The sequence below is a fragment of the Coptis chinensis genome, chromosome 1 (assembly GCF_015680905.1).
Source record: "Coptis chinensis isolate HL-2020 chromosome 1, ASM1568090v1, whole genome shotgun sequence".
Classification (NCBI taxonomy): Eukaryota; Viridiplantae; Streptophyta; class Magnoliopsida; order Ranunculales; family Ranunculaceae; genus Coptis; species Coptis chinensis.
In genome coordinates, this window is record NC_141456.1 from 8,090,858 (window position 1) to 8,162,502 (window position 71,645).

The 71,645-nt window shown below is 35.4% G+C and overlaps 4 protein-coding genes, 1 long non-coding RNA gene and 1 pseudogene across 12 annotated transcripts; 3 read left to right on the forward strand and 3 right to left on the reverse strand.

Moving 5' to 3' along the window:
• Positions 1-443: 443 nt before the first annotated feature.
• LOC147521850 (putative carboxylesterase 2 pseudogene) lies at positions 444-1,712 on the reverse strand (annotated as a pseudogene).
• Positions 1,713-4,912: 3,200 nt separating this feature from the next.
• LOC147521851 (E3 ubiquitin-protein ligase At3g02290-like) lies at positions 4,913-8,161 on the forward strand. 4 transcript variants are annotated; one of them, XM_086588922.1, is made up of 6 exons: positions 4,913-5,113; positions 5,231-5,271; positions 5,425-5,695; positions 5,839-6,277; positions 6,528-6,637; positions 7,857-8,161. In XM_086588922.1, exons 3-6 carry the CDS (start codon positions 5,576-5,578, stop codon positions 7,881-7,883), a joined length of 696 nt encoding a protein of 231 aa, XP_086445048.1. In that variant the 5' UTR covers positions 4,913-5,113; positions 5,231-5,271; positions 5,425-5,575; the 3' UTR covers positions 7,884-8,161. The 4 variants fall into 4 exon arrangements, with proteins under 4 accessions (XP_086445048.1, XP_086445055.1, XP_086445044.1 ...); XM_086588915.1 differs by having other exon boundaries at positions 4,975-5,113; positions 6,426-6,637; XM_086588929.1 differs by lacking the exon at positions 5,231-5,271 and having other exon boundaries at positions 4,970-5,113.
• A 766-nt stretch (positions 8,162-8,927) lies between these two features.
• Positions 8,928-11,563, reverse strand: LOC147521852 (Thioredoxin superfamily protein). Of its 3 annotated transcripts, none has more exons than XM_086588942.1 (8): positions 11,290-11,563; positions 10,251-10,407; positions 10,003-10,122; positions 9,872-9,915; positions 9,650-9,775; positions 9,474-9,558; positions 9,325-9,381; positions 8,928-9,214 (listed from the first exon to the last, which is right to left on the reverse strand). In XM_086588942.1, the coding sequence occupies exons 1-8, from the start codon at positions 11,328-11,330 to the stop codon at positions 9,140-9,142; spliced, it is 705 nt and encodes a 234-aa protein (XP_086445068.1). In that variant the 5' UTR covers positions 11,331-11,563; the 3' UTR covers positions 8,928-9,139. The 3 variants fall into 3 exon arrangements, with proteins under 3 accessions (XP_086445068.1, XP_086445065.1, XP_086445075.1); XM_086588939.1 differs by having other exon boundaries at positions 10,251-10,481; positions 11,290-11,331; XM_086588949.1 differs by lacking the exon at positions 11,290-11,563 and adding an exon at positions 11,142-11,255.
• Positions 11,564-16,047: 4,484 nt separating this feature from the next.
• LOC147521853 (agamous-like MADS-box protein MADS2) lies at positions 16,048-26,119 on the forward strand. 2 transcript variants are annotated; one of them, XM_086588973.1, is made up of 8 exons: positions 16,048-16,505; positions 18,175-18,253; positions 18,386-18,447; positions 18,595-18,694; positions 19,536-19,577; positions 19,675-19,716; positions 25,479-25,618; positions 25,727-26,119. In XM_086588973.1, the coding sequence occupies exons 1-8, from the start codon at positions 16,321-16,323 to the stop codon at positions 25,809-25,811; spliced, it is 735 nt and encodes a 244-aa protein (XP_086445099.1). In that variant the 5' UTR covers positions 16,048-16,320; the 3' UTR covers positions 25,812-26,119. The 2 variants fall into 2 exon arrangements, with proteins under 2 accessions (XP_086445099.1, XP_086445104.1); XM_086588978.1 differs by having other exon boundaries at positions 16,057-16,505; positions 25,798-26,119.
• Positions 26,120-32,773: 6,654 nt separating this feature from the next.
• Positions 32,774-40,259, forward strand: LOC147521854 (agamous-like MADS-box protein AP1). Of its 2 annotated transcripts, XR_015211008.1 has the most exons (9): positions 32,792-33,117; positions 38,105-38,183; positions 38,356-38,420; positions 38,518-38,617; positions 38,711-38,752; positions 39,291-39,332; positions 39,420-39,541; positions 39,740-39,913; positions 40,041-40,259. XR_015211008.1 is itself a non-coding variant. In XM_086588962.1 (8 exons), exons 1-8 carry the CDS (start codon positions 32,933-32,935, stop codon positions 39,846-39,848), a joined length of 744 nt encoding a protein of 247 aa, XP_086445088.1. In that variant the 5' UTR covers positions 32,774-32,932; the 3' UTR covers positions 39,849-40,119. The 2 variants fall into 2 exon arrangements, 1 of the variants encoding a protein (XP_086445088.1); XM_086588962.1 differs by having other exon boundaries at positions 32,774-33,117; positions 39,740-40,119.
• Positions 40,260-41,270: 1,011 nt separating this feature from the next.
• On the reverse strand, positions 41,271-43,157 carry LOC147521855 (uncharacterized). Its single transcript, XR_015194609.1, has 3 exons — positions 43,012-43,157; positions 41,936-42,019; positions 41,271-41,484 (listed from the first exon to the last, which is right to left on the reverse strand). It is a non-coding gene; the product is annotated as an uncharacterized LOC147521855 (long non-coding RNA).
• Positions 43,158-71,645: the final 28,488 nt, after the last annotated feature.

Consider the following 71,645-nt stretch of genomic DNA (forward strand, 5'->3'; position numbering starts at 1 on the left):
TTGTTTTAATAGAATTAGAAGTCCTGTGCCAAGCTCGTAGCCAAGGGCACTGAACGGATCTATAGTTAGTATACTTCGCTATCGAGAAGGGGATTTCTGCTAGATGGAGAGAGAATGTCCGGTCATAATGTATATATGAGAGGGCTGAACCTTATGTGTTAGGCAAGATAACTCACCAATATAGTTTGAATTGAAGGCGGTTGGCGAACTTATTGAACTTACTGAATCTATCATTTACCCATTCTTTTATAATTTTTTCAAAGATACAAGATCTAGAAGATCATAGGGATAAATTATTTTAACCTAGGAGGGCACATTCTTATTTTGAAGCCATAAACCAACAAATTGTTGGTTTTTAAATTAATAACATTTTTTCATGGAAAGAACACGTTTTTATTTTGAAGCCATAAACCAACGAATTGTTGGTTTTTAAATTAATAACATTTTTTAATGGAAAGAATGTATTTTATTTGATATTTAAAATAAATCATACAAAGAATTTTTAGGTCAAGCGTGCTACAAATTGTGCCGCAAACCCCTTTTGAATAGCAAACCCAATCCTCCTAAACCCATATTTTTTTGTAACTTATTTATTTTTCTTAAAAAACACTTAATAACTTAATTCAGATGACAACATTATGCTGGAGAATGCTCAATCTTTTGCAGGTTCTTTTGCGTTTATGAAAGCAACCACCATTTTCATCAGTTCATCAGACTTTCCGCAAGTAAGACGGGAAGTGTGGAACACATGGCCCTCACCTTTGGATTCCATAATTTCCACCACTCCACCCTCCTGCGCCCACTCACTATTCTTTAGGTTCTCATAGTATAGTTTTCCCCTGTGTACCAAAGCATCTTTCTCAGCAACACACACCAACACCCTTTTGCATGCCAACTGCGAAAAGTTTGGATCTTTAACCGGATTGAGATATGGGTCATCGAGACTTGGGTCATCGTGCTCGCTTTTCGTAGTTTGAATAGCAAACCATAGCTTCCCTAAATCCTCCATGTCTCCTTCAGATTCAATTGGCTGAACACCAAGGAAATAAGGATGGACAACAACAATCCCACTAAACTTGCCATTGAATTTAGGATCTGCCACTCGAACCCCCATATTATGTGCGATATTAGCTCCTGCACTATCACCTGCCATGAATACTTGGTTGAAATTGGCGTAGTCTTTCAACCATTCTTCTTGAGGTGGAGAGAATTCTTTAGGTTGTTGTGAAAATACCCATTGAACTGCAGCCCATGAATCTTCATAAGCAATAGGTAAAGGGTATTATGATGCTCTTCTATAATTAACTGAAACTGCGATAACATTAGCTTTTTCAACTAGTAAATTCAGATAATTGTGGTATGTTGGACAGAAAGCAGATTCTATACAAAAACCACCACCATGGAAGTAAATGAGAAGGGGTAGTTTAGAGTGTGGGTTTGCTCCTTTGGGTAGATACAATCTTGCTGATAGCACACTTTCTTGGTTGTATACTTGGACATTTTCTATATAAACATTAGTTTTTGGTGTGATTATAACATCTTTTGAGGAAACACATGTTGGTCGAACAAATACATCGGGTCTAATTCTTAGCCTACGATTATCTTTGTAAACTCGAATAAATGGATCATATTCCCATAGAACATCAACTGGTGTTGAAGCCATTGTAGTAGAAGAAGATGAAAATAAATTAGTTGATACTTCAGAGTTGAGACTTGAGATGGTGTGAGGAAAAAATATTATGAGGATCTTGATTTATATAATTTTTTTTAAGGTGAGTGGATAGGAATTGTATGTCAATGTCTTAAGCTACCGTAGAATCTAAAGCGCCGTAGAATTATTCATAATAACTTAGCAATTTGGATTTTGGACCCGGGCATGTGCCCGCCCCTTCAGATAGTCCAACATGGCTCATTTTTATTCCACACGTGTTATCCATTTTTGTTAACATAACTCACACTTGTGATTGCTCGAGTCTTCCTAGAGATGCAAACACCGCCGTCATGTTGATCTCTAACAAAATACTTTTCGCTTTACCTAAAAAGAGGATTGCTAGCGTCCTGCCCTCTTCAGGGGTAGGACCATTCTAACCCAAATACAAACAAGGCAAATGACCTGTTGACCTCTTAGATAAGTCACCACTTCAAACCATAAAAAAGAACATTAGATCAGTGAGTTAACTCCATCTTCTCCAAGTCCAACAGAAAACAACATTACTCCGGTGCTACCCTTACATCGTCAACCTTAAGACCGACCGCCGGAGCATTGGGGGAATCTCAAATTCTATTTATTCAATATCCTTGGTTCACAATTAGTTCACTTTTAATTCCTCAATTCAAATAGCCCCCTAACCTACTAACCACCCCCAACCCTCCTCTACCCATTCTCCACCACCTCAACCCTGCTGCAGAATCCAATCAAGCCCAAGTCCCAAGTTTATTAATTCCCTTTAAACAAATGAAGAATTACTAAAACTTAATAAGTTAATAGTTAAAAAAAATGAAGAATTACCACTTCCACCATAGAATAATTTTACTTCGGCAACATAACCCCCTCTCTAAATTTCAGATCCAACTATGATGGTGGCATTGATAGTAGACATTGGTGGTGGTGTGTAGAGAAGAAAAATTGAGAAGAGAAATCAAAAGAAAAAGGGAAATAAATTGACAACACCAAATAATTATAATAAGAAGATGAGAATAGTGGAAGTGGTGGTGCTCGACGGTTGACGGTGGCAGGTGGTGGTGGTGCTCGACAGAATTTGTAGTTGAGGACTGAATAAAACTCACTAAATTTTTTGCAAGTAACTAGTCACTCTTGCTTGTCTTTTATTTGGGTAGGATGGTCCTACCCCTTAAAAGAGGCAGGACGCTAGCAATTCTCACCTAAAAATAAAGACAGAATACTCTTTGGCACTACTCTGAAATCTCCAGGTCAGCTACTCCTTTAAAAGCTAGGATTTGTCATTCTTCCTGCACCTCAGTCCTCAGGTGTCTAATTGAATAAAAAATTATTCAGAAGACTATCACCTGAGCGTTTACCGTAGACTGGAAATTTTTTGTTCAAGAACCAGGTAAGATGGGATATAAAACACTCCATTATAAAAAAAATACCGGTGAGAATGGTTCCTAGTTTGAATACAACTTTAAATTGAATACTTGCCTGACTGTACTATGGACCTCATGAACTTGATAAATCCAAAAATTAGTATGACCTTGGTACTAGGTGGCTCGTAGACAGATAAAAAAAAATCGCTTCATAATTAATTAGTGCTTGTGAATGGCGTCTATTGCAAATCTCCAACTAACATATGCTGCAAACTGCCTACATAGTACATACTACAAACTGCAAATTGCTAACCTTCCTATTGCAAATTGGGCGAACATACTACAACCTTCCTATCCTAAATGTGTGGATGATCAACTATTACTATTGATTTTTTAATTTCATCCTGATCTGGTACGTATGTGTAGATAGAAGAAACAGAGATTAAAACACCTTATTTCCTGTATCCATGAATTCACTTTCTTTTGGTCAAATAACTTCACCTTTGATATTCTCAAAGATTGCTAGTGTCCTGACATTTGAGAGAGTTAAAAGACAAGAACATTCGACCACAGAATGGTAGAACAGGTTCACTACCTATTGGACAAATTGCTCTATTGGAGTTGTGATTCTTTGTAGTGGTGCCGAACGGTTAACCACCTAGTTCTTTTGTTTCTTTCTCATGCAAATCTTTCAACTCTTGTGAACCTTGACCTTATTAGCGAAAAAAAATCTAGAGGTTCAATTCCACAAGCTCTTGTGAACATGACTTTACTTAAGTAACTTGATCTCTCATGGACCAATAATTCAGTTCTGATTACCCAATTCTAAATGAACTAAGAAATGTATACCACCTTGAAATGTTAGAATTGTTCGCTAACTATTTTCTTAAGAGAAAGATGTGTATTCTTAACATTTTCAAGGAATTTTTTTGGAAACTCTTTTCCCCCATCCATTGGATATAGTCTAAAAGCTCAAAAATTGATGGATAATCATCATTTCAATGGTCATTTGCCTACTTGGTTGTACAAGCTAAAAAATCTAAAATTCCTTGATCTTTCTATGAATTCTTTTGATGGTCCGATTTCTGCATCTTTTGGGGCGTCACCAAGGTTGAAAAAATTTGAATCTCAGCCAACAATAGACTGAGTGGCCAGAGATTCCACCCTCTTTTGGAAGACTATCAAACTCGACACTATTAGATCTTAGTTCTAATCAATTAGATGGGGTGTCACAAATTACTCCCCCAAATGCAGGACCGACATGCATATAAAAGAGAAAACGGTTTCACTGGGAAAATACCGAAGGTGAAAATATCTGCCCATTAAAAATCCACTATGCGAAGACATACATACAAGTTATAAGAATTACCAGTAAACAGGTCATCTTCAGTTTCTTGCTACTCTGTCACTTAAAAAACATGCACTACTCGCGTCGCCGCAAGATCACCAGATTCAACAACACAAATGAAAGAAGCTTATGTAGGATGTCGGATGTGCGCATGGAATGGTGAAAAGATCAATATCAAAAAGTGACAAAATCAGGAACATCAAAATTTACGTTATCTAGTTTGCAAGATGCTATGTTCGAACAAGCATTCAGAACATGATCACACTGAGGATTAATTACACAAGTACCTTGTCTTGGACTTGTAGTGAGCACCATACATTTGTTGGGAAGTCGATCCTTCGTGAAGGGGAACGTTAGTTTTCACTTAATAGAATTAGGAAGGACGAATCATGTTACTCATGTATCACGTACGACTAATTCAAGGCTATGTCCGATAAAAGATTATGTGCGTGCACCTACTCCTACACAATGATTGTATTTGTTTTCAAATAAAAGAAAGAGGACCCACCCAGAATACGTGTCAGAAAAAGTAGTAATTCTGTATTCTATTTACCTTGTTTTCCATACAAAGTCGTAATTGTAACCCAAAATTACCACCAAATCCCATTAAAACAGGAATTCCACCTTTAGCTTTTTTAGGCGAAAAATCCAACACCAAAACAAATATATTCTCTTTCTTTTGACCCTTAAGCTTACTTCTTCTTCCTAATTTCTTCAAAGGTATTAATACTCATCTTTTGTTTTTTCCTTATTATTAGTATATTTTATATTTTGTCGGTACGATCAAAATTATTATCATCCATCTGTATTGGGTATCTTTTGTTTTTCGTTTTTAAGGTCCTGGTTCGTTGATTTTGCCGTCTGTTCATCGTTCTAAAGTGAGTATCTTTTACAACAATCTTCTCTTTGTTAATTTCGTATTATTTATCTGATGTAATCAATGCATGTCAGTTTTTAGTAGTACTCGATAGATGGATTGCTTTTCGATCTGCATTTAGACAAAGACTCATTCTTTGGTATTTATTTGACAGGTCGTCAGATTATAATACTTGTTGATGAGGGAGGGAGGGTACTGGTTCGCTACACTGCGAGCTTAGGGTCCTCTCTCGTGGTACATTGGTAAACTTTGAGACACTGGAGAAGGTTTTAAGTTAAAGAATAAAAAGAACATTAAGTTTTATTATGGGTTCTGTTTGTTGCTGCTTGCACGTTGACGACATTGAAGAGTTTGCAAATCCTAACAGTTGGGTGTATCGAAATTGTATCTGTCTCAGATGCTTCATTCAGAACTGTTTAAATGTGGTATGTTTTTCGTGTTCAAGTTAATGATACTCATGTGGTTTGATGTCTTTTCCAGTTTCCCAAACAGTTTCGTTTGATGTTTTTTTAATATATGTAATGACATTGATTCACATTCTGAAATTCTCTTCTTCTTCTCCTTACAGTACACAACATTATTTAGAAGGGGGGAAGTGCATGCTATCCCTTTATCTATTGAGGGGGCAGCATCTATGACTTCAACAGCAACACAGGATAATAGCCTATCTGACATGTACAGCTCTCCACCAAGGCCTTTACCTTATGATGCCGATCCCAGATGTTTCCATTTACAGAACAGAGGACTTGTCTCAAGGCGTGAGAAGGGCTCAAGTCATTTGCATGAGGAGTCTGAACCACTTAGAATACATGAAAATGAAAATGAAAATGAAACAGACCTAGAACCTTTAAACCCAGGGAAAAAATGGAACGGGTCTGATGAAGGAGGTTCAAAGGGATGTTTTTCTGATCCTCCAATGAAGTACCGATCCACAAAGGTGGTTAGTGAAATTGGGTATCTATATGCATCATCAGAAGAGGAAGACGTCTGCCCTACATGTCTAGAAGGTTTGGTTCACTAATTTTGATTTATGTTTCTAATGTGTAAAGCTGTCTGGAAAGTTATGTCACTTACGTGTATTGCATTGTGAGACAAGCTTTTGGATATGAGCAAACGTCTCATTTAGTATCCTTTGCTTCGTATCAAATGGTGCAGTGCTCGTGGAACAGGCTTTAATGTCAGCTTTTGAACTTCTGAGCGTTCAATTTCAAGAAGTTAAGATCTTCACTTACAATGTCTCTTTCCTGTTTCTTGCAGAATATACTCCAGAAAACCCTAAAATTATAACTCGATGCTCTCACCATTTCCATTTAGGTTGTATATATGAGTGGATGGAGAGAAGTGAAAGCTGCCCTGTCTGTGGAAAGGTAACTCGTTTTCTCTATATTTTGTATATTCTAGTTGGTCTTTCAACAGAATGATCCTTCATCTATTGCTAATTTGAAGTTAAAAAATCGAAACCATATCAATTGTTTGTTGGTGCACTATATGATATGGGTTGAATTTGGTTTGTCTAGAGTAGAATAGTAGGCCTAATATTCTTAGCTTATTGAATGGACTGCTCTTTGCTTTGGGGTTGCCTAGAAAGGTGCTCTCAGCTCATAGTTCTTTGTCTCTTGGTAAGTGATATGTTAGTCAGGGTGTCTACAACAACACTTTATTATGTATTCCGAAATCCATGGTGCTATGGAGATTAGTGATAATCTGACTGGTATTCCCCCTCGCCCTAAATAAATAAAAAATAAATAAATAATAATAATAATAATAATAATAAATGTTCCGTTTATTGCACTTCTGATTTCTTTGAAGTTTGAAGCAAGTGCTCTTCCTGTTTGTTATATGGGATTTGTCATACAGTCTTGCTTGAGGAGAGCTAGTTTGTTTGTAATTTTCAGTTATATAGTACCTTACTGCTTAGATTGAAAGGGTGATAGTAGATAACTCTCAAAAGTCGAAATGGAAAGATTTGAAACTAAAATAAATCTATATAAGCTACAATATGTTGCTTCACCATCATGTTAATTATGTTGAATGTTGAAGTATTTTGCATGAGGCATACAATTGGTGGAGAAGATGATAAGCCACCATTCTTTAAGGCCACGTTCCACTGTGTTTTCTAACACTCCCCCCCCTCTCTCTCTCTCTCTCATTTGTTTTGATAATGACAGTGCTGCATGCCTCATGAGCTTCTACCCTTTTGTGGTGCACATGAGAAATGAAAGTTTTCATAGTGGGAAACGAAGCTTGTCAATTGTCATGAAGTTTACTTTTATGGTACACAGGGGTGTAAGCCTCAATGTTTCCTTGAAATCAGGAATGCTAGGCCAAATTATACCAAACAACCCAATCTAAGATCTGTTACTGAGCATACGTTTTCTTCATATTTGTAATGCGTGCGTTTGGTTGGACTGAGTAGACCATCAACAGTGTGATTTGTTTTTCTTATACTTCTAGCTTTACTGTCTTGCTGCTCAGTAAAGTGTTGCATGGTTTTAGAAATGGAGATATGTTCCTATTTCTTTAAAAATTAGTTTTACATTTGAGTCTCTGATTTTGATGTTGCTCTTATTTGGTTGGCTTTTGCAGGTGATGGAATTTGATGAAACAACTTAGTCTCATCTGAAAGGTTCAGCTTGGTGCTGTGGGCAGAAAGGACCAACGGGTAAAGAAAACTGAAGGGGAAGTGAAGAAATTGTACAATTTGTGAATATCCAAGATAAATAACATTGTCAACTAAGTTGGTCTCAAACGAAGTGTGCATATGGATTGTAAAAAATACGTGTTTTCAACAGTCGAACTTGGCAAATGCAATTTTTGAGCATGGTTTCTCTGTCCTGTGTCTGTATGTGAAAAAGAAACTCATTTAAAGCTGTTCTGCATCATTATGCTCAGTATTTTGTATCAAGTATGACAAAGTACACCAGCAGTGTAAATGGTAACCCTGGCCCTAAAAGTTATCCCGACAGTTTATATTCAGATGATATGTTGCATTTACTTTCTTTTAATGAATTTAGACATGGATATCTCATTTGGGTGGAGTTTTAATCTACATGCTCAACCCTTGTACTCGTCCGCCTTTACTTCTTAAATTGGTAATACCAAATTAAAAGGTAATTACAGTGATTTCTTCACAATAGCAATTCTAGTTCAGTGTGAAAACGTTGCATCTTTATTCTGTTCAATATAAGCTTGACCAATATATTGCGGATGATCAGTTAAAAGTATTTTTTGAATTTGATAGATAGTTTGCTTCAGACACCAATATATTTAGGTCTTAGTACTTGCTAGGACCGATATTTGCAACATCTGAGTTTCTGAATCAAACGAAACATATAAAATGGCAGTTATTGCCACGGAACTATATTCCTACAAATCAAACACATCCTAAGATTATTCAATTCTGGACTTGGCGCTCAATGAACATTCACGTACATCCTTCAAATTTTTATTACACGCACTATTTGGTAGTTGCAAAGTGTACACTGGAATCACAATCCTCTCAGGAACGTAAGTGGCCATCAATGACATTATATCAGCTCGTCGGCAGTGCAGCTCAATTTGTATTTGCTTGGCTTAATGCGAACCGAAGAGCTTTAAGTTGACTAAATTTAAGTTAAGAATTATGGTTAGCTACTATATCACAATAGACAAATGTCATGTTAAAATCACCATTACATTCCAAAATGCGCAGTCCGTTTCAATATGCCTGGAGACAGAATGCTTCAATAGAATACATAATATGCCCGGAGACAGAATGCTTCAATAGAGTACATAAATAACTACGTCCTCGAATCCAAACCAATTTATTTTTCAAAGCTGAACAAAGGTAAGGTACAAATCACCAACAAATGCACCCTAGTTACATTGATTTAGGCAGCTGCCTGAAAAGCTCTTACAAAGACCTCAGGGGGTTGGCCACCACTGAGCTTGTTTTTTCCATTGATCTGTCAGAAGAATCGTCTTAGTAAAGCAAAAAAAAAAAATCCATAATATCAACAGAAGGAAAATTTTCTTTTACTTCTTAGTGAGAATAATGATGAGATGGAGCACATACCACATAGTATGGAACGCCTGTTATGTGGCCGGAGTACTTCTCAAGCTCAGCGTAAACCTTCAGATAACCACCAAGAAGAATGTCAGTTTTAAAAAGAAAATAATAAGTGTAAATGTAAGAAAAAACCTATTTGTTTATGGAGAATAGACCTCTTGGACTCCCTTATTAGGGTCATCAAGAAACTCCGCTGCTCCTTCTATTCCAACCTTTTTAGCAGCTTCTACAAGAAACTCCCTGCATCGGTTACAAAGAGTCACACTGTTAATATTTCTAAAATAAAAACTGCAAACCATTGTCAGGCTATGATCACAGAATGAGCACTTACTTGTCTCCTATATACTTCCCCTGGGTGAAGTAGCCGAGGTGCAACTCCTCCACAAGAGCATTTTGCTTATCGTAACCCTGATGCCCTGCAAATGTTATGAGTCTGTGGCTATCTAAAGTGTTTCCCCTGCATATTTAAGCATATCGGTCAATGTTGATTTAGCAACAGTCTCTTGATTCATCTATTTGTAACGATCGGAATTAAAGTTTGATTCAAGCTTACGTGAGCCCATCCACATCGTAGTCAAGACCATGACCACGGAACACCTACATGATTCAAAACCTCATTAACACCAAGTGCATTGGACCAAAGAAACACACAGTATATATAGATAAAAAGAACGGAAGAAAAACCTCAGCCATTCGAGCTTCTATTCTTTCAGATTGAGGTCCAAATTTCTCCCTGTAATGAACTTTCTTAACAACACCTTCTTTTGGAGCTGAAGGATTCAGGAAATAAGGGTGCCACCTGACCTGTAAAATAGTCTTGTTATCTGTAGAAATGTAACTAACCTGTAAAATATAGTCTAGTTATCCATTGAAATGTAACTAAGTAAAATAGCAGTACAACAATGAGATCGAAGCAGTGAAGGGAAGGAAACCTCAAAATCAAACTGATCATTTGATGAGGCTATAGCCTTGTCTAGATTCATTTTGCCAACAGAACACCATGGACAAACAGTGTCTGCACTGACATCTATCTTGATAAGCTTCTTCCCGCTATTGCTACCCGCTGATTGAGCCATGAATCTCGTGTATCTGAAAACATAGAGAGATATTGCCACTGCTAGTAAGCTAAAGAACAAAGAGGACTTTATCAGCAGCATAAGGCACTACACAAGTGTGAAGGAGGTCGCAAAGGACATGTACCAAGGGAGAAAGAATATATCAGTTACTGACTAAATAGTTAACAGGACGCTTTGGCTAAAATCGGATTGAGTGTTCAAATTTATACATTAAAGGAAATTAAATGAATGAAATGCGAAAATAAGTTATGGTTCACAACTTCACATATTCATCATGATACAAGCTTAACAGTATCATCATCATAAAAATAGAGTATAAGGAATTGAACCCTTAGGTAGCTGAATGGATTCATAATCACTCGACTCAATCTAAAACCATCCAAAGTCAGATCCAATCTAACTCTATTTATAAAATTTGTAATTTAGTCATGAAAAAACAAAATCTTCAAAAGGGTGTTTCCTGGAACTGGATTATTAGGATGAGTGAATCTTCCACCTAGCTAGTCATAGTTAATCCAACCCTAATTGTACTAACTTATATCATAAAAAATTCAACCTCTTCTTACACTTATTTCTCACACATATAAGCTTCATTTCATTTATTTATAAAGTATTTAAAAATAAACTAGCATCTGAATCTAATGGGTAAGTTCTATAACTTGAGCTATTGCAAATCAAAGTGCTTATAACAAAAATAAATAATTCACCCAAGAATCAAATCTGCAATTCAATGAAAACTATAGTTACCAGAATCGCATATCCTTTCAAATATCTCACTTCAATCAATTATCTACTAAACTCAACATAACAACAAAATGGATATCTTCCAATCTCATGGTTATAAAGATCTACTTACACATAATTACACAAAGAAAGTGGCGTGAAGAAAAGGTACCTTGGAACAACGACTTTGCTGAGAGATAGAGAAAAACGCATTAATACAGGGACAAAAAAAAGATTTGCTCCTATATATATTCCTCTATGGTTGACTCCAACAGTTCACACATGGAGGTCAGGAGTCAATAAAAAAAATACGAAAAAGGAGTTCACACCTGCACAATGCAAACGTCTGCAAATATATACCAAAATTATTTGCTGAACCCGCGTTTTTCTAAGGTTTTGGTTCCGCACCAGTGCAATATGTCAACTTATTAGTTGATTCAGTGTGTATTTTACGACTTGCGTTCATGTCTAAAATGTAAACTGTTTGACTCGTATTGCTAATTGCTGTCATACTCATGGGAGAACATGTTTTATTTTTTTTCGATCTTAAATTGAAATGAAACTCATAAAGAAAGCGACAACTTGTTCCATTTCGTCTTTAAATAAGATGAATTATTATACAAAAAACGAAATTATCTAACAAACTTGATCTGAAAGATCTTGGATAAATTAATTTATATATATATATATATATATATATTATATTTATTTTTTTTGCGGACTTTATGCTCTCCATTTACAAATTTATTCATTAAACTAGTTGGTGGCAATGGGATGATCCATGATTAAGAGTTTCTCGGCTTTAATAATGCTGGATTATGTTGGCCTTTTGGATCTGTGATTGCTATTCTAGGTGTGTTGGGCTTGGGCTATACATTATGCCAGTCAATAATGAAAGGCTTAGTCATCCTCCACTTGCAAAGCCCGATCAAATAAACGGAAAACTTCCACAATGGTGTTGTCTATGGACAGCCCACACAGTGTCTAGTTTATTTAGAGTTTAGAGCAAGTCCAATAGAGTGCTATATAGGATGCTAAATGTCATATAGCACCTCAAACACCAAATGATCATTCCTATCATCCTATGTGAATCATCCTATGTGAAGATGCAAAGAAATTGAGAGTTTAAATCGGTTGGGCCTATTTTTTGGGCTTTAATCAATTGCGTATGATTGAACTTAAGGTTAGTTTGAGTGGGATGTTAATTCATGATTTCAGGTTGTCAAACTAGCATAACCAATATCAATAAGAGCGTAAAGATGTAAACACTAAAGTCTAAACTATATTTTTTGGGTCTTACTATTGACAACTCCCAAATTGTGTTGCCATGTGTCAAACTAGCATACCAATATCAATTCAATTTGGGGTTTGTATTTATTTTGGGCACTACAAAAAGTCCCATCTAATTTGGGGTTTGTATTTATGTTGGGTACTACACAAAGTCCATCACCCACCACCCCTAATTCACCAAGAACAAAGAAATCGGTATTAACCTGTTTCAACATTTGTGTCTTTCTTTTCTCTTCGACCACTCTCTAACCGTATTCACTAAATTATCACCAAATTTTATATTGATATTTGTGTAAAATTTCAAACATTTGTAGAAAATTTGAGTAAAATTTCAAATAAAAATAGCTATTGAGAACAATTTACATAAGACTTTTGTACAAAATTTGTTAACCTAAACCCTAAACTAGTTATTGATTCACAATTACAAAAAAAAAATGAAAATAACAAGTTTAGATTTAAAACTAAATATTAATTGAAATTAGCAAATGTTTGATTATAATAATTCTTATTCAACTTGTTTATTTAAATCCTAATTTTGAGTTTTAAAGGGGGTGTTTATAAAATATTGCCAACATGTTAACTTGATGTATTTGGGGGTGCCCAACTTAAAACATGTTTTTTAGGTCAATAACAAACTCGTAATAAATATTTTTTTTTGTCTGCCCAACACAAAATGGAATGTGCTCGTAGCAGAAGCATTTTATTTTTCGATAAACTTGAAGTCTAAACTTTGTTGTGCATAATCAAATGATATATCATATATGTAGGGTTATGCTTTAAACCCTTGGTCTTAACTTTGGAATGGATCTCTCAATTCCATCGGATATTCAGTTTTTGAATAAATTGAAATAAAAATATTAGAGGTTGAAAATTATAAATTCTAAAATTTGGATAGGACTATATTCAAATTTCGGTTTTTGAAACTGTCGGAATTCCGCCAATTTGGGAATCCTAAACTATGCTATGTACCGGCTACGCGCTCTTTTTCTAGGTTATAACTAGGGTTGTCAATGGATCGGCAACCGATAAGGTAATTGATTACCAAAACTAAATTGAAATATTTTCATTAAAATACTATATTTCATCCAACCAAAACCGATATATAAATATTAAACCAAAAATAATTAAATCATAAATAAATTTAATTTTAATATATAATTAATAAAATCTATAAAAATTAATTATAAATATTATTAAAATACCAAATTTTGTCATCAATTTGATAATTGATTTGTAATCAATAATACTAACCAAAAAATTAATAAAATTAATAATTTCATAAATCAAACCAAATCAAATTATAAATATTATTTTAATACTATTTTAGATATAACTAATTAATAAAATAAATTTCCATACAAAATTTTAATTATAAATATTATCCCAAAATGCTAAACCTTCTTATCTTATATTTTACAGTTCAAAAAATTTTATAAAATCATAAAAATCAAATCAAAAAATAATGGAGGATAAACTTAAAAATCTATACAAAAATAAACCAATATTTTTTTTTTTAATCGATTCCAGGTTCAAAGAGGGGCGTCTAAATTCTATTTTTTTACTCTTCTTCCATGGAGAAAGTATAGAAAACCCAAACCGTTTTAATCGGTTTAGTTCGGATCGGTTTACGTGTTATCGAAACCGTTGACAGCCCTAGTCATAACTCATTAGAGTCTGGTTTCATTATCGTACTAGCTAGTCACGTGTCGTCGAATTAGTAAGACACACCAAGCCACTATACTGTTTCATCGATATGCATGTATCAAGCCATGTGTACGAAAAGTGCCGGTAAAATGTGTACGGAACAGGTAACCTTGGCCACGAGGTTAGAGGTTTTGAAGTCTGAACCAAAGTTAAAACTTTTTACTATTTGATTGGACACGTCGAGTACTATGTTTGCTGTCATCAGTATGTAGAACATCGTATGCCGACGATGGTTAATTTTACTGCTCACTATTAACTTATTAAGTATTAACTAACAGATATTTGTGGGGCGTCGACTTGTGTACATACTAATGCGTTGGTCCTGCCCAGTTATATCTTGTTTCCTTGCATTTTATTTTATATTTACGCAAGTCTTTTCCTTCGATTTCTTAAAATTTTATTTCCATTTTTCTTCTAATGATTTTTCTCTTTTCTTGATTAGTGATTGGGCAGTGAGCATAGAGTCGTGGACAAACTTTTGGACCGGCAGCTGGAAAATATAACAAAATCCATCTCAAGCTTTTTATTGCTTGTTACTTTTGGTAATCTTGTGTATTCTTTACTTCTGTGTTTGTACAAATTTCCAGTACTATTTTGATATTAGTGCAGTTTACTATATCAAGGATTTTGGTCCTTTGGATTTCAAGTTTTGCCAAATAAAAGCAGGACTATTTGATTGCAAACTACTTTTGGACTATTGGTCTTATGACAGTTTGTACTGGAATCGAGTTCCATCCAAGCACTGAGCACCTATTGACAGCTGTGTAATCCAAGTGGAAGACACGAAAAGATTCTGCCTATAGATAGGTAGTACCATTTACCAGACGGCAGCAAAGCTATGATGTTATTACATGGAAAATGATTCCTGGGAAATCAAATGTATTTTCTTGAAAATAATCACTTCTCCGTGTAGAGTATGGGCGTATGGCTTCATTTGATTTCTCACATTTTACCAAAAAAATCCATATTTTTGAAAATCTATTTTCGATAAGTTCTCAGAAATACTAGATTTTCAAGGAAAGAAAAATGTTGCCACTTCGGGGACATCGGATAAAAAAAAATGTGGCCACTTGAAAATTCTTCTAGTCCACTGCTAGTCGCGCTATATTTAAGTATAGTAGTGTAGTGTTGCACTTTGTATCACTGCCACTAGAAAGTTAAATGCAACATGCAATATTGTAGTGTTGCAGACTTGCACTCAAGGAACACAATGTCATTTTCTAGTAATTAACGTTTCCAAAAGGACTGAAAGAAACTTTCATAAAATTATTCTTGAAGTTTAATTTTAACAAATATAAATTTTTTCAAGAAACATCTTAAATTCTATTTGAGTGAGCATTTTTGTATCTGAAGAAGCATAGTTTAAGATTTCATAATTGTTGGAATTCCAACAGCTGCAAAAATCAAAATTCTATAAATATTTCAAGCAAAATTCGAAAGTTACACTTACATCATTATTTCTATTTCTTCAAAAACTGAAATATTTTAGTGAAATTTTGGTATTCCGTTTGAAATCACGATTCGCAAATTATGGTCCAAAGCTTTACGAAAATGGCAGAGACGCTGGTTCAATGAGTCCCCTAAGTTGCAATGCTATTGAAAGTGACTAATTAAAAAGCGAGAGGCAATAGCCTGCTCCACTAGGACCACTCAAATTAAGTGATGTGAACACCGAGCAAAAAAACACAGGTGCATCTTTGTGTCTAGCTAATTTGAGTGAACAGAAAAAAAGGGTTAATTAAGCCCAAATTTTAAGACAATTCAAGAATAAAAAGATCAATTTGCAAGTGGAGGCAACTTAAGGAAGTAAACTCCATAACTATAACTAAACGAGGCAATTTTGTCCAACAAACTAATAACATCTCGACACGTAGTAGATTAATCCCCACTCCTGAAAGTGATTGCTTTTAAGGTTGTTACCCGCATTAGTTCACTCCTCGCCATTAACCACCACCATGTCGTACCATGATTCGTCGAGATAAAGTTTCTACTTCACACAAAAAAACTCCTAGACAAAAAAAACTCCAAATCTTCTTCTTTTTTATGTTGAACAATTATAAACGCTGGTCTGCTCTCTTTTGAGCCGAGACGAGGTATATTGATAAACCAAAGTTCTCTTTGCTCTCTCTCTCTCGCCAAGTATAATTATTTCTTGTAGCTCATATAACTTAAAATAGAGTGAAACACTTTGAAAAAACACTTGAACATAATGGGAAGAGGGAGAGTGGAGTTGAAGAGGATAGAGAACAAGATAAATAGACAAGTAACGTTTGCAAAGAGAAGAAATGGACTGTTGAAAAAAGCCTATGAACTTTCAGTTCTTTGTGATGCTGAAGTTGCTCTTATTGTTTTCTCGACACGTGGTAAACTCTTTGAGTTTTGCAGTAGTTCAAGGTATACCATTTTTTTTTTTTTTTTTTTTTTTTCATTAAGTTGATGTTTAAGTGTTGTGTTGTTTAATCGATCTGATGTACTATGTTATGAGTTTCAGTGAAAAACAAGCTTAGACTTACTACTGCTTTTATTTATGTGATTCTTTGTTTCTACATTTTACTAAATGGATGGATGCCTTGGTTTCTGGTTCATGAGATCTGAGTGGTTAGATGATTTTCGTGTTCTGTGCTAATGATTTTGTGTTGTGTCTTCAATGTTCTTCACTTGTTCTCATATGGTTATGTTTTTGAGATTGATTCGAATCCTAAATATTTAGGGTTTACTGTGTGTTTAAGATGATTTTACGATGAAGGTTGTGTAATTTCAGCAACCATTAACAGAACTTGCTTCTTGTCTAGGGAAATTTATGTGATTTTATGAGTGTTTTAAGTCAAAATTTAGGATAATGATTATTGTCCTACAGTTTGACGATTAGCTCATTGATACTGTTTCATTGCTTAATTGATTTCTGAGTGTGGAATTGGCAATCAATAGAGACTGGCTAGCTACTTAGCATGTATGACTCTATGTCGCAGTTCAAGCAGCTAGGGATCGATATACATATATGCTTCTTTATTAATTATATGCTTACCTCTCAACATAGAGGAAATAAAGCACACCCTCAGCTGCTATAGCAAGCCAGATATGGATCTGGATTGGACAAATAATGTGTATAGAGAGTTTTGTATGAAGGAGGCCGGCCATTTTATTGATCCCTTTTAAAACCAAAATACCACTAAAAGCACAGCACAATTGCTCATGTAATTGATCCTTTTCAGAAACTATTGTACAGTGTTGGTTTTCACATTAAAATATCGATTTTAGGGATCTAAAATTGAAAGATTTTAGTTGGCGGTGGTAGGTGGATGGTTCGTGTCTGAAGATTCTAACCCTAGTTAGCAATCTGGACGGACAATTGACACGTTTGGAACAGAAAATTTTGAATTATTTTTTTTGTTGTTGAAATATTTAGAGGGTTAAGACAAACCCACACCGGTTACATTGAAAGACCCTAGCCTAAAGACTTACATTGCCCGAAGTCTCATCAACCCTCCAAGGGAACCTAGCTGGAAGGCTCTTGCCGATGTGCCATTTTGAGTAGACCCAACCACCTTCACCCTGTCTATGAAGACTTGTTTTCGCTACTCGGTCCACCCATAGTAGCAGCATCTTGTCTCTAGCCCAAAGGCTCACCTAGCGTAAAAGCCTATCACATAATTACACAAGAAATAAATCCCAAACAACTCTTGATATTACTTAAATTACAATTTTGTCAGGCATTCATCAGCGAGTAGAGACTCGAGCAGGTAAATATTTGAGTCTATTACAGAAATAGTCTACGAATTTCTAAAGAAAAAAAATCGGCAGTATGCATATGAATATGTTATCATACCTTATGGCCAAATCTTGGCCTACAGCCCTATATTATATCAATTGTTCTGAAGTGCGTGTCACTGTTGAAACATCAGTTTTGGAAGTCTCATTGTAGCCCTAGGAAGTGGCTAGGATGTTATTTTGTCGCTCCTTTGCTGCATTAATCCATCCTTAATCACAACAAGTTTCATTGCAGAAGAAGTTCCTTAATCAATCTTTATATTCTGAAAATTCTTGGATGTTTCTTTGCTTTTAGCATGGTTAAGACTCTTGAAAGGTACCAGAAATGCAGTTACGGAGCACTGGAAGCTAGTACGGTTCCAGAACAGACACAGGTATCTTAATCTGTTTCTGTTGATTGAGAGATCGATTGATCTTATCAGACTTTTACCTAGACACTTCTATTATCACATATAGCGGATCAAATTGATCAGAGCTGACTCCAACTGTTAATTTGTAATCAACAGAGCGGCTATCATGAATACATGAGGCTAAAAGCCAAAGTGGAGGTTATGCAACAATCTCAAAGGTATTCCCAGAATGAACTTACCATTTCCTTTGTCTTGTCAATTGCTGTTTTTCCATATATGGGCCAAGAATTCAGTCTAGCTCTTCCTTCAACGATTTGCAATAGAAAATTGTCTTATTTCTGATATCTTCTTCCCTGGATTTATAGGAACCTTCTCGGGGAGGAGTTGGGCCCGTTGAACACTAGGGAGCTTGAGCAGCTTGAGCATCAGTTGGAGATGTCATTGAAGGAAGTCAGATCAACTAAGGTGATAAATCTGCATTGCTTACACAAGCATATAAGTTCTGCGCTTTTTAGTTCATTCAGTGCTACAGTTGAAAGGGTTCAAGATAAAGAAAAAGATTTATCAATTCTTATACCTTTGGAGAAATTCTAAAGGGACAATAGATTGAAAGAAAACCTTAAGAGCAGCTATAATGTTAATTTATCAGCATTCCTAACGTTAGGTTGGTTGAAATAGATGCTATTAGAATAAGAATTCATTGAAGTAATCTAATAAACTTGGTACTACGATTGTGAGGTGGGCACTCGCACGTACTTCTTTAAAGTTAGCCATGAATCTGGCAAGATTAGGAATCTGAGTACTCTAAAATCTTCAAGTGACAGGTCTAAGCACGAGATGTGCAGCCCATAACCTAGGAAGAAAATCTTACTAAGCCTTTTCCTGTTACATTGCCTGTTATTCCTAATTGACATTAACAAATCATTATTAGCAGTCTCTACTACAATTTTAACCATCTAACAATTCACCATAAACAGGAAAATTTTCAGGTTTTTGCATTGTCAAACAAGGTATCTAATAGAGACAAACTGGCTGGTTTCTGGACTATGACTAACTCATTGGTCATTTAACGATTGCTGTTGCATCACACTGATTATTTTAATGCTTAAAAGGATCATCGAGTTAGTTCGTCATGGTCCAGAAACCAGCTACGAGCTATCCTTTCTGGTTGCTACAAGCAGCAGATGCTAAGTTGGTCTGGACTCTGGACCTTCATTTCTTTTCTCCTTAACTGTAGAGGAATTTAAACCAAATATTCTTTAATGTGTTCCCAGAAGTTACTGTTTCAATTTAATATTTATTGCAGATGCAATTCTTGCTAGATCAGCTTTCTGAACTTCAAACGAAGGTAGAGTGCAATTTTGTTCATTAAAATACAACATATCTTATTTGTTGTACTTCCGTTATGCATCTCTTGGTATGAACCAAATATGTTTTTAATGCAGGGACAGCTTCTACACGATGCTAACAAAGCCTTAAAAAGGAAGGTAGCAAATTAGCAACTCAAAATTTAGTTATAAGTTCTTCAAAATTTGAATAAAGCGTGTGCATGGGACTTTGGGTTGTAGCCTGTAGGGCAACGAAGTCAGGCAGTGAAGCTCACGTTACCTTCATCTGGTGCTTATTATGTTTGTGTTTGAGTCTTTTGTTTGATTGTTTGTTGTAGAAAGTAATTTAGGGAAAAATTAAATGAATGAGAGATGAATAATAGAAACCTATAAAGAGTAATAAGGTAATTAGATAGGTAATAAATGAAAATACAATAATATCCCTACTTACAATTGTGTGTATTTCCCATCGACCAATTCATCCAAAGAAAACTTTCATGGTTGTAACAATATAAGGTTTTATCTGAATGTAGTAATAAAAAGTCCTGTGTGTGTAGAACTAGAGGATTCAATTCAATTCAATTCTATATTTACTTGATTGAATTCTAAAGATGTTACAATTGTTTATATAGAGATTACAAACAAAAAATAAAACAGTTGGTGACTTGAGAAACACGAGTGGCTCGCTCTAGCTAGTGGACATCGGTAATGCCTGAGGCACAGGTCGCACTCCATCAGGCTTAATCTTGAGCGCAGGTCGCGCTCTATACATGAAAAGTTATATATAGCTTTCTATACTCCCCCTCAAGTTGGTGTATAGATGTCAATCATGCCCAACTTGTCAACTAAGCTGTCAAACACCTTGTGAGATACACCTTTGGTAAGAACATCAGGTAATTGTTCTTCTGAGGTTACGAACGGAAAAGGAATAACCTTCTTGTCAAGATTTTCTTTAATAAAATGACAATCAACCTCCACATGCTTTGTTCGATCATGCTGAACTGGGTTATGTGCAATTTGAATGGCGGCTTGATTATCACAATGTAAATCCATAAGCTTTTGAAGCTTGAAGCCCAATTCCATCAAGACAGTACGGATCCATAACAATTCACATACTCCCTGTGCCATACCTCGAAATTCAGCTTCTGCACTCGATCTGGTAACAACTTTCTGCTTCTTACTACGCCAAGTTACAAGATTTCCACCAACAAAAGTGAAATATCCTGATGTAAAACGTCTATCAGTTTTATCACCAACCCAATCTACATCTGTGTATCCGACAATATCCAATACATCATACTTTCCAAATAGTAAACCTTTGCCAGGTGCTTTCTTCAAATACTTCAAGATACAAGAGACTGCATCCATATGTTCTTCACTAGGACAATGCATCCCATAAACTGACTAATCACACTCACAGCATAAACAATATCAGGTCTAGTATGAGAAAGATAAATTAACCTTCCTACAAGACGCTGATACCTTCTTTTATCAGTAGGAACTTGATCAGGATGAATGGCGAGTTCATGATTCATCTCAATGGGTGTCTCCATTGGTTTGTAATCCAACATTCCTGTTTCAGCAAGCAAATCTAGGACATACTTGCTTTGTGAGAGTGAAATTCCTTTTTTTAGACCTTGCAACTTCAATACCCATAAAATACTTCAGTTGTCATAGATCCTTCATTTCAAATTCTTTCGACAAATACTTCTGCAATTCATTTATTTCCTTCGGATCATCCCCTGTAACGATCATGTCATCAATATACACAATTAGAGTTGTAATCTTACCATCCTTGTGTTTGATAAACAAGGTATGGTCAGAATTGCTCTGTTTGTACCCAAAAACTCTCACTGACTGTATAAGTCTTTCAAACCAAGCTCTTGGAGGCTGTTTCAGCCATACAAAGCCTTCTTCAGTTTAGACACCTTCCCAACATTTCTGGGATGGTTCTTCACACCTGGAGGCATATCCATGTATACTTCTTCCTCCAAATTCTCATTTAGAAATGCATTCTTCACATCAAGCTGGTGCAAGTGCCAATCTTTATTTGCCACAAGCGAAATTAAAATTCGGACCGTATTGATTTTCACCACAGGTGCGAAAGTCTCCTTATAATCAATTCCATAACGCTGTGTGTATCCCTTGGCAAAAAATCTCGCCTTATATCTATTACTAGTTTCATCTGCATTAAGTTTCACAGTAAACACCCAACGACATCCAACAGTCTTCATTCCAACAGGCATATCAACTACCTCCCATGTTACATTCTTTTGAAGGGATTCCAATTCTTCATTCATTGCTTTCTTCCATTTTGAATCTTTCAAAACATCTTGCACTTTACTAGAAATAGATACAGTAGATAATTGATTTATGACAAGTGCATGTGACTCAGAAAGGCCATAGAGTTAGCTATAAGATATTTGGCATTGGCTTTGATGTCTGGTTCATATTGTTTCTTTGGAACTCCCTTACTAGCTCTTTGTGATTATCTAGGTTCAAGACTTTCTAACCCAACAAATTCATTAACGGTTATAGGAGGTACCTGAGGCGGATCATTCTGATCGAGATCTTCAGTTATTAATGTAGAAGGGGAAATGTCGTGTACTACAGTTTTAAATACATCTGGATCATGTGCTTCCGTCTCTACTGCTACAGGATCAATTTCTGCTTCAGGAACTTCAAATCGTTCCTCCAAGTGTTCCAATTCCCCAAAGACATCAGGATTCCCTTCACCGTCACTCTCCCCCTGAAGGGAAGACTGAGAAACTCCCCTTCAGTAATACGGGTACATTCATGCCAAACAAGGAAGCACGAACAACTTCCAACAACTGCCTGTTTTTCCGTTCTACTAAACCATTTTGTTGGGGGGGTACTAGAATTGGAGGTTTGATGACAAATTCCAATTGACCGGCAAAATTCAGACATGAGGCCATTTACAAATTCGCCACCATTATCAGACTGAAAGACCCTGATAGATTGTTGATACTGTGTCGCCACCATTTTGTAAAAAACAATAAACATCCCATATACATCACTTTTGTGTTTCAGTAATGACACCCAAGTCATACGAGTGCAATCATCAATAAAGGTCACATAATAGCGAACTCCAGAAAAAGAAGAAATTTTGGCAGGACCCCAAACATCAGAGTGAATTTTCATAAAAGGAACATGACATCTATTAACACTTGGTAAATATGAAATACGGTGGCTCTTGGCCAGTTCACAAATGTCACAATGAAACTCAGAATCACTAACAACTGAAAATAACTAAGGTTGCAACCTCTTAAGATAACTAAACGAAAGATGACCTAACTGACGATGCCATAACCACATAACTTCTTTTACATTCTCGACCCTATTGACCTGATTAGCTTGCCCTAGAGAATTCTTTTGTTTCTCTCCAGTTTCTGTCAAGTCTAGATAGTACAATTTCCCCCTTCTACCCACACCATAACCAAGGACTTGTCGAGTCAGAATGTCCTGAAAAACACAGAAGGATGGATAGAACGTCACAGTACATGCAAGTACTAGAATGATTTGACAAACAAACAATAGATTATAAGCAAGGGATTCTATAACTAAGACAGATTCAAGAGTGAGGGTTTTAGATAACACAATAGAACCTTCTCCGCTGACCGGAGTTGAAGTACCATATGCAGTAGAAACAGCAGTTTGAGGTGAATCTCTAAAACTTTCCATAAGGCTAGGGTCATTTGTCATATGGTCAGATGCACCTGAATCAATTATCCATGTACTATTCGAAATAACTTTACCATTCATACCTGATTAAGTTACATTAGCCGAAGCATGGTCTAGATGGCCATGCACAACATTAACAATGGCAGCCTTGCTTATATTCTTTTGTGGCCTCTTTGAAGTCCCACCAATCAGGATAACCAATCACTTCATAATATCTCTCCTTGCTATGACCTAATTCTCCACAAACACTATACTTTTTATCTACATAAGGATTGGATTTACCTTTAGGGTGGCGTGAAGGACCAGAGAAACTGGGTGGAGTAATGGTCTTGCTATGAACAGCCAAGACAGAGGATTCAGTTGATACAGAGCGCCCCATAGCTTGTTTCTCCGATTGTACCTTGCGAATGTAAGCATAGCTTTGCTCCAAAGAAAATTTAGGTTCCTTGCGAAGAATCTCTCCACACACCTGATCATACTCCGAATCTAGTCTACGCAAAAACATATGAACCTGCAATCTGGTCATTGTTGACGTCTCATGAACTACAGCTGCAACATTGTTATTCTGGGATGTCACCCTTTGATCAATCTCTTGGAACATGACCACCAATTCATTGTAATAGAAAGGAATAGGTCTCCCATTCTGCTTCGCTTCAAAGCACTTCGTATTCAATTCAAAAATTCGAGTTTCATCAGAGTCATCATAGAAGGTCTTCTCTACAGCCTCCCAAATGTCTTTCGCAGTAGGAAGTCGAATATATTGATTCATAAGAGAAATCTCCATAGAATCAATAAGCCAACTTTTCACATTTTCATTATTTGTTGCCTAAGCTCCATATTCAGGCAAAGTCATATCCGGTTCAACCTTTGCGCCAATAAAAAAACCAATCTTTCTCCTTGATCCAATACGCATCCGCATGAGAGGAGCCCATATGGTATAGTTGGACTCATCTAATGAAATAGTTTTTGGGAATGCGGAGTTGTCTTGTGGGGTGTAGTGGTGATGTATGACGTTTGAGAAATTGTTGTCAGATTCAGCCATTGCAGAATTTTTTTTTTGGGTTTTAGGTTTAGGTTTTGGAAAAAATTTGGGTTTGAGATTCAAGGATGGTTTGATTAATGGTTGTAATACGCAGCGGATTTCAATGGTTTGGCTCTGATACCATGTAGAACCAGATGATTCAATTCAATTCAGTTCTATATTTATTTGATTGAATTCTAAAGAGGTTACAATTGTTTATATAGAGGTTACAAACAAAGAAACAAAACAGTCGGTGACTTGAGAAACACGAGGCGACCCGCGGGTCATGCTCTAACTACTGGACATCGATAATGCCTGAGGCGCAGGTCGCGCTCCATCAGGCTTTATAATGAGCGCAGGTTGCGCTCTATACATGAAAAACTATATACAGTGTGCATGCAAATTTATACTTTAGCTGTTAAAAACACCAATCTCATCCTTTTACCCTACCATTACTAAAGAGAAATAAATGATGTCTAAGAGGGAGACCAACTTATTAGGAGCCGACAGATGTGCAAGACACAGAGCAAATATGGCCTAAGGGAATCAAATATGGTGGGATTCAAGACCGAGCTTCATGCTTAACCTCGAAAACCAGCACAGTATGTACTTATTATCGCTTTGTAAGCTGATGTAAATGACAAGTCGGTACCAAGATACTGCAAGTCATTTTCTATCTTCTTAACACCTCTCCTTATAACATTTTTTCATTCTTATGCTTTTAATCAATTAGCCTTGCAGCACAAAAATGGTTAGCAGAAGTTGGATTATTGTTTGTGAGGTGTTTGAAATACAATTGTGGGTAGTCTATCTATCTCAGCTCGATACTATCATGTGACAAAAACGCAAAAGTTCAATATATTGTTTTACAATATTGATCTTCTGAGATTGGGCAAAGTCTTTGGCAATCGTAAAGAGAAGCTAGAAATCTATTTAAAAGACTCTCAGATGATTTTGTTTCACTTATTATGATTTGTGAGCATCTTAGATTTCTAGTCCTGGCTGTTTTTTCTCCATCACTAGTAAAGTTACACTTACTGTAGTAACAGCCCCAGAACCCTTTTAGTTTACAGTTGCTTTTTGTCCATCTCCAGTATCATAGTTCTGTTATAGGAATATCAGAAGGATCTGCTTAAAATGGAACTAAACTTGTCTATTTGTCGACTGAATGATCATTTACCTTGCTTTAACTTTTCAGTTGGATGAGAGCACTGCAGAACATTCCTTAGTTAGACTATCATGGGGAGGTGGTGAACAGACCATTCCGTATATCCGTCTATCTGCTCAATCAGAGGAATTCTTTCACCCTTTGGAGTGCAATGCCACACTGCATGCCGGGTAAGCCTTTTCCTTTAATTAAAGAAAAACAAAGGTGCATTTTAAGCCAAGAAAAGACACGATCGAGTAATTCAATTCTCAACTCTTTCTATACTTTTTACGTCATAGATACAATCCTGTGCATCCAGAACACATGCCAGTTAATGCCCCAGCTCAACATGTAAATGGCTTTATTCCAGGTTGGATGCTTTGAGCTCAGGTATCCATATCTTGTCCTAAGAAAAAAACTTTTACATCATAATGTGGTTGGTCAAATTGTAATTATCCATGTATTTTACAATAGTGGCATTCCAGTAATTAATGTGTAATAAACTGAAGTAGACAACTAGCACCTTTGCTTCTTACTAATTGCAATATGGAATGGCGGCTATATGATATGGCTTGTACTTCATAGCATAGATGGCAATATGGCTTGCAGTAGCATGTAACTGTCCTATGTTGGTTTCTGGGAGTTTCACTTATGTTCATGGAAAGCTGTATTAATCTTTTTTAAACACAAAAGTGACTGGAGATGCTTGCGTCGAGTTAGATTTTAAAGGCAAGGTTAGGCCATCAGATCAATTTGCAGCCTGCCAACGGTGCTAACATTAGATTTTGGCTTACTATACGGCAGGTCTTTTGATATCCTTTGTGAAAATTATTAGTATACTGCAACAAAAGTGGAGTAGTTCAGTAGAGGTTGGCAAGCCATGTATATAAACCAAGTGATCCGCAGGGGCATGAACTAGTCACCGAAGGAACACTTTTGATTCTAAAAGTCCGCCTTCCATGTACTGTAAATTGTTCATGTCACAGCCCATAGGTCCACCAGATTTATCTACGTAATTGCTTGCAAACTCTGGGTATGATGATTTCATAACTCTGATTTGAGTGTAATCTTTAGGGAACATCTCTAGACCAACAGATTGCAAATCCGATCCCTTGTAGACCAACAGATTGCAAATCCGATCCCTTGTAGACCAACATGGACACATGTTTAACTCTATCTCCAATGACTTTCTGCTCATTTTCTTATCTCCATCTTGGATGCGTGGCTTCCTGGATCCTTATTATGCACTCATAGTACAATATGCCAGTCTTTATTAATGCTCCAACAGTTCTTAACCTCCTCCGGATATCTTGATCTACGTATTCTTAGTACATCGATATGATCAATTGTGGCACAACTCTCTCCTGGAATAAAGCTTTGAACTAATCTTCTATTGGATGACAAGGTTTTTGATGTATCACCTTAAGTGGAGGTACCTCTCGAGATCTTGCCACACTATATAGGTCTAAATCTTCTGAGTCAGTAAATATCTGAGCTGAGGTCTACTCATGCCAGGTTTTTAGGTCCAATTGTTAGAATTAGGTGCATCATATCCTAGTGTTATACATGGGGATCTCAGTGTGCGCTGCACTCCTTGAAAGTTTTCTTATTAGAATTGACTGTATCATTTGTATGGTGTTTGACTATCGAAGGTATTAGTTAGAAACCTTCTTAGTTGTCATTAAGTAAAGAACATAAATAATCAATAGAACCAAGTGCTTTTGGGAGTGTTTAGTACAATTTACCTGTTGGACCACAAGTTTTCTATCAGAGTATCATACCCAAATGTTGTCCTATATGGAAATTGGTCGCGCATGCTTAAGCAAAATGTTCTCACCTTCCTTTCTCTATTGCTATACTTGTACTGCAAAGCCATTTTACATTTTAATATTTTACTTTTCATGTTTATACATTTTGGTTTATATAAAAGCTCCAATGAAAAACTTCTACTGGAAGTCTGGAACTGAGTTCATGTACCTGCTGGTCCGTTACTCAAAATTATATGTAAATTATTTATTTTGAAAATGTCGCCTTTGCAAATTTAATTTATCTAAAAAGAAGGCGAAAATTGGTGTGGTCCAAAGTGCAAGAGACGACATGCCTACACTAATCGAGAAACGATCCAAATCTTTGGCTTCGGTGTTTCGTATCAATTCGAATTTATCCAGACAAGAATATGCATATATATTTTTTTTAAGGGAGGGGTCAGAAAAAGAGATTGCATCTAATAAAGTATAGATTGAGTTTAAGTATATTATCAACGTCAAAAAAATATCTAAAGTGGCCAGCTTATCCAAAAATAAATGTTTCAACTTTGAAGTAAATGTCAGAAAGGGGAAAAAAATCATGTGTAGTTTTTATTGGACATTTCTTGTGAAATTTTATGACTCCGGATTTACACGACCATATGGTTTCAGCAGGCAGTACACTAAAACGTGAGCACAATTAATCAAGTTGCTCGTCACTTACTATTTATGACTTTGATACGAACACGGAACATCTAAGCTTTCGCTCAGTAGTCACAGCCTCTCACAGGCATGGGATGCAACGTCCTTTGACAGTTGACACTTCAGTCGCTCTAATTCCCCTCTGACCGAATGGTCACCAAGTGGCTGACGTCTAAGGTGATCCCTGATCCATATGTTGTTTAGATGGAATGATGGATCATGGATGAGGTCAGCTGGGGAAAAACCGTTCTACTGACACTCCTATATTGTGGAATTGTTGTTAGATTTTGTAGAACAAAATTTCAGAGAAAAATCTTTATAATATTTCCCAGATATAAAATATATATAGTAACCCTTTTGGAGGAAAGTTCTTGAAATTTTGTGAATGGAAGTTTGGCCTTTTGTTTTATCGAAATTTTAGAGGACTTTGATATTTGGAAGGATGAAGATAACTTCGGGAGTGTTTGATTTGTTTTATGAAACATACAACATTTTAGTGGTGGGACTGATGGAGAAACTCTTAGCTAGAGAGGTCAAAATTTTAATAAAAAAAAACACAATTTTCCTACAATGGTCCGAGTAGGGCTGTCAATGGATTGGTTTGGGTCGGGTTTTAAAATTCAAACCCAAACCAATAAGAAAATTGGGAACCCGAAACCAAACCGAACCGATAATATTACATCTAATTCGAAACCGAACCGAACCAATAAGATATATTGTAAATTGAACCCGAACCGACCCGAACCAAAAACTATAAAATCAATTAAATCTTAAATTAAATTAATTAATTTTAACCACACAATTAATAAATACATACAAAATTAATTATAAATATTACTAAAATGCTATCTTATCGGTTCGGGTTCATATCGGTTTGGTGGAAGGCAAACCCAAAACCAAACCAATATCTTATCGGTTCGGTTTGATTTCGGGTCGATAGAGAGCAAACTAAATTATCAAAACCCAAACCATTTTTTATCGGTTTGGTTCAGATCGGTTATCTGGTTATTGAAACCCATTGACAGCCTTAGGTCCGAGCTGAAGTTCAAAACTTAGACATTGACCATCCCTCCGAGCCTTGAGGGTCAGGATTTGGTGCAACCGTTAGTAGGGGTGTCCGATGACCCTCATGTGACTTGCTTACTAAAGTTGCAAAATTGATGTGAGGATTAATATTTATTAGAAAAAGATATGAATGAGTAATTTGTCTCTCAAGTTATCCCACTTGAGATGAAATGGGTTTCTCATGAAATAGTATGTAAAGTGAAAAACTTTTTCAAAAGGGTGCACTGGTTCGAAACAATGTATTATGCCGAAAAAGTGCGACCTTTCGAAATATATACTGGTTCGAAATAGTGTATCATGCCGAAAAGGTGTGACCTTTCGAAATAGGCACTGGTTCGGAACAATGCTTTATGCCGAAATGGTGTGTTCTTTCAAAACATGTGACTTTTTAAAGAGTTGTTTACTTTTTCCCAAGAGTTACTATGTTGTTTCGAAGAGGCACCACTCACTTATAAATAGTGGATGAATTTGGAGAGAAAGACACACCAGATTACACATTTATGATCTTTCTCTTCTCCCTCTGTTCTTAGTCAAATACTATGTTGTGTTCGCTGATTCTATAGAATTGAAGTGCTGACTTTCTATAGAAGGAAATCCATTCTATCTTGGGAGACAGTTTCCCATCAACCTTCAAACACCGTGAGGGAAAAAATCTACCTTAAGGACATAGTGTTTCTACACTAGGCTCGGATTTAACAAAGAAGTACAAGACACTTACAAGACAAAATGTTTTTACTGTTTGGTGATTGGTAAAGAGTAAGCACATTTAAGTTGTATATTCCTAACAACTTAAGACAAATTTTTCTTTGGTAAATTAAGTTCATTCGTTGAACTAAAAGTTTGTTCATAATATATTTGTTATATAAATTTGATTTTCTCGTTTACTTAACAATAAATATATTTTTTTCAATAAGTTTCCAAACAATATTCACATCCAATGAATATCATACACGTGTCCAGCACAATAGAATTAACAACCAACCTGAAGTCCTCGTCCTCTTAGTTCGCTTCATAGTGACTCAAGACAGGCAAAGCGACCTAATTAGCTCACCACCAGTTCGATGTCCCTCTAGCATTCGACATGCAAGCTCGCTTCATTGTGACTCATGTCGAATAGACGATCTCACCCAAGAGCGACCTCAATAGTATTCACTCCTCTCATAACGACTCGTAACGCATGTCTTTACTATAGCCATCAAGACTGGAGCTTCAAGCACACATCACAATAAATGGCCTTAATTCGCCATCATGGCTCGCGAGTGACTTGAAGACCTAGATCTGACATGATGCGGGAAAGTACGAGGCGTGGGCATCTTACCTATATAAAGAGAAGAAGAAACTTACGTCTGACCTGATTCAAGTTTCCGGCCTCCTCCTCCCGAGAGAAAACTTGATACGTGAAGCGTCCACACGAACTCGGTCAAATCCAACCCCAAACACCATCTTCCCCATAAATTACCTACATTTGTGAGGTTAACCAAACATAACTTTTACATTTGAATTCTAAAATCAACTTAAGAAGATGTTGAACTTAACTGCGGAAAAAGGTCGGCCAAAATTCCTAATATTTCAAAATAGAACTATTGAATTTAAATTCCAATGTGCCTTCCAAGCTAGTTCGTTCAGGCCATCTGTATAATATGTGTATGTACATCATAGTGATCATACTGTGAAGATACCCTTCAAATAAAGAAGTAAAGGACACCGTAAATAATGAAGTAAAACAAAGATTTTCCCAAGAGAAAAAAACGATAGAAAATAGAGTTGCCTTGAAAATATAAATGTTGGTGGAGTTTTAGACTTACGCTTTATCTAGCTGTACCAATTTTAGAAACCTAGCCCATCAAATCAACTCGATATGAACAGTAGGAAATGAAGGAAATGAGGAAATGGTTCATTTCCTACTGACTGACAATCATAGTCCTGAAAACTCTTTGAAATTTCTAACCAAATAAAGGAAGAAAGTAATTCATTTCCTTCTGACTGACAATCATAGTACTGAAAACTCTTTGAAATTTCTAACCAAATAAAGGAAGAAAGTAAATGGCAAGCATGCCTCGATGAACGTATCGTACACCAATGAATCCTCAGCCCAAAGAAACAAAAGAGAAAAACAGCAACCTATGGATCCGAAAGTTTTGCCTTGGTCGGTATAATTATAGGACACTTGGGTTAACTCTTTATGAAGGAAGACAACAGCTTTCGTTATTAGGGCAATCGACTGATTTTCTCTTTGATGCCTTATATGGCCCATCAGCTTATTAATGCTTTGAAAGGAAAGAATCGCTTTTCAGTTGCAACTTGGTCCTCATCCACGTGACTATATATGGTTATCAAATATTGAGCTCTTTGATTATAGATGAAGTGAAAATACACAATTTAATAATAGCAGTAAATAGGATCAACGGGGTGTATATATATATATATATATACGGTGTAAAGTTTTGAAATACTCTAACCTCTGGCAAAATAAAACTGTAATAAGTTTGAATTCTTTTTGACAAATTTTGATGTTGTATTAGGTTAAAACTAAGTCGAAGTTGTTGATATGTACTGCTTGGTTTCCTTCAGTACTGAACAATGTTGACAAATTTTTTGTCTGTAATTCAACCTCAGCCATGTGACCCATGTCCAGTGTCCAACTTATCCAAATGTAAAGAACACTTAATGAAGGATAATGATGCATAATCGGCCATTCGGCCAAAGGCTACACGAGTGAAAATACCCTGTGGGAGCTAGAAAAATTAGAACCTACAACCTGTCACATGAGGATAGTGCATTGTAGTTGCGATACTGGTCATGTGCAAATGAACCGTGGACCTAAGGAAATTTACTAGGTCAATTAAATCGAACTCTTATACTCGAAACGAATCGGTACAATTTTATTAACTAAAAAGGATCAAGACTCAATAGCGATGCCGCCTTGGTGTGCCCAGACTGTGAAAATAAGAAGATTTTTTAAGCATACTTCCTCACGTACGGCTATAAGGAATTAGACACGCTAACACGCCTCTATATTGTTTGAAGTGGCCAATTGCAATTCTAAAGTGCATTATAAATATATGCGATGAATTTTATTAAGTGCTAATCTTTGGTTGGTACGTCCCCGATCATGAATGAATATCATCCTTTCATAAAATTAGTCCACTTGAAAATACTCGAATGAGCTTCTTTTTTCAAAGAATGAACACCGCTATGGGGAGATGTAAGTATGTAACATTCACTTTTTTTTTTTTTGATAATAGTATGTAACATTCACGGATTCACCACAATCAACATATATTTCACGTTTGGAAGTCCAGTAGTGGTTATGCTTAATGCCAAACAATTAATTGAGGGACATGCCTACTGCACATAACAGTACGGTCTGAAAATGTTAAATAGATGGCATTTAATTACGAAAAAACTGGCATTCGTTGTTCCATAATTAAATCAAGCAGGCGTTACAACAAATCCATCAGATAAAAGAGTTTCAACAAACAACCACAAAATAAAGGGGAAAATAAAGATGGGTTTCCCACAATTAAGAAAAACTGGTGACACCGCCGTCAACACAACCAAACAAAACAAACGTTCTTTTCATCATCTTTATATTAGTGGAGTGGGAGCTATATGCGTCATCACTCCGTACAATTGATTTCATTCCTGATTTGTACGGACATAATCCTGTGGTCATAAAATGAGACAATAAGGACTGTTAACATCTTAACCAATGAGAACTCGACAACATATTGGGTAAACTACTCTGGTTTTGCAAAACTTGTAATCTCACATCTGAAACCACTTACTTCTCTCAGGGTTTTTTATTTTATGCTTTAGTATATAAACCCACTCATCTCCAAATATAGAATCAATCTTACCTTTCTCTATTTCTTGCAGAGAAAATCAAAACAAGTATAGAAACTCTCCCACAAATTCAGGATTTCAGCTCAGAGCTGTCTTTTATCTACTTATAGTGACTTTAGGGTTTTTTTTTTTTTTTTGTTAGAAGAAATGGGAAGAGGTAGGGTTCAGTTGAAGAGGATTGAGAACAAGATTAACAGACAAGTTACGTTTTCGAAAAGAAGGTCTGGGTTACTGAAGAAAGCTCATGAGATCTCAGTTCTTTGTGACGCAGATGTCGCCTTGATTGTTTTCTCTACTAAAGGAAAGCTTTTCGAGTACTCTACTGATTCCGGGTATTATTCCATTCTTTTTTACTCCCTCCAACTTTCATTTCTATTCTCTGGAATGAAAATCTAGTTAATTCTCTTACTCTTAAGAAATAATTTACGACCACTTGAAATTACAAATTTATTTTAGAAGCCATCACAAATACTAAATCCTCAAGTTTTTAGCTGTACGTTGTTGCTTTAAAGCTCTTGCACTTTCATTCTATGATTTATTACTCAAAGCTTTCATTTTTCCAAAAATATAAATAAATAAATAAATAAACCAGGCCAATTTATGCTTGTTCTAGCTATTTCGTTTTAGGAAAATATTTTCATCAATTAGTTAATTGTTGATTTTAGTAATATTTTAAAACTAATTATGAGTGAGGACTGAGGAGTTTAAGGTCTCCGATCCAAGGGAGGCTGTCGGGATAAAAGAAGACTGGTTTTGAGTCAGTAACCCGAAAACATGCGGAATGCCGCATTTATTAACACCTGTTGGTTCCCGTTTTGGACTACTTCTTATTTTCATATTTGTTTTTTGGATAATGCACGTTTTGGAGTTCTGGTTACATTAAAGTCTGAACTTTTTACTCTTAATCTTAAAAGATTCTTTTTTCGCCGAAAAAATTCATACAGATGTCAAATTTCTAGTTGGGGTGCGAAGGATGTAAGTTAGAGGAACACCCAAATTGTCAGTCTTTCTCAATTTGGAGTTATGAGAGGTCGAAACGTGAGTGTACTAAAGATGATTTTTTGTGTACTTTGACATGCAATAAGAAGACAGAATGACAAGTCTTTTCTTGCCTTCTGTACGAAAAATCCACTATTTTTATATTATATTATATATATATATATATAATTCATTTTTTTTTTATTAATATGATTATTGTTGTTTTGTTTACGGGTTTTAGAGCCTCAATTCGAAATGTAAAGTGATGGTTTACACTTTACACTATTGGGTGATTAATAGTTTTTTCTTACACAGATATCTAGACGACTAGATCATTTATTTTTGTAAATAGTGGTTTTACTTGTATGGTGCAAAATCTTTACTTTCACTATATATATATTTACTTTTTGCGTCTAATTTACTCCTGGAATAGTGTGATTGTGCGTTTATGTTCACGATCATAAATCTCGAATTCTAAAATATTATTTCAGTACTTGTTTCCTACATTTCAAACAGTGAGGTACTTTACAATTTGGCATTTAGATTCAATAGGTAGTATGTACTAATCAATATAAGGCCAATTTTTAATTAATCTCTTCTTGCCTCAGTTGGATTATTATAAACTCAACTAATTCTAAATCAAATCAATCCTTAACTAAGACATCAGAATGATTATCGAAAAAGAAGAAGAAGTAAGACATCAGATTGAGAGGCAATTAAAACTTGGCAAAATGATCAATTAGATCATATTTCCGTAACACTTGATGAAGGTCATCATCGAGATCAACTTACCACCGATCACCAATTCACCCTCACTCTCTTCCGTGTGGGCATCACCATTGCATGTAGTAAGACCAATAATCAATTATAAATTTATAATTCTCTTAATAGATTTTGGATACGAAAACACTTGTTTGGTTAAAATATATGAATGAAACAAAGTAATAGGGTGTGGTTAGGCAAATCCGAACCTGTACTGATAAGAAAATTGGGAATCTGAAACCGAACTGAATCGATAATATTATATTTCATCCGAAACCGAATCGAACTGAACTAATTAGATATATTGCAAACCGAAAACTATAAAAATCAATTAAATTCTAAATTAAATTGATTAATTTCAGCCACACAATTGATAAATATATATAGAACTAATCATAAATGTTACTAAAATATTATAATTTTATCGGTTCGGGTTCATATCGGTTCGGTGGAGAACAAATCTGAAACCAAACCAATATCTTATTGGTTTGGTTCAGTTTCGAGTCGGTGGAGGGCAAACCAAATTACCAAAACCCAAACCATTTTTATCGGTTTGGCTCAGGTCGGTTATCGAGTTATTGAAACCCATTGATACCCCTACCCGTACCTGCATTAACATCTCTGAAATATCATCAAAACGAGATAATATGTTAAAGCATAAAATAAATAAATAAATAAAACTTATTTCTTATTTCTTTTTTATTTTTGACAATTTTCTTTTGCCATTTGTTGGTTTAGTCAATATATCAAAAACTCATATGAGTTTGATTGATTGGTAACATTTATTTTACAATGTCTGATGTCAAAATCTTCTGTGCAAGAATTGGTTTGAACACAAAATTCATTATAGCTTTACCATACGGCCCTTTAAACTTGTTTTCACGCTAAATATTTGGGAACTAAGATCAAAATTAAGGTGCGTTGATTATTGTCATGACATCAAATTAAAATGCATATGCACCATTTAAGGCCTACAATAATAAAATAAAGATAGATTATTGAAAAAAAATAATAATAATAAAATAAAGATATATGTTAAAAAATACAGTTGTGTAGAATGTGTGATCGCGTACACATCATGGATGTTGCTCACATCACCAAAAAGTGGAGAAGATCGAAACTAAAGAAAAGAATAGAGAGACCGAGAATAGAACGGTGATCTGGAGCTAGCCAAGAGGAGAAGAGAAAACTTGGTGATCATAATGTAAGGGAATGACATCCAACCTGGGGTTTCCCTAGAGAAGCTTTTGTACAAGCTGATGTGGTCCTCTTGTTGGTTTGTGGTAACTAGAGACATGCTCTGTGTGAGTTTTTAGTTGGCTAGCGCCATAGGTCGGTTGATGAGCTATCTAGCTGACAAAGGCTCATCAAGCAAAAAGATCGTATATATGGCCCAAGATTCTCCTCTTGGCGGAAGCTGTTTGCTAAGTTTTTTAAAGAGAGCTTGAGCAACATAAACGTTTTAGGCGCAATCACGTACTGGCCTGACGGCCCAGGCCAGCATAAAGTTGTTGTTGGCCTCCAAACCTAAGACGCAGAAACCTCCCACTTGCGGTGATTTAGCTCAAATGTCAGCTGGGCGTAGATATATTGATAGCCTTAGCGCACGCATGAGTCGCCACGGGGTTATTGAATTAGGTGACAAATAAGTTTCCGTACACTTCGCACTTAATACCAAACAGCTGGTGCCTTGGGCGGGTCGGAATTTAGCCCCTTTTACACACATTAATCCTATCACAATGCCAGAGTAAGTGATGTTCATGCAATACATAATCATCAAATCAAATGCTAAGTTACATTGACATAAATAGGTGTGTCGACACAGATATGAAGAGTCGGCCATGGTGAGTTTTCAAAAATTGAGATATAACACATACAATATGTGTCCGACACTAATGCATAGATACTATCCGATACATGTTATTTTCAAAATATGGCGTGTCTATATAACTTAGATCAAATGAGTTGTTGAATGTTTAGGGCAATTTAACAAAGTTTAATTACAGTGTTGCCATTAGTTTCTTTGGAAAAACTTAAGAGTACACGAAGGCTATAAATCCAATAAAGCCTGTGGATAAAGGTGTAGTAGTGTTTAAGAGTTACTGGTTATATGGTGGCACTTGATCGAGCATGATAATGTCTAAAGGTGGTTGAAATAATCTCTAGGAGTAGAAGTGTTCATTTTTACTGGTCTCATGTACGCACCTTGTGAGTTTTGATAAAGTATAATAATAAAAGAATAGGGGCAAAACAAACGTAAAAAGAATAGCAGTTCTAGAGTACGCCTGCTGCACCGGTACGCATGAATTTGGGCCCTTGCACAATACTTCGTTCAATACACACGCACCTTTTACTGTGATGAGTGGCCTTGATTGACTACACCACTCTCTTTTCCTGCGCACAGTAGATTTTCTCATAAAAGAATAGGAGCAAAAAAGTCATAAAAAGGTAAGGGGTAAAATAGTCCATATGATAAAAGATCAGTGGCAAAACCGGCATCGAAAAATGGAAGAAGAGGGACGGGCACAAAAAATTCAATAAAGTACTGTTGTGCAGTAGATGGTGGTGAGATTTTTTAAAATATTAAAGATTTTAATTTATTATTGTTTTAATTTATTTTTTTTCAACACGTTTCTTGGTAGGGTTGGTCATCGAGCTATCCAAGTCGAGTTTTGCTATACTCCAGCTTGACTCGCACATGCAGAAACTCGACTCGAACTCGCCTTCGAACTTAATATTGAAGCTCAAGCTCGACTCGTCTAGTTCTACTAATAGCTCGGACTCAACGTGGCTTGATTCGTTTTGCACTTCGAGCTCGAGTTCAGGTTCGAGATTGAGTTCAGTTATGCTCGTTTGAACTTGAACTCGAGCTCAAACTCGAAAAAAATGTACATAAAACATTAAAATTAATATAATTTGTAAATTATAGTTGGGTATAAAGTATAAAATAACATATAAATTATAAATTATATATTACGTATGGACTTATAAAACGAGTAGCTCGGGAGTTACTCGAGTTCGAGCTCGACTCGAGTAGCTCGCGAGCTTCTCAAACTACTCGCTATCTAGAATGTGTTTTAAATTAAACTCAAGCTCGACTCATACTCTTGTGCACACGAGTTTGAGTCGAGCTTTCGACGAGCCGAGCTCGAGTTACTCACGAACAACTCTACTTGATTACCAGCCCTATTTCTTGGGACACTTGGAACGTTCCAGAACACACACCAATTTGCAGCACATTCATGTAGCTAAGTTAGTTTCTTATCAAAAAAAAAAAAAAAAATGTAACTAAGTTGTATGTTTGGGCTCGTGTGAGGCATGTAGATATGGGAAAGGTTAATTATGGTTTTTATCTTTGCTATATATACTTATAGCTGCTACGATTCAACAGATTGGACCTGCCAATATAATGTACAAATTTGTTGGTGGAAGGGCGAGGGAGGTTTTTGTGATTGCATGTTTAATATATTTTTTTCTACATTTCTTTTGTAATATTCTCAAATGAAATATATTTAATACGACTAAAAGATACTTGAACCTCACCAAATTTGATCAATTTTGATTGCTTTATGGTAACAGCATGGATAGGATTCTTGAGCGGTATGAGAGGTATTCTTTTGCAGAAAGGGAACTTATTGGATCTGAGCCCGACTCACAGGTTTAAATTTGCTCCATATTGTCAGTACTTTTGGTATTACATTGAGACTGCAGATATTTATTAGGCAATAGGCATTAAGTCTGGAAAAATGAAAGTTCTAATCTATGTACTGTTATGGCCGGTCCTTTCCATTAAATATTATTTGTTGTATGGATGATGCATGGCTCACCAGGGAAACTGGTCTCTCGAATATGCCAAACTTAAATCAAAAGTTGAGATTTTGCAGAAAAATCAAAGGTATAGAGTACATATTTCATTTCTAATGATTTTGTAGACTAAGCAGTTGTATGAAATTTATATGAAGTGAAACTGACCTCTGGTTTGATAATTGTAGGCATTTTATGGGAGAAGACCTTGACAAGTTGAGCCTTAAAGAACTCCAGAATCTGGAACAACAGCTTGACTTTGCTCTGAAGCAGATAAGATCAAGAAAGGTTCGATCATTTAATTACTTGAGTCACAATTTCAACAGGAATTCTTTAATAGTTAATTACATATTCAATGTGAGAAATCTTTTGGTCATGCAGAACCAACTCGTCCATGAGTCCATTTCCGAGCTTCAGAAGAAGGTTTGAACTTAAAAATTTTGCAAACATTCTTTGCTCATTGCCCATGCATTACTACTATTCACAAAATTCCTAGATAAGTACGGTCTATTCTGAAAGATCCTTTGTAAATAATGTATATATGTATCGATGACGACTTACAATATTGTAGGACCTTCACACAAAGTAGGGTCTCCCAAATTGTTCCATTTCTCAAATAGAAGATATCTTGTTTAGTCTAGGCTGTCTCAGACTGTTAAATGCGCCGATTTGATTTTTTTTTTTTATGTGTGTGTGTTTGTAAGAGTGGCCCAACAATTGGAAATCCTAGTAAGTGAATTAAACTAGAAATAAATTTTCTATTACGAAAGGTGAACTGGTGCGTGATTGAGCCTTGAACCCTCTCTGTTGTAAAAATTCTCATTGTTTTGGAATAAAAATGTCACGTCGAGACTTTAGCAATGCCAATAAATTAGTCGATTATTAGGGATTAGAAGCCATGCATATCTATATATAATTTGAAATTTTCATGTCTGTATCATTTTGCTTTGTGTTTGTACAGGGGAAGGAACTGGAGGAGCAGAATAACCAGCTAGGGAAAAAGGTAATCTATTTCAAAATCTATTATACTTCAATTTACTTGATTATTATGCGAAATAACGTTTTAAGAGAAGACATTTGTTTGATATAGCTCAAGGAGAAGGAGAAAGAACTAGCCAAACAGACACGTTGGGAGCAACAAATTCAAGGGCAAAACTCCCCTTCCTTCCTCCTATCACAGACACTCGGAACACTCCCCTCTCTAAACATTGGGTAACCTTGATGCACACTGTCTATCACACATGCACGCACACACGGACAAACACACAATCTGTTATGGCATTTTCACATGCATTACACAACCCCAGTTGAGTTTTATCAATAAACAAATTTTCATTGAACTCTATAGTTTTGGGTTCTAAAAATTATGTCCCGACGATTAATTAAGTCAGTTTTGCGTATGTTCTACAGTGGCCCATATCAAGGAAGAAGCAATGGCGGTGAAGTCGAAGGACGTGAGCCTCAGGCTCGACCTACCACTCTCATGCCTCCTTGGATGCTTCGCCATGTCAATGAATAATATTGTGATCTTTAGTATTTTCAGCTAATTTTGATGTCTATGTGCGCATTCATAGATCGCCAAAGGTAAGGAGATGTGGAAAGTATCAGCCTTTCACCTAGCTTCTTGCCCTAAATCTAACAATTGTAAAGTATCCAGTATTATAATGATAAACCACCCCATTTCATGCTTTGAGTGTCATTTGGAGTTCAGGTACGGTACTTGTTTTCCGAAGGGGCTACCGAGGCATGTTGATAAACGACCGTGAAAGGAAATGGATAGTTTCAAGTTATTCTCCGATTTATTTATTTTTAATTAACTCACTGAAGTTCGTAATCGATCTGCTTTAATAATATATTTGTTATGTAAAAGTATGACAAAAGACGCATATTATGAAACATAAGATCCCTGTCAATGAAGCCCTTTCGCGTAGCTAAGCTAGTATGTAGATTTACTAGAATTTAGACCATGGCTACGCCACTCAAGCCATATTTACATTTTTAAAAACTTTGTCCCACAAAAAATTTGAGATGTAATTGTGTTCTTAGGTATTTGGCATTTTTGTGCTTTTTCCAATCGAAGAATCAAGAAGGAGAATAAGAATTTTTGGACAATTTCCCATGAAAATGAAAATTATTTTGGCATTAATGGAATGGAATTAACATAAAATCTAGTTGTTGGGTTATTTGGAAAGAAACTTGACGGATATTTCACTTTCTTCATAGTTTGTAGACATTGATGATTGATCTCATTAGAGGTAGTACATATGTGCTTTCAAAGCATATAATTTTGACAAAATGTTGAAGGAACTCGTTTTGAAAATAATCATAGATAAATTATAGATGGAGCAAGTTATTCTCATCATACTATTTAAGCGAGCTCCTTTACAAAGAGACGGTGATATATCTAGAAAGCAAGAAACATCAGCAAATACTATGGGGTTCCGACCAACAAATAGTCAGAATGACATCAACACTACCAATGAAACAGCTTATTAGAGAGACATCAATACCTAATGATGAAACGCCATGGTTAATTAAGATGTGAGCATCAATCTTTACTTCCTTGCAAGTTAGGATAATTCAAAACTCCTAAAACATGCTGCCACTAGTTGCTCAATTGCCAAGGTACCATGTTATTGCGAACATAAATGCAATTGAGTTCAAATGTAATAGAGAACTTGAGTAAAAACAATTTTCATTGTTTCTGCCATCTCTCTCTATATTTCTTAAATTAAGTATGTTTGGTAATCATCTTTAGACTTCCTCAATTCTTTCCCTCTTTTCCCGCTTCATTGTTATCAATTTAGTTAACCAACTCACAGGTTCTTTTGTAGCTCTTTAACACAGTCACACATATCATAGAAGCTAGCATAATTTCATATATTTACCGAATTTGAGTAAATAGATGATCAATTAAGCAGAACAAAAGTTCGACAAAAACTTGAACACCACAATTTGTATTAATCCAACATTTTTCTACATATCAAAAGTACCACCAGTTTAAGAGAGTACTCTTAAGTAGCACTCGTATTGATAAGTATAACTAAATATTATCACCTTTGATGGGTCTTGGAGAGAATAAGAGCTAGTCTTTGGTTTCCTCTGGGATTGAAGACACTATTATATAAATAGCCTTGTCCCTTTGTCAGCAAAACCTACAATGGTTCAAGTATATGCAAATGATTAAACTTGCATTCAAAAGGAGGGTTCTCATGAAAATGTTAGATACTAAATGTTCAAATTCATTGGTGTAGAGCAAAATATAAGTTTTTAGAACTAATTGCCCAATGCAACTTTAAAACCAATATGCAACTAAAACAATTAATACTTAAGTTAGTCACTTATCTAACTCTTTCAAGGTCATTCAGTACACAATATGAAAATGTGTTAGACACAATGTCATACACCGCCAACACATACTCACACACCATATAATATTCAAACACACTTCACTAAGCTTAATATTAGGGAATTAATATGTAGTTAATGAATTGTTTCAAACGTAAATTATACACGTGTCTTCCATCTTGCACATTACTTTTAACTGAACTGTTAAGTATGACCCAAATATTCTAGACATGATTCATTCATAAAATATATCCATACCTAGCTTGAAACCATCTCATTGCCCTGAAAGCAAGTAATAATGTGCATCCTCAGCATCCATTCCTAAAAAAGAGAAGGTCCCACCTGAAAATTAAAAACAATTAGTTAGGAATATGTTGTTCTTTTTTTGTTTTTTTTTTTTTTTTTTTTATTAGGAAATTAAGAAACAACACTTGGATCAATCCAAGAGCTATTGATGAGATTGGAGACTCAGAACTTGGAGCAGAACTTGAGCTATCATACTTACGCAATGGTTATCAAACCCAGGTTATACTCCCTTGTGCTAATGGCTATCAAACTCTGATTGAGTACTCAATGAAGCTCTCCGAACATACATACAACTGTCAACCAACGTAAAATCATGCCCTTCTAAATAATTTTCACAATTTAGGTTTCTCCAGGGTGCTCTATCGAGTCACTGACTCACTGCCCAATCAATCAAAATCGATCGCATCCAAGGTTGCAACACATGATACTTATACACTATCAATAAGCATATGTACCAAGTCATTGTTTGTTTTATCTGTGCTATTTAGTCCTTCACACTATTAATTCATGAAGTCATATTTTTTTCAAAAAATATATTGAACAGTACAAGGTCATCATTTACTAACAGAATTTTAGTAAAAGAAAGGATTTCAAGGACACGTCAACAAACTCTATACATATGATATGTCTAATACACTTCATAATGCTTCACAATCATTGTCTGGCCTAATAATACACTGACCATTACCTAGATTTGATACTTACGGGTGGATCCCATCTACTAAATTTACTCCAAAAAAGTGCAGCAGTCCTCACACATTTCATTCATCACCAAACACATTAGTTTTATAATCTAACTATATGTTAAATTCATAATACATCACAAACATTTCTTTAACTGGCTTCTTTCTTTAGAACCAATGAACTTATATATTATTCCCCCAATATAACCAACGCAACAATATAAGCTTAAGAACTTTAATTTAATCTTGATATATATATATCCCTAACAACAAATCAGAGATGGAAAAATTCAAAATCAAAATCAATTAAATAGTAATTATTCTAAAAGAAACCAAAATTTTCACCTTTGATTTTTGAATCAACAAAATTTGAAGACTATCATCTTCCACTACATAATGTCTTTGAAACCCCAAATTGTGCTCTTGCAAACTAGAAGACTTGAGATGGGTTTTGAAAAGACTTCTTCTCGATCAATCCTCTCCTTGCAAAACCATACTGCAAGCAAGAGAAAGCAAATGCACATGCATATTACTTAAAAAGGGGAAAAGAATTGTCCATTCCTACGTCTAAAAAACAATCGATAATAAACCTAATTGGCTATTTATTATTCTTTGCAACTTTGAGAGCCACATTATTGCAACTTGAAAGTTATAAAACAATGTAAAATAAGTGAAAAAATAGTGCTAGACCTAGAAGAATTGAATTCAACCAAAGAAATCCGAGAAATAGTCGCCAAAAACAAATAATGTAACTTAGTTCATTTTCAATATTACCAAGTACTTCCTCTAAACACATTGCTTGTTTTTAGTATAAGAAAAGGCTAAATTTACCAATGAATTCGTAGCTTTAACTTCTCTATTCCTGTTTCATGGTGCATTCACTTGTTAGTGATTTAATATAATCAAATTTTGCTTTAGGGCTTGTTTGGCAGCATGGTTTGGGTAGCCTGTATAATGTATAAGACCCCTTATAAGGTGTTTAGTTGTTTGGTCCAGTCCATTTTCAAAATATGGGCCACAACTTATGAATAAGGAGAACATAAATGGCCCGATAACAAGGATTATATTATCTCTTGGGAAAGGTAAGATAACGATATTCATTCAACTTAATCACGCGAGAGGGGAAAAAAAAAAACGAGAACTTGGAGAAGAAAGCCTTCTTCTTCACCCACTCTATGGCTTCTTCTTCTCCACCATCTCCATTCCGATCTCGGCCGACCACCGCAACTATTTGTCACTTCTTCCATTTTAAGTTCTAACTCCCACCATATTCTCTTTTGTGTATTTGAAAAAACAAAAAACCAAAGCAGTACCATAAATAGAATTTGGGTATTCAAAGAAGAACCGTCTTCACAATTTCATCCTTTTTATACTTTCAATCTTCTCTCTATCTTCACAATCTAGTGCAGTGGTTTTGAATTATCAATTTTTTTTTTGTTGGACTTCAAGTAATAGGGAGATTATGTTGAATTAAAGTTTGGTTGTCATTTTGAAATTACCAATCCTGGTTATCTTTCGGTTGATTTGTGGTTATTTTTTCTAGAAAATTTGATGTTATTTCATTCAATTTGGAGAATTGATAAAAAAAAAACAGGAAAAAAAAATGAAGAATAGTACCAGACAAATCTGAGGGACCAAACAGTCTCCAGACTGATTACTTTTGGGGTATCCACCACAAATTATACATAGCCTAAACAGGGTCAGGTACTATAAAATTTCACGATGCCAAACAGAGCCTTAATGCAATTTGAATCACATTCAATTGCAAGTTTAATAACCATCGAAATTTACAATCAATCTACTGACACACGATAAATCAATTAACATAAAAACCTTAAATCAAAGGGGCAGTAGAAGTTTCACCTTCAACTAACATATTTCTCGATAGGACGCAAGTTGATCCCTATTTTTCTACCCTGTCTTCTTTATATATATTGTAAAATGATTCCTATAGAAACAAACTCCAGTTGATAAAGAAACTTATTGTAAGAAAAGCATAACTTGCGCAAGAGCAATCCCCACACAAACGATGCTTAAAATTTAAAAAATTGTTTTTACCACATTTGCATTGTATTGAGGTCGAAAGTCGAAACACAATATTAAAATGAAACTGAAAAATGATCAAAGACCTGACTTGCAAAGCTATGTGAGCTGATTGCTTACCTTTTCCATTAACACCAAAGTTAGAGGGTCTCTTCAAATATTTATTTATACACAGCTTTGTCTTATGATATTTGGTTCGTTGGTGTATATGAACGGGAGACTCTGGTGTATCATGGATTCATGAATAGGAGAAAGAAGGAGAAATACAAGATCGAGGTGAACCCTCTTTTTATTAATGTGTATATGGTTTATGATTTAGGTTTCTTAAATTATAATAAAGTCTTTAGTAATTATTTCTTAAATAAAAAAGTCTTATAATCACTGTTAGATAATTCCAAAACTACTTTCTCCTAGACCGCTTAATATAAATACATAAAAAACCAAACTGTTTTATTATATAGACTAGTTAATGCCCATGCTTTCGGCACGGATTCCATAAAGAAGCATCATTAATAATGTGATTTAAAATTCCACATGCATTTATTATTTATTGTGATGGAAAAAATAAATTGATAATGAAAAGTCTAATTAATGTGTTAAAAAAATTATTCAATGATGTAGATTAGTTTATTTTGATAATTTTTGTGCCAAATTAATGAAAAACATTTTGAAGTAGGATGGTAACGTGGAGCATTTTGAAGAAAGAAATGCACGATACAAAATTATTGGAAAATGTAATAATTATAAAATTATTCTTGTAGGAATTGTGGTAAGAGACTATCAAGGGGATTTTAACTCGTCATGTACAACGTACAACTTAATCTATATCGTCCATATAGTTTGAATATAATTTAGCATCCGCTTTTTTTTTACGGTTTTCTCTAATTGTGAGTTTTGGTTTTAGGTGTGTCTTGTAGATGTAGTCATAAAGATATAAAAAAACTTTATGTCTTGAGGTACTGTACGTGAGTCGTCTAAATTAGAAATTTGTCTTCAAAGGATGTTGTGGTTGTCTAGCTTGTTTGTAACTTTAGAGGTGTCTGACAGATTATCCATTTCTGCAAAAAATAAAAATAAATAAAAATAAAATAAAAATAAAACAATATTAACTATAGTAGAACCAACATAGTTACATAGAGAAATGACGTAGATATATTATTCCAAAAAAACATAATTATACATGAGTAGTAGTGGGTACTAATTATAGGTTATTATGAATGTCGTGCCAATAGAAGGAAGAATTTATACAATACACAAATGAAGGATTTATCAGGTTGAGGCCGAACTAAAAAAATTTGTAAGTAAATATTGTACAAACATGAACATTGTTATTAAGTATGGTATGAACTATTTGAATTAAGAAAAAAATAATAATATTGAGTAATGTTCTTTAAATTGATAAGGAATCTATAATTGTGCGCAACATGAATAATAAAGAAAAAAAAAATACATAAGAAAATGGGAAACCATATCTTTGTTAGGATGAAGGAAGTTTTTGAATTGATTATGTTGGAATTGTGATGAAATGCAGCTAAATTTTGTGCAACAGTACATAAATAAAAGTTAGATTGAAAGGAAGAAGATGATTTACAGTAGTAGAAAAAGAAATTTAATAGAAAACCATACTTTTTAGACCAATTCATTTGATTTTTTGTGGGACATGCAATTTATAGAGGCGGACAAAGCGTAACGTGATATTTAAAAGTGTAACCCCATGTTAAATGAGTTACTATCCATCATTACAAATGAGTTTCATTTGTGCAAATTAATATTTGGCATTGGAGAACTTGGATGGAAGAATTCTAATAACTTGAAGTGTTTTTTTTAAGTTGGAGTAGTGTACGTTTGTTAGGGCATCTCCAATGGGGGGTGTAAACCGTATAGAGTGGAAATTTTACACTCCAAATATAAAAAAACTCTCTCCAATGGGGGTGCTATACCGTAGGTAATAGTGTATTAGCTAATAGAGAGGGTGGGGAATTCTCCCTCGCTTCTATTAGTTAATAAAAACCCACTTGGAGTGAAGTTTAAAATCTATTTTTACACTCTTCCATTGAGAGTATAGAGTGTATTTAGGGCATCTCCAATGGGGTGTAAACCATATAGAGTGAAATTTTAATTTTCCAATGGGGGTGTTAAACCACTTGGAATAACGAGGGTGGGGAATTCCCCCTTTTAATAATTCTAAAATAACGTAATTTTAAAAACTTCGGACGCCACTTCCAAGTGGCGCCCCAAGCTTTAATTTTAAAGAGGGCGTCACTTGGAGGGACGTCCGTCCGAGTTTAAAATATATTTTTTTTTTACACTCTTCCATTGGAGAGTATAGAGTGTGGATATTTATAAGCTATACAATACTATACAATTAGAGGTGTAAAATCCTAATGGCACCTACGTGGAGCCTAGGTGGAGGTGTAATTTTACACCCCCATTGGAGATGCCCTTAGTAAACTTGGAAGTGAAAAAGAACATAAGCATGGATTACCTGTTCAGTCCCTTGTGTCTGAGCTCTGTTGCTTGTTTGGAATGCAGGTTGACCCACTCTAGTGATTTGTTAGTTACTGGGTACTGTAGGCTGACCTCTGTGGAGTTTGCTGCTTGCTGACATTTTTGGTTGACCCACTGTGGTGATTTGTTACTTGCTGGAACTGTAGGCGGACTCCTGTGGAGCTTGTTGTTTGTTGATATTGTTATTATTGTTTTTCAAGCTTCGAAAATCATTTGAATATCAGATTTTTGTTATTGTCGTTGTTATGATTGGAGGATTAGAGGATAGATACATATGAGTGTATAACTGCATATTATGGTTTTAGTGATGAATACAATTAGAATTTGGGTTTCAGTTGTCTTTGCAAATATTTGAATTCTAATATTTATAGTGAACAGGGTAATCCAGATTTCAGAAGCCACTGCAGGACAAAAAAAAAACAAATAACAAGACAGTGATAGCTTGCACTTTAGGCTATTGGTACATTTTATTAATGGCGTGCAAAGCAGGCTATAAGTGGTTCAGCAGCCATGGCTTGCCAAAAGTGCCATCTTTGCTTTCCACCAAAGATAGCATGGGCTTCAATAGCATGAGCTAGTATCAAAAGTTAGTCATAGCGTTTTTTGAGAGCTGTTAAAGCTATTTTCTGTTGTAGTGGTTATACAGTGAGGTTCTTTGGACATTATTAAGTTTATGTGCAAAAAATTTGGACATATTCAAGTGAGTATCATCAGATTTTCATGTCAGCTTAAAAGGCATCCAGACACCTGAGTGGATAATTTTTTTTGTCTTCTCTTTGGCAGTCGGATGGCACCCCGGGAAAGTGATTCAATGTATTTCCCGCTGTTAGGTCTTGGTAGCTAGTGGGAATACCGTAGGCATGTAGCTCCTTGCCTTTAGGTTTAGAGCAATCTATAATGCCTTAAAAGGAAGAAGATGTAGCCATCTCTTTCCTGTAGCTAGGCGAATGTAGGATAGAAAGTTAGACCAGCGAGTGCAAGTAGGATAACGGAAAAAGGTGATCAACAAGATGGTTCATTTAGTTTCTATAACATCTTGAAGTGCCTCTTATTATAAAGTTGTCTAATCAAAACTGCACACTCAAGTCCTCAACCATCTCTTCTATATATAGCCCCCATTCTTTCATTTCCACCTAGCATTTTACAGTCTCTTTACTCTTCCACCTCTCATTCATGCTGTCAATCAAAAACAAATTTTTTCCATGTTCAAACATATTTTATTTGAGAAGAAAACTACTTGGTCGACGCATTGCTTTGTTCACTTGCATGTCGATAAAATGAGGTTCCATTGTTCTTATACCAGCTCTTACACACAACGAACCTTACATCGAACCAGATCCTCTATAGGAAGTCTAGACACTATATCACATATAATATCAAATGATAAAACAAGTAACAAACCAAATTTCCATTTGTACCGACCATCATTTTGTTCTATTTCATCGCCTATGGACTTGTCGCAAAGGAGAGTCTTAGGACTCCAAATTCCAGTAAATGGAGTTAGCTACTCACTTGTTGTGCGATGTGAAATTCGATCAACTCTACATTTTTTCTCTTACTTGTACATATATCTTCCCATGTTACCAGAGACGGAGCCAGGAATCTAACCTTGGGGGGCACATAATCAAAATACAGGGTCGGTCGGATGAAGCAAGAAATCTGTGTGTGTGTGTGTGTGTGTGGTGGTGGTGGTGGGGGAGTGTGTTTACTACTTTAACCATGTAATTAACAAGGGATATGATAACAAAACGTATTAGTAGATAAAGGAAAACATTCAAATTATGAATATACCCCATGGATCTCGAAAAGGAACAATCAAGGCAGACTAGGAGAAAGCAAACGCTTGACCACTTTAAGCTCTCCACAATCACTTATATAGACTATTTTAAGAGGTCTGTTCCATATATTACGTGAACTCTGAGCTCTTTTGTCTCCAAAAAACTCAGCGAAATCGTTGAATTGAAAAAAATAGTTTAATATAAGGGTTTTAAAATGCTTACATCTTCTTATAACATCATTTCTTGACTTCTTTCCATTGGAATTAGCAAATTCTTGTTGTGAATTGAAATGAATTGGCTTAAGAAGTTATGAAAGGATTAAAATGAGCGATTTTCCCCAATTTTTTTTTCAAAACTCAGAAAGATAAAGTGAATAGTAAAGACAGAATGTGACCTTATTAAAGAAAGGGTATAAATAAATGAGAAAATCTAGAGTACACAGGTTGTACCTGTACTCTAAAATCTGGGCCCTCTACTAACCAAAAGGCGAGGGTGTATTAATTGCCCCCACAAAGTCTATAACCAAGGGATGAGATGCCAGCGCACCCATACATCCCGTGTACTCTAGAACTGCTATAAATAAATGGTATACTAAGACTTTACTTTTTGATATTTGGAGAGAGCAAGTAAGTCGTGACTTTGCAAGGATTTTCTGCTTGACTTAATTGTGTGTTACTTGACTTCTATTCTCGGTCCGTGGACAACCAAACACCCTATTTCTTACATTATCATTGAGAATATTCGAGAATTTTAATTCTCACTAGAATTCTAATTCCCGTTCCCAAATGTACCCTCGACAATGAAAAACCAAACCACGAATTTCTTTGTTCAAACATTTTTATACAAAAGAATCAGTCAAATTACATTGTCAATTGCCTAGAATTAATTACTACCACACTACTAGAGGTCCCTTTATATTCTCTAAGAGTAGATTAATGATAAAACAGTTGGGTTTGATATGACGCGCCTACACCTATTATAAGAAGATTATGTTGTGGCTTAACGTTTAAAAAACATAGTCAAAAAGTTGAAGGGGCGGTAGTAAAATATTTGAACTTATTTTGAGGGGGGCAAATCTCTATGTATTCAGAAATTTTCATACTGATAATACATAGAACATAATGGTTCTTCAAAACCTTTAGGGGGGGGGGGGACTGCCCCCTCCGCCCCCCTGTCTCCATCTATGCATGTTACTCCCTCAAACCATGTCGTTTCCTCCATTTGCGCCATTGACCGCTTCAAATGCTCCACCTCTAAAAAAAAATATGCATGAAATAAGGAGTGTATTATAGCAAAAACTTTTTCCACACAAGAATAAAACATTAGAAATGAGTAAAAGCAAATTATTCTAGTCTTGGCCTAAAAGAATGATGGGTTAACTAGTATTACTCCCTAACTAGATGGGAAATTAGGGTCTCTCCCAAAAAAAAGGTGGGGTGGGGAGGAGTGTGTTTACCACTTTAACCATGTAATTAACAAGGGATATAATAACAAAACGTATTAGTAGATAAAGGAAAACATTCAAATTATGAACATACCCCATGGATCTCGAAAAAAATAAATAAATAAAATTGAACCGGACTTAAGTGTGTGTGGAGACCCTAATTTCCCATTGGGGGGGAGGTGGGTATAATCCTAATTGGCTCATCTAGTTGGGGGTAATACTCGTTAACCCAATAATGATTCACTCTTTTAAGTGAGTTGAATTTTCCACTTTATCGTCTTTGCATACACTAAAGGTATAAACTAATTTTGCGTTCCTAAATATCCAAATGAAAAGTTGAGGAGTACCTGATATGGGGGTTAGAGATCTCTGTGTTTTGGCGGATTCGAGTAAGGAAAACAGAACTGATCAACTGAATAGAGGGAAATGCTATTTTGAATAGTAAAATTACGTATATCCTTACTAACCTTAGGGAATGGGCTTAAGGTGTTCGTTGGGCTAGTTCAGGCTCAATCTTTAAGTAGTGGGGTGTGATTTTGGTAATCCAATTACAGGAGACCACATTTTTGTCCCAAAACCTCATTGCATGAAAATATGTAATTAGATTGTGACCTGTTTGGGTTTGGATTTAATTGAGCTTCTAAATGTGTTGGATTAAGTTATAAGCATATATAGTAACTAGTTTTCGAACCCGTACTACAAACGGATGCCGTTATATTAAATTATTCTAAAAAATATTAGCAACTATGCATAGCTATGAGCCATGAAAATTATATTAATCACTCATTCAAATTTCTTGTATCACTCTCTATAAAAAGAAAGCACCAAATCTTGATAAAACCCATCAATTTGTTTTTGTTGTTAGGTTTAATAATAAAAGTTTGATTGAAATTTTGTGAGAATGCCCAATGTGGCGAAGATAATATTGAAGTTACTTGAATAGCAAGACATTCCCAATCATAATAAAAGAATTATGATAAACACTACTTAAAATGCAAAACTATATTTGTCGAGACATTTATTCCCCCAACATATAATACAAACATGTTTTAGGGTTATTAGTTCAATGTATTTGCATCAAGTTCCTGATTTTCCATTAATTATTCTTTGAGGTTAGTTCAATGTAGTACGTTGCATCAAGTTTCCAATTTCTCATTAATTATTCTTTGAGGTTAGTTCAATGCAGTTGCATCAAGTTTTCGATTTTCCGTTAATTTTTATTTGAGGTTAGTTCAGTACAATTGCATCCACTTTATGATTTCCCGTTGGTTATTCATTAAGGTTAATTCAATACAGTTGCATCCAGTTTTCGATGTTTCGTTAATTAGTTTTGAAATTAGTTCATTGCATTTGCATCCAGGTTCCAATCTTCCGTTAATTACTCTTTGAGGTTGGTTCAATACATCTGCATCCAGTTTCTGATTTCCTGTTAATTATTTTTCTAGGTTAGTTCGATAGTTTACAATTTATAGTTATTTATGTTTTGAGGTCAGTGCGATGCAGTTACATCCGGCTTCCGATTTCCAGTTAACTATTTTTTGAGGTTATTTCAATGCATCTGTATCCAATTTCTGATTTTACGTTAGTTAATCTCTGATTTTAGTTTAATGCAGTTTCATCCAGTTTCTGATTTTCCGTTAATTATTTTTTGAGGTTAGTTCAATGCAGTTGCATCCAATTTTCGATTTTATGTTAATTGTTCTTTGATGTTAGTTCAATGCATTTGTATCAAGTTTTCGATTTACCGTTAATTATTTTTTGAGATTAGTTCAATGTAGTTGCATCAAATTTATAATTTCCCATTAATTATTCATTTATGTTAGTTCAATGCAGTTTCACCCATTTTCCAATGTTTCGTTAATTAGTCTTTGAGATTAGTTAATTGCATTTGAATCCAGTTATTTCCGATTTCCCATTAATAACTCTTTAAGGTTAGTTCAATACATCTGCATCTAATTTCTGATTATTTATGCTTTGAGATTAGTTCTATGCAATTACATACATCCAGTTTCTGATTTCCCGTTAACTATTCTTTGAGGTTATTTCAATATGCATTTGCATTTAGTTTCTGATTTCCCACCAATTATTCTTTGAGGTTAGTTCAATGCAGCTGCATTCAGTTTTTGATTTTATGTTAATTATTTTTTGAGTTTAGTTCAATGAATTTGCATCCAATTTCCGGTTTCCCATTAATTATTATTTGTGGTTTGTTTGATGTATTTGCATACCGTTTCCGATTTCTGTTAAATATTTTTCAAGAATTTGCATTCAATTTCTAATTTATCGTTAGTTATTCTCTGACATTAGTTTAATGCAATTGCATCCAATTTCTGATTTCTAGTTAATTACTTTTTGAGTTTCGTTTATTCAATTTGCATAAAGTTTCTGATTTATCGTTAATTATTCTTTGAGCTTAGTTATGTATTTGAATTCAGTTTTTGATTTCCTTTTAATTATCCAATGGGTATGTAATACCAACTTATACTGATCCATATGTAGTGTCCTTGCAAACATGATGTAAAAAATAAATTATGCTTGATTTACTATGTGGGATCCTTGAAGATTATCCAGTTCTCGATTTTTTGTTAATTATTCTTTAAATTATGCATGACTCACCATGCAGAATCTTCAAAGATTATTTATGAACGGGTGTTGTTATATTAATTATTCTGAAAAATATTTGAAAATATGGATAACTATTATATATTAATATTATATTGATCACTCATCCAAATTTCTTATAATGTGAAAACCTCACTCTCCATTAACAAAAAAAAAAAAAAACGCCTTTGATAAAACCCTTTAACTTCATTTTGTTGTTTAATAATAAAAGTTTGATTGAAGTTTTGTGAGATTGCCTAATAAGGGGAAATTTATATATATTGAATCTACTTGAATAGCAAGGAGTTCACAATCATACGGAAAGAGATAAGATAAACATCATTTTAAATGCAAAACTGTACTTATCGAGACATTCCCACAACATATAACCCAACTATGTTTTAAGGTTAGTTCAATGCATTTGCATCCAGTTTCTGATTTTCCGTTATTTATATTTTGAGATTAGTTCAATGTAGTTGTGTGCATCCAATTTCCGATTCGGTTATTTTAGTGATTTTGACACTACAAAATAATTGATATATACCTACGGACAAGAGCCGTAGCCTTAGATCTAAGCCTACGGACTTCATCTGTAACACAGCCGTCCTAATTTGTTCTGTCGGCATAGCCTATGGCATGGATAACATCTGTCGACACTGTCCGTTGGCATAGGTTATCTATTGGGATGGTTTAATTAGGGATCTTATCCGTCCGCATTAGTTAACTACGCCTTTGGTTTTATATGGGTTAATATCTGTAGGCATTGGTTACCTATACCGACGGTTTGGTTTGGGATTTAGTCTGTAGGCATTGGTTACCTACGCCTACGGTTAATGTCCCCAAGGATGGGCTGACGTGTCCATTTTGTAAATATGAGATTAGCCAAGGATAATGTCCGTCGGTTTACAATAATTATTTTTAATTTTTTTTTCTATATATATTTGCATAATTCAAATTGTATCATGAAAATTGAAAAGAGTTCTCTTGCTGATACAGATCCTATGTAACACCAAACCACAAACCAACTTACAAAATCTGCAAACACAAATCATATATCTCAAGTAACATTCATTTTGGCAAAAAACATATTCACTTCACATCTTGAAATTACCAAATATTCACTTCACATCTCGAACTTACAAAATATTCACATCACATCCCCAACAAGCTAGCCATACATCCACAACCAACAGCTAATCATGCAAAAAAAAAAAAAAAGCCTAAGAGCACATATTGTTTTTAGACAAAAAAGTTCATTCAATAAACAGTTCAAGAGGACGAACTATGGGATGCAAACACCAACAACTCCTTGGGCCATATAACACCTCCTTGCACAACCTGACCAAACGTCCTTACCCATCCATTATGAGGGCATGGCAGTGTTGCGTTATGGTCACACACAACTTGGACAAATTTTTTGAAGTTCCCTTCTTCTAAAGTCCTTTCCCCACACTCTGTGTTAGGATTGACGTCTTGCACAACACCTCTAGCAACAATATCAAGTGGCCAACTTCCACGCAATTCACAATCTTTGCCAATGTAGTGGGCATTTCCCAGCTGCAAAGAAAACATTTTAATTAAAAATCTTGATTTCAAGTTTAAACCGTATACATAAAGCCATAGAACCTTGTACCACATGCCATACAAATGTAGTCTTTATCTAGTTTTTACTCCCGTCAATCCAAATAATTTTGCTAGCTGGTATTACATGCAACATAAAACAAAAGAAAAAGAAAGTAAAAAGTTGTCAACTAAAGACAAAAGATAGTATCTAAATAACAGCAAGTTGCAAACACATTATTCATGACAAGAGAACCAGAACAGAGATAGCTACCATCAAGTTCCCGAATAGTTAGGCTTGGTGGTTTTGTCCACTTGAGGGGCTTAACAACTTCCCATGTGAAATCAGCCTCATCCCTATCAAAATGACCATAGGCTGCTCCAGACATTATGGAACTTAGAGAGGTACTGCGAACCCTCAAATTTGGCCTACACTGTGGAGAGGAGAAAGCCGTTTCGATAGGGTGATATGCCTCTGCTTCTACTACCTCATTCCTGTCCTTCCTGCTACTGCCCAATCAGTGGGAAGCTTTATAGTTGAGGTCATCATTCATTCCTCAAAGGGTACTGTGGAGTGACTTTCCCCACCAGAAAAAGAAGAAGCGATATTCAAGTAGGTATCCCCGAAAGCCGAACTTAGCAACTTGTTAGGCTCGAGAGACCTGACTTAAAAAACTAAGTAAAGCTGGAAGCACAGGGTGGGACTATTTACTGGTAACCAAGGATCATATCTCCTCTTGCTTCAAACCAGCGGTGACTACTTTGGATGAGAATAGACAAGGAGTACTTTTCTTGTCACGTATTGTCAATAAAGAAACTTCTGTTTACTTCACTATAGGTAAGCTATTAGGGTACTAGTCCTCGGGGCCTCTTTTCTCATTATCCCACCATTTCATGGTTTGCTTGGCTGCGGAGCGGCTTTCTCCCGATACGAGTCGATTCCTGGCCTATGCTCTTCTTGGTGATGCCGTAGTCATTGCCGATAGTAGGGTGGCTGCTGAGTCTAAGTCCCTCTTGGAATCATTGGGAGTCTTTCTTTCCCCCCAAAACTCTTGAATTTCCTGGGTCTAGTTTGCTAAGTGAGACTTTTGTGTCAAGGCGTGGTCATGTGATCTGTCTCCAATCTAGTTGAGATTGTTGCGCACGTGTTGGCTTCGGCCTCATGGCGGTGCAAGATCAAGATTGTGATAAGAAATTCTCCATCTTTGCCCAGGGCAGATTATCCTTTGGAGTCTTGGTTGGGGCTTGGCACCCCGTTAAACCCTTCTCTCTATGGCTTAGTGGTCTATTACCTGATAAATCCGCTTAAACTAAAGGTTAGTACCGTTAGAGTTGGCGTTAGGAGGGAAGATTCAGTCATTTGATTCTGTTGTTTCTGTTGAGTCCGTTGATCTTGTTGAATCAAAGCACCAAAGGCAGAGGAAGCGGCTAGCTCGACCGACCTCCCCTAAACTCCACTATCTAGAAGTAGGCTTAGTCAAGCCATAGCGCTACCAGTAGCAAGAGTTGCCGTCTTCAAAACCTTCCATTTCCACCTCTTGGGTCACAAGCCACCTTCTTGTCGGGTCTTGTTCAAGACATGCATCAAGAACTACATCGAGATCTGGTCACAAAGCTTGTCTAGGTGTCCCTCATTCACAGATTCAGATGTAAATAGGAAATACTCCATTATATCAAGCTTGAAAGCGACTTTGAAATCCCCAAGAGTTGAGAAATGAGAGGTTTTTTTTTTTTCAAATGTTTCGGCTTATACCACATGAATAGGAATTAAACAAGATATTAATGTATAAGATGCGTGTTATTATTAGTCCCTCTATGTGTTCGGATATTATTAAGTTTTAACACTTCCAACTATACGGCAATGGCTCACAACAATAAGAGCTAAAGGTGTGAAGTTACTATCCGGATGAAAGCGTCGGAAGTAGGAAGGCAACAATGTTCGAGATAGGTCCGCTCATGCAAATTCAGAAAATCAAAATTTAACTACAAGCACTACAATCAAAATATCCTAGGCGATCAAATGCAGAAAGTAAAAATTTAACTATAAGCGCGATCGAAATATCCTTGCATATTCACGATTGGTAAAGTCGTCCAAGAGAACCAACCACCCAACAATGTAAATGGATGCCACCTCGCTAGGACGAGTACAGATGGGGCAGCCAAAGGAAACTAGGTCTAAGTCTGCTCCTTCTGATAACCGTATAATGAATAGTCTACCTACGAAATGAACGATGAATTCAAATGCGTAAGTAAACTAAAACTAGACTTAATAGTCTCAATTATCAAAGCTTCTACTCTCGATGCGAATTGCACTAAGTGGAGTAGGAAGTTCGTTCCACTCCTAGTTCCCTAGCATGGATTGTTTTCTAAGTCTAAGAAATCAGTCTTAAGTCAATGAGAGCTTTACGGGCGGGAATTAGACTAAGATGCAACTACCCACCTAAATGCAACTAGTCGATTATCGACAACTAAGGGAATGCTACGTTGATTCGATGATAAGGAGTTAGAGGGGGTTGATTCCACCTTAACTCAACTTAATCCACTAGCGACGAAGTCGTCCGTAATCCGAATTGAATCGCTACTGTGAACAATCGGTTCTTCCTAATCCCTAATTACACATGGCATTTCTACCAATTAATAATTAGCATGTGAACGATTAAACCCATTCTCATGGTGAACTAAACGCTTCTAGAGTGGAAAGGAAATTACGACAATCTCCGATATAATGGAATCAAGCCTTCATCAAGGTTTCTCAACCCCCTCTAATGGAGGTTTAGCCTTGAATCATTCCGCAATCATTTCCATTTAAATTAAATCTAAACATAATATAAAGCATTGAAATTTACTTAATTAAACAATAATGAAATCTAAATTAATGACTAAAATGAAATAAGAACAAGAATTGAAATTAGATCTAGAAATGGAAATGACAAAATCGAAATTGATAAAAAATACTACTTTATTGATCTAATCAAATGAAGAACAAGATTCAAAGGTTTAATCTAATACAATGAATTGAAACTAATTAAACTAAGTTCTAAAACTAATTAATGGAGGCTAACTAATCTAGGTTTAACTATCTACCTAACCTAACTGCCATTAACAAAGAGCTAAGCTTTTGTTTTATACATTTAGATCCAAAAATCGTGCATGGGCTTGGAGCCATGTTTTGGGGCGCAGAATCGGGGCCCAAAACCAATTCTTTCAAATCAAAAAGGCCTCTTCAGCTGCAGTTGGCTTCCCACAGACTTTTCGTCCACTTCTGCTCCTCTGATTGGGTCAAGGCTTGGACCATTGCAAAGCTCTTTCCGAGCCGGTCGTTTTGACATAAGGTAGGCCTCAATCCGAGGTCTGAGTCCAAAGATATGGCATTCGAAGTTCTCACGACTTTTGCTCCTTTATCTCGCTAAAGTGGCACATTTCTGCACATAATGGACTTTGAAGCCTGAAATGCATAAAGACACGTAATCAGTATTAACTCTTACTTATTATTCACATAATTGGTCTAACAGTATGATTATTAAGGGGTTAAAACTACAGTTTTGGGCTCTTATCACCTTCTAAGTGTTCCCAAGACCCTTTGTCAATTTCACAGACTTTGTACTTACAAACTCATACCACATCCTTAAACTAAACACTCACTCATATACTTTGTGCTTATGGTCTCATACCACATTTCCCTTAAACTACCTACTTTCAATAAAATGATGACAACTTAAATATTTACCAGAGCACTTGGGCTTTGATGACTAGCACGAGAATGAGGTGATGTAACATTGTCAGTACAAGTTCCTCTTTGGCTCATGAACATGGCTTTAACCTCTTCCATCTGACTCAACATTCTAGCATCCATATTCACCTCCATGACCTCGATCCTCCTCTCTAGTTGAGAGTTTGCCATCATCAAACCATCATTCTTTTTCATCAAAGAGTCCCCCGGCCCTTTCGCAACACAGTTTTACAAACCCCTGTACCGAGGCCCCGGAAATGACCCCTGCTATCTCGCCTAACAACCTGCTTTTGGTGAATAACATTGAGAAAGTAGACAAACTCAAATAACAAGTTACCATGAAATGCCAATAACTATACCTTGGCAACAACATCTCCAGCCAAATCATTTTGGGACCCGGGATGCTCGGCAACATGATTCTTAATTGAATTCTATTAAGATTAACAAAATCAGTTGAAAACTATGTACTATGTATTAAAGAATTAACTATGTACTAAAAAAATTAAAACTAGTATAACACACTAACCATTAATTCTTGTCTCCGCGGAGTCATTTCCTTTGGTTTGTGAATAAGCATATATGATTCAGTCCTAGTAATTTCTGATTCAGGAATGCCTTTCCCCAAAGCCAATTCATTCCGAAAGCTAGCCAATCAAGTTCTTCCCGCATGAAGGCATAATTTGTTGCTCGCGATTCTTTTTATTCCTTTCACTCATGGCCTTCATATTTTAATGTCATGACAAATCATCAAAAACTGAAAATTACTAAAAACCAAGAACACGTACATTGAAAAGTAATAATTAACCAACTATGACAATACATAAAACAATATTTATAAACACAGACACATACCTTAAACTTATCCGTATTGCAATAATCAACAAATTGTTGCCAATCCTCCAATGGAATATTACGAGGTGCAACTTCCTTCACCAAGGAAGGATCCTCATCTTGGACAAAATCTTCATACAACGTGTGCTTGTAATTCCTCCATGCTTCATTTAGTTTTTTCCATGTGTAATCAGTATCAATTGTCTTATCATATTCAAACTCAAATTGGCATCCCAAAGTACTAACTACTTTCTTGATGAGTTCCTTATCAATATTTCGCCAATCACTATGACATATTGGAATGTCTCGACGAGCAATATATCCTAATCTTGTGCCAAATTCAGTGACATTTTCTATGGGCGTGACTGGTTGGCATTTTCTATTAGTCTGCATTATGAGTTTCGGACATGGCTAACCCTCAACTTCTTCGATGCCAATTGAAGGGCCTCTCCTTTTAGAAGCAGCTGATGAACCTGATATTGGCGCATCATCATCTACACAAACAAACAATATTCGATTAAGTCTGTCCATTGCGAAAAATATTAAGAAGATCGAATGTTAAATGTAAAAATGAAAGTCATTACCCATTCTGTCATTAAGCTGACTATTGTCCAGTGAGTTTGAACCACTTGGTGTTGAGTAGTGAGAGTCCATGTTCACTAAACCAAATAGACATTCCATGAAGCAAATAACAAAATAATAAATAACCAATGAAGACAAGAATAAATCAGTGCAAGGGTTGCATCCATTCAACTAAATAATCAATACATAGTTCAAGCTAAGTAGTTCATTTATATATAAGGACATAACCACTTAAAATTTTGTAAGGCATGGCGACCATTCAATGAAATATATAGCATGGGAACAAAATAGTACAAAAAGAACTCTACTAAGTCATGGTCTACTAAATCTCTTTCTCTTCTTAGTTTTCTTGTTCTCCACAACCACAAACATATCTTCTGGGTCAATTGGTACCACCTCATCCTCCATGGTATTAACATTGGAAGGGCATACATCTATATTAATATTCACCGGTCTATCATCTGATAGGAGACACGTTTCATCTTGATCTGAATACATCTTTTTTGGAACCTCTAAGACTACATGCCAGTCAGGATCCATAGGATCGCTCGAATAAAAAACTTGTGCAGCACGCTCTGCAAAAATAAATGATTCATCAGCCATACGGTATGAGCTAATCAGGTTAGACAAGTTCACCAAGTTAAGGTTTGCTTCTAAATCCATTTTCACACCAGTTTGAGTGTATTTAACCTAATCACACTTGAACAAAATAGGCTTGTACCCCTCTCGATATTGTAACTGAACAATTTGCCTAAGAACACCATAGTATTTGACATCGTCCTCAATTGGATTTTTGTCCTTAGATATAGACCAAAGAGTAGTCATGCACTTTGTGCTAACACCACTGTTTTGGTTCCTTCGCATTCGTTCATGGTCTTTGGTGACAAAGAGAAAACCATTCACACAATATTTTGCGTACATTGTTGCAAATCATGTAGGTCCCCTAACAATGTCTTTGAACTGGACATCATTTGATTCTAAAAACTCGGGCTATTTTTTCAACCATGTCTTGAAATCATTAGACAAGGGTGCCCTGGCCTGCCCTGCCCTCCTCTTTCCAGTTCGTCTACTGTCCTCAATGAATTTGGTGTACTTCCTACAAATTATTCAATAAATCAGAAATTGCATTCATTTTAACTAACGTGTAATTTCAATCAATGTGAAGGTATACGTACTTGTGCCAATAATCATATTTGACATGGCTTTTTAATACTCAATCACGTGTTTGTTCATACTCAACCCCTTCCAACCCATAGCCATGGCCCACACCAAGTGGCCCAACCTCGTCGACTGTGTGATTAGGAATACTATCAACCAAATCAGGCAAAACCGGTGCTTCATTTTCTACTACCCTATCAAGTTTCTCTAGAATACCACCCCCTCCTTTATATCCCCGCACAATGAATAAGGGTCTCTTCTTTCAAGTAGCGCTCAGCAATACAACCCTCAGGATGTGCTTTGTTTGAGACATAATCCTTATAAGTCTTCATCATCCTTTAAAGTTTAAACGGCAAACAGTGGATTAGAAAAATAACAGAAAGTAAAGAAACAAAATTGAGAAGATAATAAGTACAAAATGAGTACCTTTCAAATGTATACATCCATCTAGCCCAAACAGGCCCACATTCACGAGCCTCGTGGGCAAGGTGAATGGGCAAAGCATCATGATAACAAAAAGTGATGGGGGGCAGTACTTCTCAAGCACGCATAACGTCTTGATCACATTTCTTTCAAGTACATTGAGAGTTTCAATGTCTATTCTTCTAGAACACAAAGCAACAAAAAAAGTACAAATGCCATTGATGATGGATCGAGCTTCCTTCCTCCTGCTATCTTTATAGGCATGCTGAATCAACACTGGGAGCAAGTGTTGCATCAAAATGTGATAGTCATGAGACTTCAACCCCTTTAAATCCACTGAATCGGCTTTGACAATATTAGACCAATTGCCACTAAAACCAACAGGCACACTCAAATTACGCAAGGTATCAAGAAAACATTTCTTCTCCACTTTGTTAAGCCAAAAAATACCTGGCTTCATAACTGTTTTTCCATTCACCTGGGATAGCCAATACCTCTTTTTAATCTTCAAACGCTTCAAATCTTTGCGTGCCTTGACATTATCCTTCGTTTTATCTTTTTTATTCATCATCATTGCAATCAAGATTTCACAAAAGTTCTTCTCGATATGCATGACATCAAGATTGTGACGGACTTCAATAATCTAACTTGAAGAATATGGACCTATTGGTAAAACACAAGCCACCATCATTTTCTTGGTCATTATTGCACTCGGTAACATTCTGTTTCTGTTTGCCTTTTCCAATTTTCGCTTTCAAATTCTTCGTCATGATATCAACCTCAATCCCCGTTAGCCTTGCTGGTGGCTCCTCTAGCTCGCGACTTTTATCAAAGGTGTTTTCTCTTGTATCATTTCTGGCTTCATCCGTCAAAGGCAGCCAATGTCTACTTCTCATGTACACATGTTTACCTCCATTATGAAGCCAAAAAGAAGAAGTATTTGGACCACAAACTGGACAACCAAATTTCCCCTTAGTCTTACAACCAGAGATGATTCCGTACGCGGGAAGGTCATGTATTGTCCACATCAAAACTGCACGCATTTTAAACACATCTCCTTTTGAAGCATCTCTTACCATTACCCCTTCACGCCACAAGTAATTTAACTCCTTGACCAATGGTTGCAAAAACACGCTGATATCTTTACCTGGTTGTTTTGGACCTTCAATGAGTGCTGTGAGCATGGTGAACTGGGGTTTCATGCACAACCAAGGTGGAAGGTTGTAAGTCACGCACATCACAGGCCACGAACTATGTAATGAACTTAAAGACCCAAAGGGATTGAAGCCATCAGTTGCTAGCCCCAAGCGAACATTTCATGGCTCAGCAGCAAACTCTGGGAATTCTGTATCAATTAGCTTCCAGACCCCTGAGTCAACTGGATGCCCCATTGTACCTGGCTGTGATTTCCTAGTTGAATGCCAACACATAGCTTTTGCCACCCAATTGACTCTATATAATCTCTTTAACCTATCTGTAAGTGGAAAGTACCTTAAGATCTTTGCAACAGTAGACCTGACCCCTTTTTTTCGTTCGTCAATGCTTAAAGATTTAAACCTCGAGGCCCCACAAATATGACAAGATACCTTAGATTTGTGGTCTCCCCAGTAAAGCATACAATCATTTCTACAAGCATCAATTTTATCGTACTTAAGTCCCAGATCCTTGATTACTTTATCTGCATGATACATGTTTTTTGGCGTGTTATTCCCACTTGGTAGAGCAAACTTGAATAGTTCAAGCAATGTAGTGAAACTTTGGTCAGTCCAACCATGTGTGATTTTCAGATTAAACAACTTCACAACAAACCTAAGAATAGTGAAGTCCCCACTTCCTGGATATAATTCACTCATAGCCTCATGCAAATTAGAACTAAATTTCAAATCTTCAAATAACTCGTTTTGTTTAGTGGAACCCATTGGATCCGATTGAAGGAGCGTGTCCAAGTTATTAGCACTAAGTTCTCCCACCACGGTATTTAGGGCATCTGCCATGTCCCATTCATCATGGATTTCATCGTGAAAATTTGATGGTGGTTCCGCGTTATGCTCTTCTACTACTTCACCATGCACAAACCAGAAGTGATATGTATTATCAAATCCATATTTGAAACAATGTACAGTGACTTCATCATGCGTCTTGGCCGGGCCTTAGTTTCGGCACGTACCACATGGACAAGGTATGACCACCTTATTGCGATGGTGTATCTTTGTGAATTCCACAAACTTCTCTAAACCAGATATGAAACGTTTATCTGGGTATCTCAAATTAATCAAACTCTTGTCTATCAAGGAACTGGAGGCTTCCATTAGGTGTGACTATAGATGATAAAGAAAATTACACAAGCATCAATCAAAATAAGACCCCAATCGAAACACAGAACTAGCAAAAACTTCAGACACATTAATGAAGTTATATTACAATCATTTTACTCAAGACAGAAAGAGAGGTTTTCTGATATAGGAATCAGCATGTAAATTGACATTTCACTCATATTTGTGTACCAATAACAAAGTTTACTAAAATTTGTAAAAGAAATTAAGGTTAAAGTCTTTCATACCTTAAGCAAAAGCAAGCGTGCAATTGAGAAACCAGACTTTCCAATCAAATCTGAGAAAGAAAGGATACAATCAAGTCAATTACTTCATTAAGGAATAAGGATTGGTTTCAAGTAAGGATATAACTTATCTCAACATGGCCATGCATGGTACACATAAAACCTAGAAATATAAGCAATGATATTTAATGCGTATGTATAGTCCTGGACATGTCAATGGATGTTGAGCTAGAAACAAAACAGGGTATCTAAGATAGCTGGCCAAATCATTTCAAAAAAAGAATAATAACATTTTACTGTTCAAGTATCATACACAGTGAACATAGTTGGCCAAGTGATTTTATCCATCAAGCAAGCAAGTAAAAAGGTTGAATGCTAAATAGTAAAAATTATATGCTAGTCGACAAAGTTATTAAAAATTCAACACTTGCAAGGCCAATAAAAATTATAAAATCCATATGGAAGCAATACATATAATACATACATGTAAAACATATATAAGTCACTCCTTAAAGGAATGTGAATAGCGAGAGTGAGACGAAATATCTCTCTCCAATAACAACCCAAAGTTTCATTATATGCGGAGGAAAACAAAAACAACAGCAACAAAACACACGCACATGCACACAAATCCTACGAAATCAAAGAGTATAAAGCTAGACTTTTTTTTCCGATAACCTAGTAAAAGCTAGACTAAGTAGCCAAAACATGTCAATCAGAAAAAGGAAAAATAGAAAATAAAAAAATGTGAGTTCGTAAGTTATATACCTCTTACTAACAACCATATTTTTTGCTGAAAACTACTTACTAAAAAGGTGAGTTCATAAGTTCAGAGAGAATTGAAAGTAGCATTTCGAGTTTGGTTCTTCCTTTTCAACTCTACCCTTGTTCAATTAGTTTCAACAGTTTCTTCAAAACCCCACTTCTTCTTTTCTTAAACCTATTTTTCTTAAATAATCTAACTAATAGCTTCTTCACATCCTTATTATCTTCTTCATCAAAGTTAAGTGTTCTTCTTGTTTGATTATTTCTTCACTTGTAACAAATTACCCAAGAAAAATCCAACATTTTCAAATATGAAGAAAATATTCGAACTTGACACAAATTACTAACATAAACAAAAAGGAAAATTTTGATTTGAAATGTACCTGCTTTAAGCTTAAAGGTTTCCTTCTCCACCGTTTTCAGTTTTAAAAAATAATAGGGCAAAAGTTTTTCTTCCTTTTCTTTTTATGTTTTTTAGGATAGATTGGAAGGGGAAGGGAATGTCACCTTGGCGCCCAAAATTAAGCCGACGGTTTACTGAAAAATTTAGCTGTGAAATAACAATACGGCCATCGAGAATAAATTTTGGGATTTTAGGGTTGAAGTTTCCTGCGGATTAAATCCCTAGGAAGACCGTCGCTATGGTTGGAATATGCAAAAAGTTGCCTATGACGGGGCCTGGGCTTTTTGCCGACGGATAATGTGCCTTAGGAATAGAATTATGGATTGGGTCCGTTGGCGTATCTAAATTGGATCCGTTGGTAGATATCAATTTTTTGGTAGTGTGAGGTTAGTTCAATGCAATTGCATCCAGTTTCCGACTTCTCGTTAATTATTATTTGCGGTTAGTTCAATACATTTGCATCCAATTTCCAATTTCCTATTAATTGTTCTTTGATGTCAGTTTAATGCATTTGCATCCAGTTTATGATTTTTCGTTAATTATTCTGTGAGATTAGTTTAATGCATTTGCATTCATTTTCTGATTTCTCGTTTATTATTTGTTAAGGTTGTATTTGCATCTAGTTTCCGATTTCTCGTTAATTATTGTTTGAGGTTAGTTCAATGAATTTGCATCGAGTTTTCGATTTTCCGTTAATTATTTCTTGAGGTCAGTTCAATGCATTTGCATCCAGTTTATTTTTTGAGATTAGTTCAGTGCAGTTGCATCCGGTTTCCGATTTCCCGTTAATTATTCTTTAAGATTAGTTCTACGCATTTGCATCATGTTTCCAATTTATAATTAATTTTTCTTTGAGGTTAGTTTAATGTAGTTGCATCCAGTTTCCGATTTCCCGTTAATTTAATCTTTAAGGGTTAGTTCAATGCATTTGCATCCAGTTTCCGATTTCCCGACAATTATTTTTTTATGTTAGTTTGATGTATTTGCATCCAAGTTTTGAGTTCCCGATAATTATTCTTTGAGGTTAGTTTAATGTAGTTGTATCTATATTCCGATTTTCTATTAATTACTTTTTAAGATTAGTTTAATGCTTGCATTTGCATCCAGTTTTCGATTTCCCGTTAAATATTATTTGAGGTTAGTTTGATGCATTTGCATCCAGTTTTCGGTTCCTCATTAATTATTCTTTGACGTTAGTTTAATTAAGTATTCTATATATTTTAAAATATTTGTAACTATTGCTTTTATGTTATTTTATTTATTTTTTCATTTTATATTATATATTTTGTGATGTTATTTTTTGTATAATTTAATTTTTCATATGTAATTTGTTTTGGTTTGATATATAATTTAATTTTCCACATGTAATTTGTTTTGGTTTGGAATATAATTTATTTAAGCCCAACGACCACATTAACTGAATTTCGTTATTCCGCCAAATATGTATATATAGGGGTGGGATAGAGGCACATTCCCTGTAGCCACATTCTAGGCACAGTGCATCCACACCACTAATCTCTTTCGAATCCACACTATCTCAATTCTGAGGTAGCAAAACGAAATTAACGAAATTTCAAAAAAAACATTTTGCGATTTTTTTTTTGAAATTTCAAAAAAACACGAAATTTCAAAATTAACACCGAGAATTTTCTCTAAAACTCCTCCTCCAAAATTAGATCGATCTTAGTGAAAAGTAAATTGACCATTTCTCATTCACCGAAATTTCTCAACCATTTCTCTTTCTAATCGACCATATCTAGTAAATTTTACTGAAATCTCCATCCAAAAAAGTAAATCTTTTTCCTCATTCACCGAAATTCATTTTCATTAATTTGAGGTAAACCTTTATTTTCATTTTCATTCATTCACCGAAATGGATTTTACAGCATTGTTTTTTTTAATTGGCCTTTTATATGGGCTTTTATATGATATATGAATTTGGTGTTAATTTTGAATTTTGAGGAACTGAATGTTATGGAGTTTTTAATTGGGTAATTTTATTGATTGTGGTTGGCTAATGGAACATTCTGCATGAGTTATTTGCAGGAATGGACGACTCTATATTGATTGATGAAGTTGGAGAGCAGGAAGAATATGGTTCAAGTGAGCTAATGTTTCAATTTTATTTTCGATTTCTACCAACGAATTCAATACTGTATTATTGTACCGTGTTAGTTTTTTTTTGTTTTTTTTTGACGTGGACACATTTATTTGCAGTACCCGAGCCTTCTGCAGCACCTTCTGCGACATTTTCTTCTTTTGTTCAACCTCCGGAGTTTGAAGTAGAAGTGGAAATTGTGAAGCCACCATGTTTGGGAATATGTTTTGAAACTCTTGAGGCTGCAAAACAATTCTATATAGATTAATCTCATTCTTTTGGAAGGCTGTGAGATGCATCTTGTTGAAGGTACCTCCAAATGAAGAAAATTAAAACTGTTCGTATTGTTCATTCACAAGCTTGAAAAGGGATTGAGAGTTAGCAGATGCCAACTTCTAGGAATTTTTTTCTTAAAACTATGGCATGTACTCTGACATTTTGATGCTATTTTTGGTGTTTATCTGTGCATGTACTCTGACATTTTCCCCTCTGCCTTGTTTCAGGAACTTGACAATCTCGATCGTTGGAGATGTGTCCAATCCAAAAAGGTCATTTGTTGCTATTGTAGGAGGCTCAAAAGTCTCATCCAAGATTGGTGTCCAAGATTGGTGTGATAGAATCATTGCTAGACAAAGTTGATATTCTGCTGTTGGGTGGAGGAATGATCTTCACATTTTACAAGGCAAAAGGAAACAAAGTTGGATCCTCTGACAGCTTAGTTCGGTTTTATATTGTAGCTTGGATCCTCTAACAGCTTGGATCCTTTGACATTTTATATTGTAGCTTAGTTCAGTTTTAGCTTAATTAGTTCTCTGACAGCTTTTATATTGTAGCTTAGTTCGGTTTTAGTGGTTGGTTGGAAAGTGGTAGCTTAGTTCTTTGATATTGTAGCCTAAACTTGTTCGATTTGATTGGTTCTGTGCTTAGTTCTTTGACAACTTATATTTAGCTTTTATTCTCTGATAGGAACTATTAGGACAAACTACCAATCAAACTTATTCAAACTTATTCAAGTTTAGGCTGTTCTATTTAGTTTTGTGAGGAAAATGGAAGTACATTTTGTTATGTGAAGTTCTGTCAGAACTTTTGTTCATTTTAACCTGTCAGAAATTTTGTTATGTGATTCAGAAATTCTGTTAGAATGCCATCTACTCCCAAGTCCAAAGCATGAATGGGAAAGTGACCTCCCAACCTATAATATGAACAAATTATAAGCTGTATCCCATTTTAATTTTCACACAAACAAGAGTACAAACATTTACTCCAAATGCTTAAGTTGTTGGCACGCCACGCACAGGTGTACAGCTCCACTTTTACCCTGCTTAATACTCTCATTTTATCTTTCCTTTCTCGACTTATTGAGTGCCTTATTGATGAGACAACTGAGATTGCATTTTCTTAACAAGCACTTTAAATTACATCAGAACTCCAATGTACATTTACCTTATACTGAACTCAAATGTACATTTACCTTATACAAGTATTACAATTGGTTCTAATTCTATAATAATACAGCTAGAGAAAACCAAAATGCTCATTAACTAAGAAGCCACAACCTCAAAGGCAAGACAAGATGTTTGCTTCAACAGGGATTGACGGAGAGTGACAACCCTCTTTTTGGGCCTAACACAACATCCCTTGATCAGCATATAGTCTTCTTTCACCACACTATAATGAGGGAGCCCACCAATGGGAGTAATATCTTTCTCAGTCCAGATACAACAGAAACAAGATTCAGGGGTTAGCGAGAAAAGGAAAAGAAAGAGACTAAAAACCATCGTCATGACTCTGCTCTAGCTGTAATGTCGATAGCTTTTATACCATCAAGACCAAAAACTTTCTCTAAAATCGATAACCTGCAATCATCTAAATGTTCCCCACCAGGATGGTTCAAAATATCCAAATTATCAGTCTATAATTTGATCTATCCAAATATTGTGGACATATATCACAAAGCGATGGTTTGATATACCATAAGTATGCTGCTCAGATTCACTGACTACTTCAACAACTCATCTACTCCTATCAGATATGGGTTATTATTATCTAATTAAAACATCAAAATAGATATGCACATTTACTATTCCAAGATAGATAAATTAAAAACATATTTCTGTTTCAATAGTTTGGGGGCTAACTTTGAAGTAAAACCTCGAAGAAGTGAAAAGAACAATCCTAAGAATTAGTCAATATTTCCATATGAACATTTCTAACAATCACCAAAAAAATATAAACACAAACATATCAAACCAGAACAATGGGAAATTAAGTGAAATTTCAAATTTTCTCACCTGAATATTTAAAACAGCAATGATCATCTGCGATAAGTTTCAACTTAACCGATTCTCTATCAAACACAAACCAAAGAAACTCTCTTTTGAAAATGAATAAGAAGCTCATAAACTCAACTAAAGAATTTACAGACACTCATTTCAAAATTTCTCACCTTAATACCAAAAACAAAAACAATCCAATACAAAAGGCTCCACAATAATCTGACTTATATACCCTATTTCAAAGACAAAGAAACAAACAAGTAGCTCAGAAACTCAAAAAAAGAAGCTCTAAACTAGTAAAATTTTGGAGAGAAAGTGTTTCAGAGAAAATTTCGCTCGATCTAATTTTGGAGAAGAAGGTTTGATCGATTTTTTGTTTATTTCGTATTTATGCTTCGAAAAATTTTATTTCCTGAAATTTCATTTATTTCGAATTTGGCAATCAAAGACTACCTCATATCCGTTGGATTGGAAAGAGATTAGTGGTGTGGATGCACTATGCCTAGAATGTGGCTACAGTGAATGTGCCTCTATTCCACCCGTGCATACGCACTGGTCTTTTTGAAAACATTTAGATTTTTTTTAGAAAATTGGTACTACCGTTTTAGTCGCTAATCCGTTTTAATTTTCTAACAAATTATTTTAAATAAAGTTTTAATTAAATTTTAAAAACACATTATTTCAATTGGGAGAGAGATCCTGTTTTAATAGGAGAATAATTCCCGTTTTAATTAGATATACTAGATTTTTCTTTTTTCAATAGGGGATGAATTTCCATTTTAATAGGAGAATGATTTCCGCTTTAATTAGAAGTGTTATAATTTGTTTTAATAGGAGAAGAATTCTCGTTATAATAGGAGATGATGTGTGATTTTAATAGAACTCGAAAAATACCCCTTGTGGGAGAAAATTGAGACTACCGTTTTAGTCGCTAAGAGATTATGTTTTAATAAGAGAATGATTCCTGTTTTAATTAGATACGATAGATTTTCGTTTAATTTTCAATAGGATAGGAATTCTCATTTTAATAGGAGAAGGATTCCCGCTTTAATTAAAAATGTTAGAATTTGTTTTAATATGAGAAAAATTCTTGTTATAATAGAAGAGAAATTGCCGTTTTTCAAATAGAAGAGAAATTCTCGTTTTAATAGGAGATGACGTGGAATTTTAATAGAGCTCGAAAAATACCATTTGTGGGAGCTTTAATAGTAAGACTAGAAAGGAGACCCGTGCATACGCACCGGCTCTTTTAAAAACTTGCTCAACAATCGCAACTATATTGTGATTCATGTTTTCGTCGTTAACTCGTTTTAATTTCTCAACAAATTATTTTAATTAAGTTTTAAAAACCCGTTTTAAAAAACTTATGGAAGGAAACCCGTTTTTTAACTGGGGGAGAGATACCATTTTAATAAGAGAATGATTCATGTTTTAATCAGAAGTGCTAGAATTTCTTTTTTGTAATAGATGAAAAATTTCCGTTTTAATAGGAGAATGATTCCTATTTTAATTAGAAGTGCCTAAAAAAAAATCAATATGAGAGGAATTCCAGTTTTAATAGGAGATGATGATATGATGTGGAATTTTAATAGAGCTCGAAAAATATCCCATGTGGGAGCTTTAACTTAATATTAAAGCTCACTCTTAGACGGAGGTCGGACTTTACATACTCTCACGAAGAGTTTTCTTATGAATCGCTCATTCTCTCTCCGAAGTCCAAACTTACCGTGACTGTTTCTCTCCCTCCTGACTCTCTTTCTATCTCTCGTGGGGTTCTTTTTCTCTCTATTTCTAATCTTAAAATTCTGATTAAAAAAAAGTTGCATATTCGCATGTAAAATATTTTGATTCATACTCAAAATTTTCAAACAAGAAAGGGAATTATTTATGGTCAAACTTTAAAGTGAATAGTGTTTTAGTCTCTGACAGCAAGGACTTGTGGCAAGCTCAGCTCGTAATGTGGTGAATCCTCCAGTAGAGGAGAATCGTCTTTGCATGGATAAGCATCAAAAGCGCATGGATTTTTTTAACATTGATATCCTTGATATGAACTCTAGCGTGTCAACGACTGAAATGAAAGGACAGCCTTCGAGCTCATGCCCCATATTGCTCTTAAAGAATAGGAACATACGAGGATCATGTGTTGGGTATGCTGCGATTTTCCTTCTTTCTTCCTCAATGTTTCATGATAAAAAGTACAATCTGCGTCCAAAATAACTGTA

Bases quoted from the DNA above. Each gene is read 5' to 3' on its own strand.
- LOC147521854 (XM_086588962.1), top strand. From the start codon at position 32,933: ATGGGAAGAGGTAGGGTTCAGTTGAAGAGGATTGAGAACAAGATTAAC. The intron at 38,618-38,710 runs GTTCGATCATTT...TTGGTCATGCAG, and splicing joins AGCAGATAAGATCAAGAAAG to AACCAACTCGTCCATGAGTC. The intron at 38,753-39,290 runs GTTTGAACTTAA...GTGTTTGTACAG, and splicing joins TTTCCGAGCTTCAGAAGAAG to GGGAAGGAACTGGAGGAGCA.
- LOC147521851 (XM_086588918.1), top strand. From the start codon at position 5,576: ATGGGTTCTGTTTGTTGCTGCTTGCACGTTGACGACATTGAAGAGTTT. The intron at 5,696-5,838 runs GTATGTTTTTCG...TTCTCCTTACAG, and splicing joins TTCAGAACTGTTTAAATGTG to TACACAACATTATTTAGAAG. The intron at 6,638-7,856 runs GTAACTCGTTTT...TGGCTTTTGCAG, and splicing joins GCTGCCCTGTCTGTGGAAAG to GTGATGGAATTTGATGAAAC.
- LOC147521853 (XM_086588973.1), top strand. From the start codon at position 16,321: ATGGGAAGAGGGAGAGTGGAGTTGAAGAGGATAGAGAACAAGATAAAT. The intron at 16,506-18,174 runs GTATACCATTTT...CTTTGCTTTTAG, and splicing joins GAGTTTTGCAGTAGTTCAAG to CATGGTTAAGACTCTTGAAA. The intron at 18,254-18,385 runs GTATCTTAATCT...TGTAATCAACAG, and splicing joins CGGTTCCAGAACAGACACAG to AGCGGCTATCATGAATACAT.
- LOC147521852 (XM_086588939.1), bottom strand. From the start codon at position 10,475: ATGCTGCTGATAAAGTCCTCTTTGTTCTTTAGCTTACTAGCAGTGGCA. The intron at 9,776-9,871 runs GTAAGCTTGAAT...TTAAATATGCAG, and splicing joins TACGATGTGGATGGGCTCAC to GGGAAACACTTTAGATAGCC. The intron at 9,382-9,473 runs GTCTATTCTCCA...GGTTATCTGAAG, and splicing joins CTAATAAGGGAGTCCAAGAG to GTTTACGCTGAGCTTGAGAA.